Genomic DNA, 68590 nt, shown 5'->3' with positions numbered 1-68590 from the left:
GAGTGAGTGAGAATGTGAGAGAATGAATGAGTGAATAAATCAGTGAGTGAATGAGTGAGTGAGTGAATGAGCGAGTGAATAAGTGAATGAGTAACTGTGAGTGAATGAGTGAGTTAATGAATGAGTGAATGAGTGAAGGAATGAGTGAGTAAGGAAAGAGTGAGTGAGTGAATGAGTGAGTGAAAGAATCAATGAGCGAATGAGTGAGTGAAAGAATGAGTGAAGGAGTAAGTGAATGAATGAGTGACTGAGTGGGTGACTGAGTGACGAGTGAAGGAGTGAGTGAATAAGTGAAAGAATGAATGAGTGAATGAGTGAGTGAGTTAAGGAGTGAATGAGTGAGTGAAAGAATGAATGAGTGAATGAGTGAGTGAGTTAAGGAGTGAGTGAATGAGTGAGTGAGTTAAGGAGGGAGTGAATGAGTGAGTGAGTTAAGGAGGGAGTGAATGAGTGAGTGAAAGAATGAATGAGTGAATGAGTGAGTGAGTTAAGGAGTGAGTGAATGAGTGAGTGAAAGAATGAATGAGTGAATGAGTGAGTTAAGGAGTGAGTGAGTGAGTTAAGGAGTGAGTGAATGAGTGAGTGAAAGAATGAATGAGTGAATGAGTGAGTTAAGGAGTGAGTGAATGAGTGAGTGAGTTAAGGAGTGAGTGAATGAGTGAGTGAAAGAATGAGTGGATGAGTGAGTGAGTTAAGGAGTGAGTGAATGAGCAAGTGAAAGAATGAATGAGTGAGTGACTGAGTGAAGGAGTGAATAAGTGATAGAATGAATGAGTGAATTAATGAGTGAGTGAGTGAGTGAAGGAGTGAGTGCATGAGTGACTGGATGAATGTGTGAGGGAGGGAGTCAGCGGGGAATGGGGGCAGCCCGGGCATCCAGGGCTCCTCGCAGCCCAAGTGCGGGCCTGACACAGGAGGGCTGCCCCTGGTGAAGGCAGTGTCCTGGGGGGGGCTCCATCTCTGCGCAGCTCCTAGACACACCGTCCCCGGCCGAGCTTGGGGCGTGCACACTCCTGAGAGCATCTGCAGGCAAGCGGGCGGTCGACAACCCCACGGAGGGTGCGGGTCACTCTGAAGAGGGTGGACTGGGCCCTGGAAGCTCATCTCTCTTTGTCCTCTCTGACCACCCCCCTTCCCGGAGCCTCCATGTTCCCAATGCCCAGCGCATGCTCCTTGGAGGGCTCCAGGGAGTCCGCAGTGCCCCAGGACACACTGGCCTTAGGCTGGGCCCTGCCTCGGCCACATAGCAGCGCCAGGAGAATGGGCAGCACTGGCCCCGCATCCCAGGAGCGGGCAGAGGGATCTGGAGGAGCCCAGGCTGAGCCAGGCGGGGCTGGAGAGCCCACTGCCCAGATGGGGCCAGCGCAGGGTGGGGGAAGGACAGGGAGGGCTGCGGTTGGCCCTGGCTGGGTCTACAGCCCATACAGGAAGGCCTGGGAGTGTCTGGAGCCCCTGACGCCCTATGGTGGGGCAGGCATGTGGGAAGCCGCGACCAGAGGGGAGGCAGGGATGTGGTGGTGATGTGGTGGGCACTGGCTACCTGGGGACTTTCTGGGGCTCAAGGTCCTGCCTGGGGCTCCCATGGCCTCAGGTGGCCCCAGTGCCCCTTTGGGCCAGAAAGGGCCTCGGGGACCTGTGCACCCTGGTGTGGTGTGGAGTGGCCAGGGAGCTGGTGGGAGGTTTGCCGTCAGCAAGGTGGACGTAGAGGCCTCATGCTCCTGTTTGGGTGGGCGCTCTTCCCAGCCCTCCCAGACTTCAGCACCTCCCACCTCCCACTGCTTCCGTTTCAGCCGCCCACGGGTGGGGTCTGGGGAACCCACCTTCCATTCTCAGGGGTGCAGCGGCCACAAGGTGGCAGCACAGTCAGCCCCGGCGCCAGCAGGCTCAGGCCCCGCAGAGACTGGGTGCCGGGTCCTAAGTCTCAGCCCACGCCCCTCAAGGCCAGCCCCGTCCCCGCACCAGAGTTTTTGACCCAAAGCCAGGCGGTGAGGCCTCGTCTGGGAGTGGCTCTGCCAGGGCTAGGGGCTGGGGTGCCAGTTTGGCATTGGGTACTCCCCAGCTGCCCACCCACCCTGGCCCAGCCGTGGGCTCACAGACACCTGGGCAGCCGGGCTGACCTCAGAGCCTGACTTCTGGGGTGAGCAGGTGGGGCTGGGGGACTCTCCAGCCTAGGCCTGTGTCCCCTTGGCAGCCGGGTGGGAAGCACAGCCGCCCTCCCCACCCTGAGAGGAAGAGGCGGGTGGGGTAGGTGGCTGTGAGAGCCTCCCGCTCCAGCGCTCAGCTGACACCTGACCTCACAGCCGAGGGGCACCCTAACCCACACTGCTGTGCCCACCCGGGGAGGATCAGGTATCCTGGAAATCCTCCTCTTCCTCTCAGGGTGGGGTGGGTGCTGCTGACTAATCCTCCACCCCCTGGGGTGAGCTCGGCCCATGGCCTCCTGGAACGTAACCAGATAGCAGCCCTGGGAGGGAGCAGCCATCTCCTGCCCCTGCCAGGGTCACCACAGCCCCTGGCCTGGTTATGCAAGGCACCATTCCGGAAAGAGCCACAGTGCTGGGCGTGGCCCCAAACACCTGGGCTTCGGCCACCCTGCCCCTGCTCCCTACTCCTCCTGGACATGAGTGGGAAGAGGCCAGGGCTGGCCCGGGAGGCCCCTGCCCAACCCCCATGTCCCCGTGCCAGGAGGCCACCTGGAGTCTGGCCTTGGCAGAGGCTGGAGGCTCACGATTCTGGGCCAGGCCTCCAGGAGCCAAAATTTCCCCCAGGCTGATGGAGAAGGGTGTCCTGCCATGTGCTTGGGGGCCTGTGGGGCCAGTTTCTGCCCAGATGAGGGGACCTGGGAGGCTTCTGGCCATGGGGAGCAAGACAGACAGAGACACAGGGCTTGGGGGTCTGTGGCTGTGGAGGGTGGGCTATGCCCTCAGGGGTCTGTGGCCGCAGAGGGCGGGCTGTGCCCCTGGGGGTCTGTGGCTGTGGAAGGCGGCTGTGCCCCCGGGGGTCTGTGGCCATGGAGGGTGGGCTGTGCCCTTGGGGGTTTCTTAGCTTTCTCCTAGCTCTCCCACTGTAGCTATATCCAGGGCTCCTGGGGACCCAGAAGCCCCACCCAGGCCCCAACACACCGGAGGAGGCAGTTGGGGCTGAACTAGGGCTGGGAGCTGGCCCCACGGTCGGCCGCATCCTCGGGTGTGCGCAGGCAGCAGCTCTGAGCTCCCAGGCAGCTGGATGACTTCTGGGAGCAACTGGAGATCCAGGACACCTGCTTGGCCCAGGCACAGAGATGCCACCGCTGCGGCGGGGATACCACCTGAAGTTCTGGGGGCAGAGACCTGAGGATGATTTTGAGGATGCTGGACCAGTGGGGGAAGCAGGGCAGCTGCCCGGGGCTGGACACTCACCCTGGGCACAGCTCCTGCCGGGTGCTGGACACATATCCACCCCCAGGTATGCCTGTGGCCAGGACGGGCACCGACCGTGTGCTTGAATGTCCGTAGGCAGGACCTGGAATGAGATTGGCCCAGGGACACCCTCATGGGGACAAAAGACTGTAGGAGAGATGACCTCCTATGCAGAGAACCCAACTGAACCCATGGGTTTCGACAGGACAGCCCTGCAGAGCCCCGGCCGGAGCTGCCCCATGTCAGTGCCATTCTTCCACCCTCGAACCCCACCGGAAAACTACAAATACCACGTCTCCGGCTGTGTTGAAGCTGCGTGGCAAATGCCCACATCTCCAGCAGCGGCCGGAGGGGTGCAAAGGACTGGGAGAGGGAAGTGGCATCACACACGGGCACGGCTCCCCCAGGCCCATGGCAGCCGGCGAGAGCTTCGGAGGAGGTTGGCAAACTTGGTGTGGAATCTACCCTGGCTGAAAAGGGCCTCACATATCCAGGTGGATTTTGAAAGGGATGAGCAAGCGGTGCAGTGCCCTGCCGGCCAGGGGAGCGTCCTGCAATCACCACAGGGAAAGTGCCCACCCCCCAGAGCCTGGTGGCCTCGGGCAGGCAGCCGCGCTGTGTGGACCGCCCCATGCAGGCTGGAGGGAGCCACCGAGGGTCCGGCGAGTTGGCCGAGCTGTGGGGCCTCACCCTGTAGCCGGACTCAGGGCTGCCGGCTCGTGAGCAGCTGCCGGGAGCCCTGCAGGGTCTGGGTGCTGAGAGCTCACGGCCCAGAGCCCAGGGATGGAGCCCGGCCCTCACGGTGAGCAGAGTGGACGAGATGAACTGGTCGAAGGCATCACACACTGGAGCCGTGGGGAAAATAAAGCAGAAAAGAATTGAAGATGTTGGAGCTGGAACTGTATGTGTGGTGACCAGAGCCTGCGGGGGCCCGGGGGTAGGTGTGCGGCCCGACGTGAGTGCAGGGCCGGCGGTGGGTGCAGGGCCCGGGGGTGGGTGCGTGGCCCGACGTGAGTGCAGGGCCGGCGGTGGGTGCAGGGCCCGGGGGTGGGTGCGGGGCCCGACGTGGGTACAGGGCCGGGGGTGGGTGCAGGGCCCGGGGGTGGGTGCGCGGCCCGACGTGGGTGCAGGGCCTGGGGGTGGGTATGTGGCCCAGCGGTGGTGGGACAGAGAACTCCACTGGGCGCAGGGCTGAAAGGAAGCCCCTGGCCAGGGTGGCTGAACAAGGTGGGCCAGGAGAGGCGGCTGGAGGGGCGGCCGGGCCAGGACGAGTGAGTGCAAGGGGCTTTGGAGGTCCCAGTCCACCTGGAAGTTGGCCTGGAATCCGGCTATTTCTCGCCCTCCCTGGGGCCTTCTCAGCACTCATAAAAGCCGCCCGGAGGCCACACCCAGGCTGCTGTATTTTTACAGAACAGGATAAAAAGGATGAAACGTCAGAGTGACTGTGAGAACGCACGTGTGTCCCGGGCCCTGGAGAAAGACACTTTTCTGACCGAGGTCTGGGAGGAGTAGACGCAGCCCGGGGACATGGTGAACAGCAAGCACGGGTAAGAAAGAAGGCGACGGCGGCAGGACAGCGCAGCTGGGAGGTCCGGACAGGGCCCGGCGGGAAGGACGGATGCGCCTGGGCTGTGCTGGAGGCTCATTCCCCCATGGTGGGGTTGGGGGCTTCTCCTCCGACCTTCCTAACCAGAGGGAGCCCAGCCCTGATGCACCATCCCTGCCGGCCCCAGGGGTCAGGACCTGCTCACTCAGCACCCACCCTGGGGCTCAGAGGCCGAGCAGGGGCTGCCTGGGCCAGGGTCCCTAAGCTAAGGTCCATAGCTGATGGCTCTGAAGCTCCCACCCTCTGCAAAAGGATGGTTTGGAATTCAGTGAAAACCGAGAATCTACATCCGGCCAGGAGTGGCCCTGGAAGGCCGGACCCAGCTCACAGGGTCCAGGAAGAAGCCCCTGGGGGCAGGGAGGTCACCAGGCCACGCATCCTGGTGGCAGGATGTGCCTCAGGTCCCCAGAGCCAAAAGGTGCTGTGGCCTTGCTGCTGGCACCCCACCCCCTGCCGTGGACACCTGCACCTGTGCCTGGTCCAGGAAGTCACTGGCAGCTCCAGCAAGACCAGCCTGCCCTCCCGGGGTGTCCCCGCTCTCCCCAGGGCCACGTCCTCTCCCGGGGTGTCCCAGCTCTCCCCAGGGCCACGTCCTCTCCCCGGGTGTCCCAGCTATCCACAAAGACCAGCCTGCCCTCCCGGGGTGTCCCTGCTCTCCCCGGGGCCCCGTCCCCTCCCCGGGTGTCCCAGCTATCCACAAAGACCAGCCTGCCCTCCCGGGGTGTCCCTGCTCTCCCCGGGGCCCCGTCCCCTCCCCGGGTGTCCCAGCTATCCACAAAGACCAGCCTTCCCTCCCGGGGTGTCCCAGCTCTCCCCAGGGCCACATCCTCTCCCGGGGTGTCCCAGCTCTCCCCAGGGCCACGTCCCCTCCCGGGGTGTCCCAGCTATCCACAAAGACCAGCCTTCCCTCCCGGGGTGTCCCAGCTCTCCCCAGGGCCACGTCCTCTCCCGGGGTGTCCCAGCTCTCCCCAGGGCCACGTCCTCTCCCGGGGTGTCCCAGCTCTCCCCAGGGCCACGTCCTCTCCCGGGGTGTCCCAGCTCTCCCCGGGGCCCCGTCCCCTCCCGGGGTGTCCCAGCTATCCACAAAGACCAGCCTTCCCTCCCGGGGTGTCCCAGCTCTACCCAGGGCCACGTCCTCTCCCGGGGTGTCTCAGCTCTCCCGGGGGCCGCATCCTCTCCCGGGGTGTCCCAGCTCTCCCCAGGGCCACGTCCTCTCCCGGGGTGTCCCAGCTATCCACAAAGACCAGCCTTCCCTCCCGGGGTGTCCCAGCTCTCCCCAGGGCCACGTCCTCTCCCGGGGTGTCCCAGCTCTCCCCGGGGCCACGTCCTCTCCCAGGGTGTCCCAGCTGTTCCCGGGGCCACGTCCCCTCCCGGGGTGTCCCAGCTCTCCCCAGGGCCACGTCCTCTCCCGGGGTGTCCCAGCTCTCCCCAGGGCCACATCCTCTCCCGGGGTGTCCCAGCTCTCCCCAGGGCCACGTCCTCTCCCGGGGTGTCCCAGCTGTTCCCAGGGCCACGTCCCCTCCTCTACTTGGGTCTCCACAGCAGCACGGGCTGGGCTGGCTTTGCAGGCTCTGCCTCTGGAGCATCGTGGACGGAGGCTCCTGTTTGCCTACACGTGTGCCGCGTGGACAGAGCTGCCAGGCCCTGGGCGGATGTAGGGACGTGTATACACAGGGTGGGTCAGAAATGCCTCCTTCAGCCCTGCTCGGCACCAGGCCTGGGGCTTGGCCTTCCCCTGGAAGCAGAGGGTGGGGCTGCTCAGCCGGGCAGAGGCTCCTCTACCCAGAGGCTCAGCTACTTCAGGGCAGGGCCCCTGAGGACCCCAGGCCGGTCCCACCGTCCTCCTGGGTGACAAAGGGTCAGTGCTGAGCAGCCTAGCTCTGAGAAAGGGCCTGGCGGCAGCTCTCAGCCACACTCTGCCGAGGCTTCAGGCTGGCCGTGGGCGAGGCTGCCCCTCCATGTCCCCAAGGCTGGGCAGAGCTGGGCTCGCAGCATTGGTCTGACTGCCGACCCCACCACACACAAGTCCTCACTGTGCCCCTTGAGGCTTTCTGACCACCCTGAGCTCTGAATGGGGTCATAGGTCAGAGTTCAGAGTTCATGACCACGGTCCTCGAGGAGCCCTAACCCTGTACCCCACGGGAGTGTGGGGGCGTTCCTCTGCTCAGACCGCACAGGCTTCTGGGACGTCGCCCGCATCCCAGACGTGGGGCAGGAGGGGCCCTGGTGAGGCTGAGTGCAGACAGGGCAGCCGGGCTGGGAGGTCAGGGGGCAGGGATCATGCCTGGGCCTGTGTCGCGTGAGGGTCGGACCTGCAGTGGGGCTGCCCCTCTGCCCCTCCACCTGCCCCATCTTGGTGCCTGAGCCAGGACCCTGCAGGGTCCCTTGGGCTGGGCCTGGGCCTCCCTCTCCCAGGTCCTGCAGGGGCCCAGGGGCCGGGTGGGCCAGGAGCCTGTGGGGCTTGGGCGTGGGTGCTAACTTTGGTACCAGGTACCTCACGCAGCACCCAGCAGACGGGGAAGGTGGCCCCAGCCACATGAGACCACATCGACCCCTCTGCCAACCCCGCAGGCGCTTGGCAGAGTCAACATTGGGGTTCCTGGACGGAAGGGAGGGCCTGTTTGCTGCTGACACTTGGCAATCTCTGGCGGGGAACCAGGACACCGCGGGCCCCGATCCTGTTTGCTCTAACTCCTGTTGTCTTAATCCTGAGCAAATGCGGTCAAGGGGCCTGCCTCAGCCTCGGTCTCGGCCTCTGTCCACGCCTGCCTGCATCCTCGCCTGCCTGCCACGCTGAGGCCACGCCTGCCTGCCACTGTGAGCCACCCCAAGACCCTGGCCCTGCATGGTGGTGCCACTTCCCTGGGAGGCTCTCAGGGCAGGAGAGGCACTAGGCACCCACAGTGCTGGGCCAGGACACCCCTGCGCCCCATGGCACAATAGCCCCTTAGCCCCTGTTGCCTGCTCAGGCTGGCTCTGCCTAGACAGAGTCGTGTCCCCGTCCTCCCACACGTGTTCCCTCCATGTCTCCCTCTTCCCTTTCGCCCGCCTTCCCTACTGCACCCCTCTCTCCCAGCCCCACTGGGCTCCTGCAGGGCCAGGAGGGGACCCGCTCCCGCAGCATCGAGCCTCTGGGAAAAGTCCTCCTTTGCTGTGGCCCTGAACACACAGGTGGGGTGAACGAGGGGAACAGAGGCCCTGAACTCACAGGTGGGGTGAACGAGGGGAACAGAGACCCCTCCACGCCCTTTCCCCGGGTTCCCGGGCTTGCATTTTGTGCCGGGGCATTGCGATTTGCTCTCCGTATCTACGTATTTTTTCTGAACCTCGTGAGTTTGAGAAGCGTGCCCCTTCACCCTTATATACGCATGCATGTCTCCGAGAAACAGCAGGAGCCACACCCACATGGGCGGGTGTCACGACTTCACCGCCCAGAGGCAGCCCCCGGGGTCCCAGCCACACCCACCGTGGCTCTCATCCTTCCCACCCCCAGGTTTGCTGCAGGACTGCTGGTCCCACCGCTGCCTGCTCTTCAGTCTCTGTGTGTCTGGAATCTGTCCTCAGCTTTTCTGGTTCTTGACCGTGGCTTTTTGAGGAGGGCAGGTGGCGTATGCTGTGTGGCACCCCCAAGCCTGTCTGAGGTTTGCTGCTGCTCCGGAGGGCTGGACTCTGGCAGGGACACTGCAGGGAAGCTGTGTGTATCCAGAGGATGTGACGTCAGCTGCACCAGCACTGGGACGCCAACCGTCATCACTGGGTTCAGGGGTGCTGGCAGGTCTCTCCACTGTAAAGTCAGCATCTCCTCCCTTGGAGCTGATGAGGGTCCCGTGGGAAAAGGCTGGAGAGCACGTGGTCATCCTGTTCCTCACTTGCTGTGGTGCCTCCACCAGTGTTAAAATCTATCAATGACTAATTCCTTCTGCTTTTCTTAGTCTTTCTCTCTAAAAACTGGGAGAGCTCTGGGCGTTCAAGGGAATCTCTGTCAAAACATCAGCTGAACATGAGCTAAAGGAACACAGACTTCATGATCACACGTGACAAGAAACAGTCTTGGCCAGCTGGGTGCAGTGGCTCATGTCTGTAATCCCAGCACTGCGGGAGGCCGAGGCAGGCAGATCACGAGGTCAGCAGTTGGAGACCAGTCTGATCGACACAGCGAAATCCCATCTCTACTAAAACTACAAAAATTAGCCAGGGGCGGTGGCACATGCCTGTAATCCCAGCTACTTGGGAGACTGAGGCAGGAGAATCTCCTGAACCCAGAAGGCAGAGGTTGCAGTGAGCCGCGATTGTGCCCCTGCACTCCAGCCTGGGCAGGCGACAGAGTGAGACTCCATCTCAAAAATAAAATAAAGTCAATCTATGTCACTGAACACACAAGGTATAAAGATGTAATTTATGACATCGATGGCAGGGAGGGAATGGAGCTGCGTAGAAGGAGGGCTTTGTGTGCAATTAGTTATGCTGGTATCAATTCAAACTAGACTGTTACAACTTTAGGGTGTTATATGTAATCTCCAGGGTGACCTCAAATAAAATGCTACGGGATATACACAAAAGAAGGCAGCGATGGAGACAGTGAGCAGCATAAAAATTAGAAGACAAACAACCACAGGAGGCCGGCGCGGCGGCTCACGCCTGTCATCCCAGCACTTTGGGAGGCCAAGGTGGGTGGATCACCTGGGGTCAGGAGTTCAGGACCAGCCTGACCAACATGGAGAAACCCTGTCTCTACTAAAAATACAAAATTAGCCAGGCGTGGTGGCTCATGCCTGTAATCCCGGCTACTTGGGGAGCTGAGGCAGGAGAATTGCTCAAACCTGGGAGGTGGAGGTTGCAGTGAGCCGATATCACGCCACTGCACAATCATATATATATATATATATATATATGATTACATATGAAGAACTATGTGATTATTTATGATTATATATAGGAATAACTGTGACTATATCTCCAATTCTTTTCTAGTTCAGTATTTATATGGGAACAGACTGAGGCTTCAGATCCTTACAGGGTCTCCCACTCACATGGAAAAAGCTATTTAATGCAAATAATAATCAGAAGAGAGCTAGGGTGGCTATACTGTAAGATAAAGCCATTTATATTTTTAAAAGTTTGCAAGGCTGGACATGGTGGCTCATGCCTGTGATAATCCAAGCACTTGGGGATGGTGAGGCAGGTGGATCATCTGAGGTCAGGAGTTCGAGACCAGCCTGGCCAACATGGTGAAATCCTGTCTCTACTAAAAATACAAAAATTAGCCAGTTGTAGTGTGGGCACCTGTAATCCCATCTACTCAGGAGGCTGAAGTGGGGAGAATTGCTTGAACCCAGGAGGAGGACTGCTGCACTCCAGCCTGGGTGACAGGAGTGAAACTCAGTCTCAAAAAAAAAAAAGTTTACAACAGACAAAGAAAGACATTATATATCAATAAAAGAGGCAATTTCAGCACTTTAGGAGATTGAGGTGGGCAGATCACCTGAGGTTGGGAGTTCAAGATCAGCCTGGCCAACATGGTGAAACCCCATCTCTAGAAAATACGAAAATTAGTCAGGTGTGGTGGTGCACACCCGCAATCCCAGCTATTCAGGAGGCTGAGGCAGGAGAATTGCATGAACCCAGGAGGCAGAGGTTGCAGTGAGCCAAGATTGTGCCACTGAATTCCAGCCTGGGCAACAGAGTGAGACTCTGTCTCAAAAAAAGGTCAATTCAACAAGAAGATATAACAATTATAAACATATATGAACCAAACAACAGATCCTCCAAATATCTGAAGCAAACACTGACGGAATTGAGAGAGAAATAAATAGTTCTATAACAATAGCTGAAGACTTCAGTACCACACTTTCAATAATCAATACAACAACCAGACAGATCAATATGGAAACAGAGGCCTTGAACAACACTACAGGCCAATTAGACATAGTGTACATGCCCAGAACCTTCACCTGCCAATGGCAGAAGATGCATTTTTTTTCCAAGTACACATGAAATATTCTCCAGGATAAACTATATGACAGGATCCGGGAAAAGTCTAAATAAATTTTATTGGAATCACACAAAGTAGTAAACGAAGGAATCAAGCTAAAAATCAATACTAGAAGGAAAACTAAAATTTACAAACATGAGGACATTGAAGATCACACCCTTAAATAACAAACTGGTCAAGAAGAAATCGCCAAAGACATCAGGCATTTGAGTCCAGCCTGGCCAATATCGTAAAACCCTGTCTCCACTAAAAATGCAATGCCCAGCCTCATAAACTTTTTTTTTTTTTTTGAGACAGAGTCTCGCTCTTGTTACCCAGGCTGGAGTGCAATGGTGTGATCTCGGCTCACCGCAACGTCCGCCTCCTGGGTTCAGGCAATTCTCCTGCCTCAGCCTCCTGAGAGGCTGGGATTACAGGCGTGCACCACCATGTCCAGCTAATTTTTTGTATTTTTAGTAGAGACGGGGTTTCACCATGTTGACCAGGATGGTCTCGATCTCTTGACCTCATGATCCACCCGCCTCGGCCTCCCAAAGTGCTGGGATTACAGGTGTGAGCCACTGCGCCCGGCCAAACTTTTAAAAATATAAATGGTTTTGTCTTACAGCCACCCCAGCTCTTCTGATTATGATTTGCATTATCTTTTTCCATCCTTTCACTTTCAACGTATTTGTATCTTTAGTTCTAAAGTAAGTCTCTTGTGGATCCCATATGGTTAAATTGATATGATAAAATCAATTTAAGAATTGATTTTAACCAATCTCTGCATTTTAAGTGGACAGTCTCTGTCTATTTGCATTTAAGTAGAGATGGGTTTGCATTAAAGCCTGAATGAAAACAAAACCGCAACATATCCAAACTTATGCCACACAAAGGTAGAAATGAGAGGGAAATGTATAACTAGAAAAAAACAAATCAAAACAGAAGAAATGTCTTAAATCAATAACCTAATCATACACCTTAAGGAACCTAAAAAAGGAAAGAAAACTAAACCCAAAGCTAGCAAAAGGGAGGGCACAAGAAAGGTTACAGCAAACATGAATAAAATAAAAATTTTTTAAAAATAATAGAAAAAAAGGCCTTCAGTGAAACCAAAAGTTGGTTCTTTAAAAAGATCAGCCAAGCTGACAAACCTTTAGCTAGACTGGGCAAGAAAAAAGAGAAGATTCAAGTTATAGAAATCAGAAATGAAAGGGTTATTACCTCGAGTTTTACAGGAACAGAAACTCTCATGAGAGAATACTAGGAACAATTACCTGCCAACAAATTGGATGACTTAGAAGAGTCACATTCCTCAAAAGCGCTCTCGTTAGCAAAACTGCCTCATGAAGAAACAGACAAACTGAGTAGACGCAGAAAAGAAGATGAAGTCAGTAATCAAAACCCTCTCAACAAAGAAGTCACAGGACCTGATGGCTTTGCTGGTTAATTCTAACAAACATTAAAGGAGAATTAACACTGACATGTATCAAATTCTTCCAAAAGATTTAAAAAAAGGGCCGGGCGTGGTGGCTCACACCTGTAGTCCCAGCATTTTGGGAGGCCAAGGTGGGTGGATCACGAGGTCAAGAGATTGAGACCATCCTGGTCAACATGGTGAAACCCCGTCTCTACTAAAAATACAAAAATTAGCTGGGCATGGTGGCGCATGCCTGTAATCCCAGCTACTCAGGAGGCTGAGGCAGGAGAATTGCCTGAACCCAGCAGGCGAAGGTTGCAGTGAGCTGAGATCGCGCCATTGCACTCCAGCCTGGGTAACAACAGCGAAACTCCATCTAAAAATAATAATAAAAAAATAAAAATAAAAATAAATAAAAAAAGGTGGGGGGGGACACTTCTGTATTAGTCCCTTTTCATACTGCCATGAAGATATACCCAAGAATGGGTAATGTATAAAGAAAAAGAAGTTTAATGAACTCACAATTCCATATGGCTGGGGAGGCCTCACACTCATGGCAGAAGGTAAAGGAGGAGGAAAGGCACATCCTACATGGCGGCAGGAGGAGGAAAGGCACATCCTACATGGCGGCAGGAGGAGGAAAGGCACATCCTACATGGTGGCAGGCAAGAGAGTGTGTGTAGGGAAATGCACTTTGTAAAACCACCAGCTCTCTTGAGACTTACTGACTCTCACAAGAACGGCACCCGTATCAACTTCCTAACTCATTCTGTGAGGCTGGCATGACACGGAGACCAAAGACCCAAGCAGACAGAGACCAATATCCCTTAAAAATATTGATGAAAAAATCCTCCATGAAGTAGCAAACTGAATTCAGCAGCTTTTAAAACCCATCATACACCACGATCAAATGGGTTTCACTCCTGGGCTGCAAGGGCGGGTCAAGATATGAAAATCAACCATTGAAATATGCCATATTAATAAAGCGAAGGGGGGGAACATCCACGATCATTTCAGTTGATGCAGAAAAGGCGTGTGTAAAAATTCAACATAATTTCATGGTTAAAAATAAAACAAACAAAACACAACCGCTAGAAATCAGAGGGAAGTATTTCAACATGACAAAGGCCATATGTGAGAAGCCGCAGCCAACCTCATCTTGAGTGATGAAAGACTGAAAACGACGCTTCCTCTAAGATGGGGAGCAAGACAACAAGACTTGTATTCACCATTCTATTCAGCATAGTGTTAGAAGTTCTCGCCAAAGCAATAAGGCAAGAAAGAGAAAGAAAAGAAACTCAGAGTGGATGGGAAGATGTCACAGGCCTCTGCTCACAGATGGAGTGATATTATATATAGAAATCCCCGAGTTCCACCCCAAAACTACTCAAGCTAACAAGCATTCAGCACCTGCTGTACACTGGCCATGAATAATGGGAAAAGGATGTTAAGGAAACAATTCTGTTTACATAGCATCGAAAATAAGAAAATGCTTAGGAAATAAATTTAACCGAAGATGCAGAACATTTCTACACCAAAGCTACACAACATTGCCGAAAAAATATTGAATTACAGCCGGGTGTGGTGGCTCAAGCCTGTAATCCCAGCACTTTGGGAGGCCAAGGCCAGTGGATCACGGGGTCAAGAGATTGAGACCATCCTGGTCAACATGGTGAAACCCCGTCTCTACTAAAGATAAAAAAAATTAGCTGGGCAGGGTGGTGTGTGCCTGTAATCCCAGCTACTCAGGAGGCTGAGGCAGGAGAATTGCCTGAACCCAGGAGGCGGAGGCTGCAGTGAGCCGAGATTGTGCCATTGCACTCCAGCCTGGGTAATAAGAGCGAAACTCCGTCTCAAAAAAAAAAATTGCAAGACATAAAGGGGAAAGACATCCTGTGTTCATGGACTTGAAGACAATATTGATAAGGCAGCAACACTACTCAAAGGTAGTATAGATTCCGTGCAACCCTTGTCAACATGCTGATGGTACTTTTGTAGAAATAGAAAAATTCATGTGAAACTTTGTAAACATCTCAATGGACCCTGAATAGCCAAAACAGGCTTAGAAAAGAATAAAAGCGGAGGACTCATACTTCTTTTTTTTGTGTTGTCCAGGCTGGAGTGCAGTGGCCCAATCTTGGCTCACCACCATCTCCACCTCCTGGGTTCAAGTGATTCTCCTGCCTCAGACTCCCAAGTAGCTGGGACTACAGGCGCACACCACCATCCCTGGCTATGTTGTGTATTTTTAGTAGAGATGGGGTTTTACGATGTTGGCCAGGCTGGTCTCAAACTCCTGACTTTGTGATTCACCCACCTAGACCTCCCAAAGTGCTGGGATTACAGGTGTGAGCCGCCACGCCCGGCCCATACTTCTTATTTTTGAAATGCATTACAATGCCACAGTAATCCAGTTGATGTGGTACTGGCATAAGGACAGATATATGGACCAATATTCTCTCTTATTAAGAGTTTCGCTCTTATTACCCAGGCTGGAGTGCAATGGCGCGATCTCGGCTCACCGCAACCTCTGCCTCCTGGGTTCAGGCAATTCTCCTGCCTCAGCCTCCTGAGAGCCAGAAAAGGATTTCTTTTCCTTCCTTCTTTTGGAGACGGACTTTCGATCCATCACCCAGGCTGGAGTGCAGTGGCGCAATCTCTGTTCACTGCAACCTCCATCCCCTGGGCTCAAGCGATTCTCAGCCTCTGAGTAGTTGGGCCCACAGACCTCCGCGATTGCGCCCACCTGATTTTTTTGTATTTTAGTAGAGGTGGGATTTCACCAGGTTGCCCAGTGTGGTCTCAAACTCCTGAGCTCAGGCGAGCCGTCGGCCTTGGCCTCCCGAAGTGCTGGGATTACAGGCGTGAGCCACCGCACCCGGCCAGGTCAATTAATTTTCAGCTTGTGTGCCAAGACCACTTAATGGAGAAAGGGTGGTCTTTTTGGCAGATGGCTCTGGGAAAACTGTATATCCACATGCAAAAGAGTGCAACCGAACACTTACCTTAAAACAATTTTAAAAAATCCTCGAAATAGATCAGACACGTAAACATAGGAGCTAAAATTGTGAAACCCTTAAAAGAAAACATGGGAGAAAATCTTTATGACACTGAATTTGGCGATGATTCAACAGACAAATAAGACTTCGTCAAAATTAAAGCCCTTTGTGCGTCAGAAGAGAGTGGAAAGGCAGGCACAGGAGAAGACGCTTGCTGGTAATACGTGCGATAAAGAATTAGTACTGGAACATATAAAGAGCCCCTAAAAGGGGTTCAAACCCCAAGAAATGCAACCGAAGAATCAGCAAGGGAATGAATGGATGTTTCTCTTTTTTCTTTGAGACGGAGGAGTCTCTCTCGTTTTGTCCCCCAGGATGGAGTGCAGTGGCATGATCTTGGCTCACTGCAAACTCTGCCTCCTAGTTTCAAGAGATTCTCATGCCTCAGCCTCCCAAGTAGCTGGGATTACAGGTGTGCACCACCACACCTGGCTAATTTTTGTACTTTTTTTGTTTTTGAGATGAAGTTTCGCTCTTGTTACGCAGGCTGGAGTGCAATGGCGCGATCTTGGCTCGCCACAACCTCCACCTCCTGGGTTCAGGCAATTCTCCTGCCTCAGCCTCCTGAGGCACGTGCCACCATGCCCAGCTAATTTTTTGTATTTTTAGTAGAGATGGGGTTTCACCATGTTGACCAGGATGGTCTCAATCTCTTGACCTCATGATCCACCCACCTCGGCCTCCCAAAGTGCTGGGATTACAGGCGTGAGCCACTACACCTGCCCTGAATGGACATTTTTCCAAAGGAAATATAGGAATGTGCACATGCAAAGACTCTGGATACCACTAATTATTAGGGAAATGCAAATCCAGACCACAATGAAATATCACGTGGCGATGGATTTTTAAAAAGGAAGACAGGAAGTGTTGGTGAAGATATAGAGAAATTGGAAGCGTACACGGCTGGTGGGGATGTAAAACAGCACAGCCTCTGTGGAACGGTCCAGCAGCTCCTCGGAAAGCCAAGGACGGACTCACCAGGCCAGCCAGCGGTTCCGCCCAGAGCCAGAGGGACCCCCACCCAAGGAACTGAAAACAGGGGCTCGGACTCCTGGGCACATCGCAATGTGCATCGCAGCCTCACTCACAAAGCCAAAAGGCAAAAGCAACCTGAGGGTCCATCCACCGGTGAATGGACAACCCCATGGGGCCTGTGCACACGGTGGGACTTGACTCCGCGTCAGAAGAGCAAGGAGATCCGGACACAGGCAGCAACGCGGATGGACCCTGAGGTCACCGTGCTCCGTGAAACGAGCCGGTCACGTTGGAACGGGTGTCGTACGCTTGCGGGAATCAGGAGGCCAGAGAGGCCGATGGGAGGACCGGGAGGATTTTATTACAGTGCGCAGCGGCTCGGGGGTTCACGTCCGAAAGACTGAGCTGAACAAAGACACAGTGTGGCTTTTATATATGAAATGCAGGAGCGGAGCAAAGGCAGCTTATTAAAAACCACGTTTTACAACTTAGGCTTACGTATGACTGACGCTGTGGAGTCCAGAGTCGCCGGCGTCCACTAGCTTAGCCTTGCGTGGCCTGCCAGGTCCTTCGCTACGGGGCCTGGATGACTGTAATCCAGACCTGCCGAGACACGTCACAGGAAAAGCAGGAACTCTGAGTTTTCAGCTGCCGAGAATGAGAATATGTGCACCGGCAAACTTATACAACTTGCAAAGCAGGGTACGGTTCCTCGGGGAGGGGGATTCCAGGAAGCCTTACTCACACTACAGGAAAGGAGGAAAATGTGTTTCTCTGCTCTCATCTTCTACCTCAGTATGATTCCATTTATACACGGCTCCCTAGGGGACAAAACTTGGCGAGCGAGATGAGGCTGGTGGATGCGTGGGGCTTGGGGAGGGGAGGGGAGCTGGTGTTCCGTGGGGACAGTTTCAGTTCAGGACAACAGTGTGAGTGGACCTAACGCTCCTACATTCACCTAAAGACGGCAAAACGGGCGCTGCGGGAGGCTGAGGCGGGAGGATCGCTTGAGGCTGGGAGCTCATGGTGGCCTGGGCCACGCTGAGACTTCGTCTCTACAAAAATGAATCAATCAATCAAGGCGGAAGTGATCAATGTTACGTCATCTACATTTCACCACTATTTTAGAGAAACGACCTGTAGTTCCCCTCCCCCAGGCTCCTGCCCACACCTGACCCTGCCCTCGCCCTGCACCAGCGCAGACACGTCGGTGCGCTCGGACCCTCCAGTGGACTGAGCTCATCCCTGCCCCGGGGTCTCTGCACCTGCTGCTCCCGGGTTGGCAGCTCAGCCGTCATCTCCCCCAGCCCCACCCGGAGGACCATTCCATCCTCTCTCGTTCCTTGGAAGCTGCAGCAAAGGCCACGCCACCGAAGCCTGGAAGGGGCAGAACTCTGTTCTAGTCCTCGTCCAATCGCACCACCCAGGGCAGCGCTGAAACGCAGCTGGGACTCCTCGGAATTGTCAGGAAGGGAGGGGGTGGGGGACAGGCAGAAAAGGCCGTCTGTGCAAAGGCCAGGAGGAAGCAGAGACAGGTGGTGGGGGTCCAGGGTCTTCGAGGAGCTCTGGTCAGCTGGGCTGGTGTCTCTGGAAATGGGGCCTCCTCTGGGGACCCCCACAAGCCACCCAGACTGAGCGCCCTGGCCAGGTGCACACCTGAGCTGAGGAGGAGCCTCCAGACCTCCCTGCTGGCTGAGCCGTGGCCAGAAGGGAGCTCCAGCCTCCTCTGGAGGAAAGCTTTGAAGATGGGCTTTCCTCTTGCCTCAGAAATTCACACGGGGCAGGGGCCATCCTAGAGGAGGGGGTCTCCATGTCTTACAGCCCCCGTGCAGGGCACCCTCCGACAGGGGCAGCTCAGGGCACTGGGACGCACAGGTGAAAGGTGACTCGCCTTTCCCATAGCTTCGCGTCCCACCGGGAGATTCGGCCCCCAGTGGTGCCTGTCGCTGGGTGGACCAGCAGGGTCTAAGGGCCGAAAAGAACCAATGTGTCTCCACCTGCTGCTTCTGGACACCTGGCACTGGCTCTGAGACTCCTGGGCCTTGCTGGACAGCTCCCCACCTGTGCTGGGACAGGGGACGGGGACAGGGGACAGGGGCCTGGCCATCCCAGCACCCAGGAGCAAGCAGCCCATCACCACCCGGGGCCCCAAGGTCTGAGACACCTTCCTGCAGGACCCACCCAGCCCTGAACCCTTCCTTGGTCACACACTGGGCCCCTCGACCCATCAGCAGGCGAGTCCCTGGGAGCGGGTCTTCGGCCTGATGAGACCTCCACCCTAGGATCTGAGGGGCCATGTGCCAGGGAGCAGGAGGCCACCAAGGCCAAGGGTCCAACACAGCCACCACCCCCTGTCCCAGGATGGCCTGGGGCCTGGTGCGGAGCAGACCCAGAGCCCAGCCCTGCTTGTGACCCTCAGGCTGTGCCTGACACCTTACGTGTCCAGTGTGGAGCTGGCAGGCAGCACTCAGTGCCCGGGGCTGATGGAGGCTGGGGCTCAACTCAAACCTGCACCCCTGTGGTGGGGGAGGGTCGGGTTGGGCCACTCGGAAACCCCAGCCCCAGTGACCAAGCCCTCCGGGCATCCCCCAGGGCTGAGAGGCTGGGCTTGGGGCAGCTGGTGACAGCAGACAGTGGCTCTGACCACTGAGGCCTGGACGGCCTCTGGAGGGGTCTGTGGGGTCCCAGGCGGGTCCTCATTCATGGCAGGATCAACCCCTGTCATGTTCGGCTCCGTGTGGCCCAGGAGGCCCCTTTGTCCCCACTGACCCCTGGCCGGAATGATGGACAGTGACCCGCCCAGGGCTGGGCCTGGCTCAGACTCCGTCAGAGCCGCAGGGCAGGTTCCTGGCACGTCCAAGGCGGAGGCTCCCCTGCGCTCCAGGAGTCTGTGCCCGGCCCCCCTTCCCAGCAGGAACCGGCTCTGTCCCTTTCCTTCCTTTATCTCGTGTTTTCTGCGCCTTCAACTGTGAAGAGGAGAGCTCTTCAAACACGCTGAGCAAACAGGCTGGACTCCCGGGGCCGCATCCGGGATGTCTCAAGAGCCTCGGACCTGACGTCCACCTGGGACCCCTGCCCCGGACCCAGCCCAGTCCCCAAGGGGCCCTCTGCCCCAGGAGGTGCCTGGGGGAGGGATGAGGCAGAATCAGGGTCCCCACTGGTTTGGTGTCACTGCGTGCCGCCGGCCACAGGCGGGCAAGGCCCCTGCCTGGGGGCTCTTCCAGGGTGGAAGCGGGGCAGGTGGGGCCTCAGGCACTGAGCTGGGACAGAGCTGCTGCCTGCGGGTCCCAGCTCCGCCACGGAGAAAACGCTTCTCGCTGGTGCAGAGGTGCTCAGCCCGCTTGAGCTGGGTGCGAGGGGGCTGCCCTGCAGTGGGCTGCCAGCCCCCATGAAGGCCGCAGGCACTGGCTGTGGTCAGGGAGGGCCGAGACAGGCAGCAGGGGCCGCAGGGAGACACCAGGAGTGGCCCCAGTCTCTGGGTGGGCATCAGCTTTCGAGCTGGAGCCACAGGCAGGGTCAGGGGAAGCCAGGAGGGCTTGTGGCCAAGGTGAGAGATCTGTGGGGGGCAGTGGGGGCATCTGCAGCAGAAGCCCAGGCAACAGGCACACCCCTCCCCCAGCACGAGGACCACGAGCCAGAGCATCAGGGAGTCCCTGTTTGCCCAGCCTGGCCTGGAGCAGGCAGGAAGGCCGAGGAGAGGGGTCTGGCCGGGGCCTGGGCGCAGTCACAGCCAGGAGCCCAGGGTGGGGTGCCCCCCACCCTCCTGACTGTCCTTAAGGCCACTGGGCAGTCATTGCCTCCCAGCCCTCCTCAGGGCCGCGCTGGCAAGGGACGACCGGGCTGGATAAGAAAGAGCTCGGGGACCCCAGAGACCCTGGAACCTTCAGCTTTGGAGATGATCTCAGTGGGGTGCGGGGAGTTGGCCACCGACCACATGCCGTGGAGTCCCGGAAGAGAGCAGGAGCCAGGGTCTGAGCCATACTGAGATCTGGGAGCCCCCTTCCCCCAGAAGCCTGAGGCGCACCCTGAGACAGATAAACTGCCATGAAGGGAGAAGGCAGGTCCCAGCCTCTGCCATGGCCCTCGCGCTCCTAGGAGCCTCCTGGGGGCCTCAGCCATGAGGGGGGACAGGTGGCAAAATGGGCCAGGTCTGTTCATGTTGCTGTCCGCATCCTCCATCTCCAGAGCGTTCTCATTTCCCAACCTGAAACCCCATCCCCTGAAACACCAGCTCCGAGCCCCTCCGCCAGCCCCTTGCGCCCACCATCCACGCTCCATACCCGCGGGTTTCAGGACCCTGGGGGCTGCACACTCGAGGCCCCTCCTCCTTTGTCCTTTGTGTCCACCTGCCCCCCTCTGCACAGTGTCCTCAGCTTCCTCATGGAGCAGCCTGGGCCAGCCCTTCCTTTGCACAGCTGAACTGTGTTCCACCGCACGGGTCGGCCTCGTGGTGCTGACCAGTCCTCCGTCGGGGGATGCGCAGGCAGCCTTCGCCCTGTCAGAGGTGCTGCTACAGATGTGGGGGTGCAGACCTTCCTTTGTGAGCTGCTTCCAGTGCATCCGGGGACGGACACGGGGTGGAGCTGCTGGTCCCGCACCGGCAGGGCGAGGGGCTCCGGGTCCCCACGTCTCAGCCGATGCTTCTGACTCCTTGTTTCTTGGTCCCCCACATCCTACTGCGCGTGAGGCGGGCCAAAGCCCTGCAGATGAGCTTTTGCCTGGCCCGGAAATCCCACCACTAAGAATTTAACTTCAGAAAGATAAACACAGGGGTGTCGGTGCAGGGTCCCTGCTGCAGTGATGGGGACAGTCGCCAAACAGAACAAGACCTGGAAACCGTCATCTGGTCCCCTAGGGCTGGACGAGGCCACCCCACCCCACCCCATCTGGGGCTTCCCACCTGGGGTCCGCTCCTTGGAGTGTTCAGGATGCTAGCGGCCAGGGAACCAGGGGTGGGAGCATCTCAAGCTCCGGTCACACAGGCAGAAGGTACTACCGCCTGGACAGTGTCCTGTAGGTGACGCCATCTGTGGAGGCTGTTCCTGGTTCCGGTTTACCACGTGGCCCCCAGGAAGCCCACCCGATACCTGGGGTGGTGCTAGGCTTTTGAGGCCTCCACCTGGGCCAGGCTGAGGACCTCGGGCAGGTCCAGGACCCCAGGAGCAGCTCCTTCCTTAACCCTGCCAGGGTTAATGAGGGGTCCTGGAGTGAGGTGGAGGCCAAATGGACACGGGGCTGGTAGCCTGCGGCCTGCCTGGCAGGGCTGGCTTTGGACAAGCACAGCCGACTCCCAGGAGCATGCTCAGGGCACACTCCGGGCCCCAGCTTCCCCTTGAACTTCGACCTTGAAACAGATGAGCCCGGAGCCCTCCCAGGTCTTCGAGGGGCTCTGGTCAGCTGGGCTGGGGTCTCTGGAAATGGGGCCTCCTCCAAGGACCCCCCACAAGCCACCGAGACTGAGCGTCCTGGCCACATGCATGCCTGAGCTGAGCAGGGGTCTCCCAGCCTCCCTGCCGGCTGAGCAGTGGCCAGACAGGAGCTCCAGCCTCGGGGACCCTCCCCAGGCCTCAAGGACCCATGGTGAGCAGCCAGGGGAGCTGCCCAGAGGCTGGGGTTTCCTCCCAGCAGGAGCCAGAGTGGGGCTGAGTGTGAGTCAGGCTGGCTGACCACTGGTTCCACGGACCCTGGGTCCAAGGCCCGCCCTGCCCTCCAGCGGCTTTGCGGCCTAGGACGGGTGCCAGGCGGGCCTGGCCCTTCTCCTCTCCCTTCCGATTCTCAGAAGTTGTTGGGGGCGGGGGCATCTTGGCCTTAGAGCACAGAGCTGCAAATCTTTCCTGCTCCAGGCCTCTTCCCTGCCACAGCCCCTCCCCGAGAGCAAACACACGTGGCTGGTGCAGAGAAGAGCAGGGTGCCCTGCGTGGCCTGGCCTGGCCCAGGGCCAAGGCTCCCTGCTACATAAGCTGGGGCCCCCAGGGGAGCAAGCACCCAGCCAGGCTCCCTCCCTGCCCGTCTGCGCCCCCACCCCCGTTCCAGCCCCGGGATCGGTGCCCGGAACATGTGCTGGGTGCTGGTGTGGGTCCTGGTGGCCCTGCTCGTGAGGCAGGCAGGTAAGGGCCCCCCACTTGGCCCCTCCGGATGCGGTCTTCACATCGGGGGTCTCTGCGGGCTGCTCGCCTGAGGGCTTCTCCTGCAGCATGGACGGGCAGATCCCCCTACACCCCCATGAGTGTCCTGGATGGGACCCTAGGCATCCCCAACACAGGGCTCCTGGGCCCACTGCTCACAGTGTCAGGGAACCCGGGGGCCGGCTTGGATGGGGTGTCAGGAGAAGTTGAAACCCTGACCGAGGAGCAGGGATCCTGGGAGACCACCAAGAGGGTCCTGGCCTTGAGGGTGGGACAGGAATTGTCACTGGGGGTGGGGGCCATGGCTGAGGGTCTCTCTGGGGCCCTGTGAGGCCCTGGCATGAGTGAGCAGGGCTCTGTCCTCCACGACCAGCCTGGGAGTCACAGCCGGCAGGGCAGCTGAGGCACCACCCTCCGGACTGCACAGCCAGCTGTGAGAGCCCCGGCCTGAACCCAGGCCCGACTCCCATGGGGCTGTCCACGGGCTCTCAGCCAAGCGGTTTCCCTCCCCTGCCGTCTGCCATAGTGTTAATACTGACTGTCAACAGAGAAAGACATGGCCTTGGGGCCACTGGGAGACACCCTGCCCCGAGGCTGCCGAAGCCCCTCCTGGCCCCTCCCTCCTCCCCCTCCCAAGCTTGGGGTCTGGGCTGGGCAGGCGAGGCTCTGGGGCTCTCTCCACCTGTGGAAGGGAGGCTGGGAGGGGAGGGGATGGTCCCCTCAGGGCCCCTGACCCAAGCCCCCTTGCTGGGTGGTCAGCAGGGCGGGAGGCCCTGGGCTTCCTTCAGTGGCTCCCAGTGTGGACCGAGGGAGCTGTCTCTGACCGCAAGATTTGGGCGCTGGATTGACCAGAGTAGCCACGTCCTCTTGACCGGCTCTTCGGGGCCACACAGCCTGGGCTCCCCTCTCCGGAGCAGGGAGGCCCGGGGCTGTCAGCCCACCGTGCCCCATGCGCATCCAAGCTGGGGGGGTCAAACCCTCAGCAAGGATGGTGCTTTAGTCTCGAGAGGCACATCCCGCAGTCAGGGCGAGGTGGCCCCTGCACAGTGCGTCTTCATGCTAAGGGACACACGCCAGGGTGACAGGGTGGCTGGTGGCGGGCACTTCTCTGGCCTCAAGATGGAGGACCAGGTGGCCCAGCCCAAGCAGGGTGCCGCACGGAGCAGATGCCCGGGGTCGGTCAGCCTGGGCGGGGCAGGGGCTGCCTGGGTCACAGAGGGGCTGCCTGGGGCAGGCGCCATTGGGTGGCAGTGTCCGGGCTGGGCCACATTTGGGGTCAGGGTGGAGGACACAGGGAGCTTCCGGAGCCAGCCCCTGTGGTAGTTCCCAGCTGTCAGCAGGAGCAGGCTGGGAAGGCCAGGCAGGGTGTGAGCTGCCAGCCACTGGCCTGTCCAGGCCAGAGCTCACACCACAGGTGCTGGCGCCTCACTGAGCCCTGGTCCTGCCATAGGGAGTGGGGCTGCACCTTCCGAATCTCCAGGGAAGTACGTGCCTGGGCTGGGCCCTCTCTTGCCTCCTCGTGGAGCACAGACCTGGGCTGGGCTGTCTCAGATTGGGCACCAGAGAGGAGCTCTGGGGACCCGGGAAGGAAGTGCTCCAGCCCAAACCGGGCAGACCCCCGGGGGTTGGGGGGTCCTCAGAGTCCTGGGGGTGGCAGCTGCCTCTTTCCAGGGCTCTCTGCTTAGAGTCCAGCCTCCACGGGGCCGGAGCCCATGCGACCACGGGCAGCCATTAAAGCATCCGGGGCCACACCACCTGCTCTGCCCGGAGGCCTGCCCCCACCTGCCCCTCTCGCCCTGACTTAGGGTTCTAGCTCGAAACTCGTTCTGGGCTTAGGTTTCTGCTAAGTCACGCCTGGAAGGCTCCAGCTGTGTCTTCCCAACAAAGGGAGTCTTTGTCCTTCTTCAGGGACGCCTGGGATCAGGCTGAATCCCCCCTGGGGTGGCCAACACCTTTTCCTGATTCCATCTTCCTCCCCCATTGCTTGAGAAGGAGGCACCACCCCCACATGTCCATCAGGGAGAGTCGGGGTCACAGGACAGGTGCAGGCCCTGCTGGGGGCAGTGCAGGGGACCCTGCTGGAAGCCTCCATCCTGCAGGTTTTCCACAGCATTGAGTGGCAGGGGAGGCATCTGCGGTTGCTGGTTGGGGTTGCCTGAGCGTCTGGGGAGTCCTGGCTTTGGCCAGACTGTGCTGTGCAGGGGAGCCTGAAGGGCGTGGAGACCCCACCTCGGACTCCACATGAGGATGCCACACCAGGGGTGTGGCCAAGTCCGTGGCCAGGTTCGTGGCTGGCAGCCACATCTGGTTTCTCACTGACTCCCATCCCCTCTTCCTTTAGAAACCCAGAGCCCTGCGGAGCCGAGTGGGGGGAGCGCAGGGTACAGCACAGATGGTGGTAAGTGGCCGGACTCAGGCGGTGGGTTCCTAACCAGGCTGGAGGGCTGGGATTCAGGCTGGGGCAGGCTGACACCTCTCCAGGCAGCCATGAGTCCCACAGAGACCCTCCCAGGGTCCCCTGTGTGAGGCGGGGCTGGGAGCTCCAAAGAGGAAAGTGCAGAGCAGAGAGATGTGCACACGCACAAGGCACACACGAACACAGGCACACTCATGCATATGCACACACATGCACATAGGTGCACACACATGCACAGATACACACAAGGCACAAATGCACACACTTGAACACACACACAAGGCACACATGCACACAGCACACACATGTGCACACACACAGACATGCACACAGACATGCACACACAGGTACACACACATGCACACAGGAACATGCACACACATACAAGGCACACACATGCATATAGGCACCTGCACACAGGCACCCACACATGCACACATACAGACCACACACCGCACACACATGCACACAGGCACACGCACACACACAGAGGCCAAAACACAAGAGCAGCAGTATTTCTGGGGTGGACAGGGCCAAGGGGTGAAGGAGCTGCCTTGTCTCCAGTCTGTCAGTTTTGGGCTCCCCTTCAACTCTGGGGGCTGGCGAGGAGGGTAGGGCCCGGAAGGGTGTCTCTGCCACCCCTTCCTGGCTAAGTTCCCAGGGTGAGCGGCCCTCACCCACAGGCTCCGTGACGTCTGTGTCCGCCCGGCGTGTGAGCTTTGTTTCACCTGTCACCGTCTTCCCCAGCCTGAGCGGTAAGCAGACGCTGCCCCTGCCAGCTGGGAAGGGGATGTTTGCCAGGGCCAAGGGTAGAGGCCCAGATCTAGGGATGCAGCTGGCACCAGGCGGGGCCACAGGGCCAGGCCCAGGTCACGGGCCACCATGGGGAGGGGGAACGGATCAAGGTCATGGAGTGAAACAGAGGCTGCCCGGGGGGAGCCAGGCAGGGCACAGCCAACAGCCGACGGCCGGCCTTTCTGCTCCAAAGCCAGGGCGCCTCGGCCCAGGGGAGGCTCCCTGGTGGGGGCTGGCGTGGGGGTAGCGGGGCTTCATCCGAGATGCCCCCCGCAGCCCTGAACCCGGCGCACAACGGGCGTGTGTGCAGCACATGGGGTGACTTCCACTACAAGACTTTCGATGGAGACGTCTTCCGCTTCCCCGGCCTCTGCAACTACGTGTTCTCCGAGCACTGCGGCGCCGCCTACGAGGACTTCAACGTGCAGCTGCGCCGAGGCCTGGCGGGCTCCAGGCCTGTGGTCACCCATGTTGTCATCAAGGCCCAGGGGCTGGTGCTGGAGGTGTCCAACGGCTCCATCCTGGTCAACGGGCAGCGGTGAGCCGGCCACCCCGGGGAGGGCCGAGGGCCAGGCCACGCGGTGCCACCTCCCCCAGTGGCCGTGTCTGACCTGCTCCAGGGCTGGGGCAGGACTGGGCTGGCGGGCAGCCAGGAGGGCCGGGCCCAGGGAGAGACCCTGCTGTCTGTGCAGGGAGGAGCTGCCCTACAGCCTCACTGGCCTCCTGGTGGAGCAGAGCGGGGACTACATCAAGGTCAGCATCCGGCTAGTCCTGACCTTCCAGTGGAACGGACAGGACAGCGCCCTGGTGAGGAAGCCCCCTTGCCCCTTGTCCTCCAGACCAGGTCGCAAAACCCCCTCAGGGAGTCGAAGGGTGCCTCCCTGGGCTTGGGGTCGTAAGACTTGGGGCATGTGGCCAGTGGGGTAGACCAGAGGCCCTGAGGCTGGAGCTGCCCCTCCCCCATCCTCAGCTGGAGCTGGACCCCAAATACGCCAACCAGACCTGTGGCCTGTGCGGGGACTTCAACGGCCTCCCAGCCTTCAACGAGTTCTATGCCCACAGTGAGTGCCACCAGGCAGAGGGGGTGGCGACCGATTATGTCAGCCAACCAAGGACCATAGTTCTGGGGAGGAGGGAGGGGGCAGCTCGGGGACCAGGCAGCAGGCAGGGAGGGACCACAATGGCTGTGGTCCTGGTCAGGGGAGGAGTGCCCCTGGGGCATTGGCCCCAGGCATCAGCGGGAGTCCTCTGGCCTGGCCTCAGGAAGTGGGAGCCCAGACCGTGTCCCCAGGAGCCCCTCAGAGCCGCCACACGCATGACCCATGCTTCTTCCGGGCAGACACCAGGCTGAGCCCTTTCCAGTTTGGGAACCTGCAGAAGCTGGACGGGCCCACAGAGCAGTGCCCAGATCCGCTGCCCTTGCCAGCCGACAATTGTACAGATGAGGTGAGCCCTGCTCCTGGGCAGCGACGGCCTCCAGGTGCAGGGGGAGCTGGGCTGAGGTCTGAGGAATGTCCCCAGCTGACCACGAGAGACGGTGGCGTCGGAGGGGGTCCAGGCAGCCAGGATCTGTGTGCTCAGCTCCACGGCATACACTGTGCGCGTGTAGTGATATGCATGTTCCTTGGCCACACGTGTGCCCATCTGTGTGACTGAATTCAGGACACATCGCATGGGCTGGGCTGAGGGTGGGCCCTCGGGGAGCCCGGAGCAAGCCCTTCCCACCAGCAGGGGAACTCAGAAGGGGCCTGGAGGCTCCAGGAAACAAAACCAGCAGGATCTCTAGGCCTTAAATCATGCCGTGAATGAGAGCGTCAGCCCTCACTGGGGAGTGGAGCCCCACAGCCAGAGACCCAGGGCCTGGGGGTGGAGGACACTTGCCGCTGGGCTGCCCAGAGAGGCAGGGCCTCCACCTCCCTCTCTAGGAGCTGCCTCCCAGGGCACATCCTGATGGGGGCCCAGAGCCATGGGTCACTCCCCGAGGGCCAAGTGGGGCTCTGCGCTGGCATCTGTGAGGCCGCAGCGGGTGGATGGGGTGGGGTTGTGTACCGGGGGCCCCAAGGGGGAGAGGCCTTCCAGGCCTGGCCTGGCCCGGGTCCTGTTCCAGTGCTGTGGCAGCCACCGTGGAGGACAGGGGTGCCTAGCCTGGCCCACTGTGCCCCCCAGGAGGGCATCTGCCACCGCACGCTGCTGGGGTCGGCCTTTGCAGAGTGCCAGGCGCTGGTGGACAGCGCCGAGTACCTGGCCGCCTGCACCCGGGACCTGTGCCACTGCCCCACCTGCCCGTGTGCCACCTTTGCGGAATACTCGCGCCAGTGCGCCCACGCGGGCGGCCAGCCACAGAACTGGAGGCGCCCCGACCTCTGCCGTGAGTGCCTTTGGGCCTTTGCCAGGGATATGCTGGGGAGAAGGGGCAGGGGGAGTGCCTCAGTGGCCACAGGGGGTGGGGAGGCCTGGGGGATGGGGGTTGAGGGCAGAGGAGCCCCCATGGGCATAGTGGGCAGAGGCCACCCCAGGACCCTAAGAGGGGGCAGGGCCTCCAGGGGCTGCAGGAGCAGGAGAGGCTGCACAGGAGGTGGCGGGGGTGGGGGCCGGAGGGTGGACCTCACAACCATCCTGGGGTCCAGCTTTGGCTTCTGCGGACTTGATGGCATGCAGAAGGCGGTGGCAGGTGGCTGGAGCTGACCACATGGACAGCATGGGGTTCCTCCCCGGACCAACCCCACCTCCTTCCCCGCAGCCCGGACCTGCCCCCTCAACATGCAGCACCAAGAGTGCGGCTCGCCCTGTGCAGACACCTGCTCCAACCCCCAACGTGCGCAGCTCTGCGAGGAGCACTGCGTGGACGGTTGCTTCTGTCCCCCAGGCAGGTCCCAGGTGCCCTGGGCGCCCCCCGGGAGCTTTCGGGTCTCTGCTCCCAACCCTGCCCCCGGCCTCATCAGGTCCAGATAGAGCCCCTCATGCCAGAAAGTTCCACCCAGGGACCCAGGGCGGGGGTGGGCACTGGCTGGGAGGGTGCCGGACAACCGGCCGATGCGTGGAGGGAAGCAGAACGGTGCCATGAGCCACCTGGGCCTGGTGGGGAAACTGAGGCCCAGAGATGCTTGGTGTTCATCCAAGTGGATGGGGCTCAGGGCGGGGGTGGCGTCCTGGTGCAGGACTTCCTCCTGCAGGGAGGCGGCTCATCCCCAAGGCAGGGGGTCTTCTGACCTCAGAGTCCCTGGTGCACGGGCCAGCCCTGCCTCACTGCCCATCCCACAGGCACGGTGCTAGATGATGTCACACACTCTGGCTGCCTGCCCCTCGGGCAGTGCCCCTGCACCCATGGTGGCCGCACCTACAGCCCGGGAGCCTCCTTCAACACCACCTGCAGCTCCTGGTATGCACCCAACAGCCTGGGGTCGGGTGTGGAGAGTGGGGCCTGCCTCCTCCCGGCAGACTCGTTCCAATCACGGCCTCCCTCCCCAGCACCTGCTCCGGGGGGCTGTGGCAGTGCCAGGATCTGCCATGTCCGGGCACCTGCTCTGTGCAGGGTGGGGCCCACATCTCCACCTATGACGAGAAACTCTACGATCTCCACGGTGACTGCAGCTATGTCCTGTCCAAGGTCTGGCTTCAGGGCAGGGTTTCCAGACACCCAGCCTCTCCAGGGGACCCTCACACCCCTTCTGCCCAGGGGAGGCCCCCACAATGGCCATAGTGGGTGGATCTCCCTGCTGACGGGGAGCCCTGGACCCCCACGATGGCCATGGAGGGGTGAATCTCTGCTGAGGGGGAGCCCTGTAGGGGTGGATCTCTCTGCTGAGGGGGAGCCCTGGGTCCCCACAATGGCCATGGAGGAGTGGATGTCTGCTGAGGGGGAACCCTGGGCCCCCACGATGGACATGGAGGGTGGATCTCCCTGCTGAGAGGGGAGCTCTGGGTCCCCATGATGGCCATGGAGGAGTGGATCTCTGCTGAGGGGGAGCCCTGGGCCCCCACGATGGACATGGAGGGGATCTCCCTGCTGAGACAAGTTGCTGGGAGGTGACCAGAGGGGCCAAGGGCACCTCCCTACAGAGCCACATCCCCCACAAGGGCGTCCCCAACATTTCTGGGGGGCGCCCCACATCGAGCCAGGCCCAATGCATGTGTGGGTCCCTCCCCAGCAATGTACGGACAGCAGCTTCACGGTGCTGGCCGAGCTGCGGAAATGCGGCCTCACGGACAACGAGAACTGTCTCAAAGCAGTGACGCTCAACCTGGACGGCGGGGACACGGTGAGGAGCCGGCCCAGGCCCTGGGCTGGGGTGGGAAGGGGCATTTGAAGGCGTGTGGGGAGGAAGTGCGGTCAGATCTCCCCTCCAGCCTCGAGGCCCGGCAGCTGCAGAGCCCCCCGCAGGCCCAGACCCGAGCTTCTCTGTGGGCTCTGACCCCGTGGTGGCCCCTGGGCAGGCCACCCCCTCATTTGAGAGTCGGGAACAGGTTCTTCCCAGAGCTGACCTCCCGCCCGCCTCCTCCCGGCAGGCCATCCGGGTCCAGGCGGACGGCTCGGTGTTCATGAACTCCATCTACACGCAGCTGCCCCTGTCGGCAGGTACGCAGCTCCCCCGGGACGGCCAGGCTGGGCAGTGCCTCCTGAGCAGGGGCGGCTCCCACAGCCTGTGCAGTGTCCGCTTAGCCCCCTGCCAGCTCTCCATGGCCTCGGGCAGCTCCAGGAGCTTCCTGTGGTCGGTTTATCATCGGCTGAGTGGGGATGCCAGGGTTACCTAGGCTGCGGTGGGGAACCCACATCCAGCTCGCTCAGCCCCACTCTCTCAGGGATCCTGAGCCGGCTTGGTGGCCACAGGTGCAGGGCAGAGCATGAGGGCTCCTGCCCACTCCCTTGTCTCAGTGGGGTGGCCTGGCCCGCTGGATGCCCTGCCCCTCCCATCTGGCCATATCTGGCCCTGCAGCCCTGACCGGCGTCTCCACACTCCCCGCAGCCAACATCACCCTGTTCAGGCCCTCGAGCTTCTTCGTCGTGGTACAGACAGGCCTGGGGCTGCAGCTGCTGGTGCAGCTGGTGCCTCTCATGCAGGTGTTTGTCAGGCTGGACCCCGCCCACCAGGGCCAGATGTGCGGTGAGGCTGGGCAGGGGCCTTCGGTGGGTGCAGGGCCTGGACTAGCGCCAGGCGGCAGGGAGGGGGCAGGCAGAGGCGGGCAGGGGGACAGGGAGAGGGCTGCTCCCAGGGCACGGCGGAGACCCTGGTGCTGGTGCAGGACACCAGCATCTGATCGGTGCCCCGGAAGTGGCGGGAGGAGGGAGAGGGCAGCCCTGCCCTGGCTTGCGCTGGCTGTGCACAGGGGCCAGCCCCCTAGGGCTTGTCTGCAGACGGTTCTGGAAGCAGAGTCCAGGCACAGGGCTCTCGGCCGTTTCGTTCCGCCCTGTGTGGTGCCTGGGGCCGTTCCGCCCTGTGTGGTGCCTGGGGCACTGGGAGGGGCCAGGAGCCAGCCGGTGGGTCCGAGAGCAGCACTGACACCCCCAACCCTGGCCCCCAGGCCTGTGTGGGAACTTCAACCAGAACCAGGCTGACGACTTCACGGCCCTCAGCGGGGTGGTGGAAGCCACGGGCGCAGCCTTCGCCAACACCTGGAAGGCCCAGGCCGTCTGTGCCAATGCCAGGAACAGCTTCGAGGACCCCTGCTCCCTCAGTGTGGAGAATGGTACCCCTCGCCCCCACCCCCGCAGTTACCCCAGGCTCAAGTGCCACCCAGCACCTTCCTGTCCCCTGGGCCACGGGAACCCCTGGGTGGGATTGGGGACCCCATGGAGACAGGTGGGAGGCATCGGGAGGTAGGTGCTTGGGGCCAGGTGGCCGGGATCCCCAAGGCACAGCACGTGAGCCTCCAAATTCCAACTCACCATTCCCAGGGCTGAGGTCGCGAAGGACTGCGTGTGTGTTGGGTGGGCTGTGGGCTTCAGGGCAGGTCATGGAGATGGGGCCGGGTCTTCCCCACAGAGAACTACGCCCGGCACTGGTGCTCACGGCTGATGGACCCCACCGGCGCCTTCTCGCCCTGCCACTCTGTCATCAACCCAAAACCCTTCCACTCGGTGAGAGGCCGTGAGGCAGCCCCCCAGGTCTGGGCAGGACGGGTGGGGAGCTGTGGTGGGCTGGGGTCCCTGACGCCCCCCTCTCCGCAGAACTGCATGTTTGACACCTGCAACTGTGAGCGCAGTGAGGACTGCCTGTGTGCCGCCCTGTCCTCCTACGTGCTCGCCTGCACCGCCAAGGGCGTGCGGCTCAGCGACTGGAGGGACGGCGTCTGCAGTGAGTGCTCCGCGGGGTGGAGGTGTCACGCTGCGTGGGGGCGCGGGGGACCCTGGGCGGCGGCACCTGTCACCCACAGGGTTCTCAGGCCCGAGCTTTGCACCTCCGCATCCCAGCCTCTCAAGAACCTCGAACCCTCGTGATCTCTGAGTCACAGACGGGGACGCAGCATTGAGGATGGGGCGGGTGGGGCTCGGCCGGGCTGCCCGGCCGCTGACCCGTCCCCCCGCCTTCCCAACCGCAGCCAAGTACATGCAGAGCTGCCCTGAGTCCCAGCGCTACGCCTACGTGGTGGACGCCTGCCAGCCCACCTGCCGGGGCCTGAGTGAGGCCGACGTCACCTGTGGCATCGCCTTCGTGCCCGTGGACGGCTGCGCCTGCCCCGCCGGCACCTTCCTCAATGACGCGGGTGCCTGTGTGGCTGCCCGAGAGTGCCCCTGCTACGTTCACGGCACCGTGCTGGCCCCGGGAGAGGTCGTGCATGACGAGGGCGCCGTGTGGTAAGAGCCGGCCGGGGAGTGGGTCCCTAGGAGCTCCTCGAAGCCACCATCCGCCCTCCCTGGGCAGACAGGGGCCTCCCCCTGAACTTCCGCTCCACGCCCGAAGCCTTCTGTGCCTCCCTCGAGGGTTCGGAGACACGAAGGGCCAGGCTGGGGAGGGCGGCACAGGGTGGGCCCAGCGTGTTCTGAAAATTCCCGGCTGGGAAAGAGTCCAGGAGGATGCCTGCTGGCTGTTCTCATCTTGGTCTGAATGGCAGCCCCTGCCAGGAAAGGGGGGGCAGCCCCCACTCCCACCCTGGCCTCAAAGGCCGCTCCTAACCCCAGGGTCCCTACTGCCTGGTCGCCCCTCTGTGTGTATTTGACCATGAGCCTCCGAGGGACTTGGGGTCTCCCATAGAACCCAGCGGCAGGCACCAGCTGCCCTTACAAGGAGGCGGCCAGGCTGAGGAGGCCAGGTGCTCGGCGGCGGCTCGGGAGCCCAGGGTGGGGTTTGTGGGGTGTGGGCCGCAGATCCAGGCTGTGTGGTCCGTGTCTTGCAGTTCCTGTTCGGGTGGGAAGCTGAGCTGCCTGGGAGCCTCCCTGCAGAAAAGCACAGGTAGGCACCTGTCCCGCCCCACCCTGCCCCACCCCGCCCCTCCCTGCCCCGCCCCCCGCCCCTCCCTGCCCCAGCCCTCCCTGTCCCACCCTGCTAGATCAGTCTTCACCTGGGCCCTGCCACAGGCACCCAGGCCCAGACATGTCAGGGATGGAGGGGCCAGTGGGTCTCTGCCCCGAAGCATGGCCAGGGTGCCTTGGGCTTGGGGGCTGCTGGTGTCATGGAACCCTCGTTAGCTCAATCAGCAGGACAGCCTCAGGGCTGCCCAGGGGCAGCTGGGGCCAAGGCTGTCCGTCCGCAGGACCCCTCCCACCAAGCTCTGCCCCCAGGTTGTGTGGCCCCCATGGTGTACCTGGACTGCAGCAACAGCTCGGCGGGCAGCCCTGGGGCTGAGTGTGTCCGGAGCTGCCACACGCTGGACGTGGGCTGTGTGAGTCTTCTGGTGCCGGCTTCGGAGACTCCCTGCCGTCCGGTGCTTCAGGGAGGGTGGGCAGGGAAGGGATCCCAGCTTCCCCAGCTCCCAAGCCCAGGGCTCCGGTGGTCCTGGGCACATTGCGTGGCCAAAGGCCTAACACCCCACCCACCGGAAGCTCCGCCCTGGCCCGGACATTGCTCCGGGGCCCCTGGGTGTGCCTTCCCAAAGGATGAGTAGCATCTGCCCCCCTGGTGTCCGGCCCTGACTGGGACCTGCCTGGGCCCACAGTTCAGCACACACTGCGTATCTGGCTGTGTCTGTCCCCCGGGGCTGGTGTCGGACGGGAGTGGGGGCTGCATCGCCAAGGAGGACTGTCCCTGCGTGCACAACGAGGCCACCTACAAGCCTGGGGAGACCATCAGGGTCGACTGCAACACCTGGTGGGTCTCGGGTCCCTCAGAGGCAGCGAGTGGGCAGGGGGGCCAGTGGGCCGGGAGGGAGGGCAGCAGGTGAGGAGGCAGGAGGCGGGGAAGATACGGGGAGGGGAGGGAGGGCAGCAGGCCAGGAGGGCAGGGGGCAGGAAGGGGAGAAAGTGGGGAGGGCAGGGGGTGGGGAGGACAGGCGGTGAACTGGCTGGGGTGAGGTGGGGCAGTGGCAGGAGAGCTGCCAGGAAAGCCAGGGGCAATCCTGTGCGTCCTCTGGAAGGTGGTCCAGGGACCGTGGTGCTACAAGGAACCTGGGTGGGGCTGCATGCCCTAAACTCGCTGTTTGGGACCACTCCTTTCACTGAGGAGGGCCAGGCTGGGCCTGGGGAGGCTGAGGCCCCAGGCTGACCCGCACAGGCCTGGGTGCTGGGTCTCCGGAAGGCTGGGAGGGCAGCCCCCGTGAGCAGACACTGTCCCGGCCCCTCGCAGCACCTGCAGGAACCGGAGGTGGGAGTGCAGCCACCGGCTCTGCCTGGGCACCTGCGTGGCCTACGGTGATGGCCACTTCATCACCTTCGACGGCGAGCGCTACAGCTTCGAAGGCAGCTGCGAGTACACCCTGGCGCAGGTACGCCGACCCCTCCCTAGCTCCCACAGGCTGGGCACGCTCGGGCCTGCAGTCAGCAGCTTGTCTCTTCCTGGCCCAGGACTACTGCGGGGGCAACGCCAGCCACGGGACCTTCCGTGTCATCACGGAGAACATCCCCTGTGGGACCACCGGCACCACCTGCTCCAAGGCCATCAAGCTCTTCGTGGAGGTGAGAGCGGCCCCGGCTGTGAAACCCCCTGCCTGCAGCCAATGAGCTGACCCAGGGAAGCTCCATGAGTCTGCAGCTGCCCTCACGGGTTCTCAGCGGTGTCCTGACCCAGGCTGCTGTTTCAAACAGCCACAAACCACGGGGCTTAGACAATAGAAATATATTCTCCGTCCTGGAGCCAGAAGTCAGAGATGCAGGCGGGCAGCACCACGCTCCCTAGGAGGGTCTGGGGAAGTCCTTCCTGCTTCTCCCAGCGTCTTGGGCTCCAGGCGTCCCATGGCTGTGTCTGCCTGTGGCCTCCCTCTGTGGCTGCCTGTGGCCTCCCTCTGTGTCTGCCTGTGGCCTCCCTCTGTGGCTGCCTGTGGCTTCCCTCTGTGGCTGCCTGTGGCCTCCCTCTGTGGCTGCCTGTGGCTTCCCTCTGTGGCTGTGCCTCTCTTCTCTCTTTTTGGGTTTTTTTCTCTCTTCTGTCTCTTCTAAGACACTGGTCATTGGGTTTAGGGACCTCCCCAGATAGTCCAGGATGATCTCATTTCAAGATGCTTCCCTGAATCCCATCTGCAGAGATGCTTTCTCCCAAGGCTGCAGGCTGAGGTTCTGGGAGTTGGAATGTAAACAGACCTTTTCCAGAGCTGCCACTCACCCTGCCACACCCAGAGACACCCAGTCCAGCATGGGGGGCCAGAGCTCCCAGGGGAGAAGGCAGAGCTGCTGCTGCCAGGGTGCTCCCTGCAGATGGCAGGAGGGGCCGACCATGGCCCCTGCTTCCCGCACTTCCTGCCCAGCCTCTTGCTGAACCTTCACTGAGGGTCTCATGGACCCAGCTCATCCCAAATGCCAGCTCCCTGTGCCATGTGCACCTGCAAAGCCCTGCCCTGGTTGGGGATCCCTGCGTCTCAGGCCCTGCCCCAGGGACCACAGGGTCAGCTTCCGACAGCGTCTGCCTCCCCTGCAGACCTACGAGCTGATCCTCCAGGAGGGAACCTTTAAGGTGGTGGCCAGAGGGCCGGGCGGGGACCCACCCTACAGGATCCGCTACATGGGCATCTTCCTGGTCATCGAGACCCGCGGGATGGCTGTGTCCTGGGACCGGAAGACCAGCATATTCATCCGGCTGCACCAGGACTACAAGGTGAGCTCCGGCCGTGGCTCCCAGGCCCTGCGGGACCACCTGGCGGCCACAGAAACCCTGGTGCCAGGGGTGTCCTGTGGGACCCGCTGAGCCTGGCTGGTGAGAACCCTGCCCTCTGGCCTCCACAGTGGGCTGAAGGTTTTATGGGGAAGCAGGTGCCACCCAGCGGCCCACCCAGGGACCCACCCAGCGACCCACCCAGGGATCCACCCAGGGACCCACAGCACCAGTCCCCTACAAGTTTGCTGGGCACTGGCTGGGGAAACGGCTGTCCTCCCTCTGTTTCCTGAGGGCTCTGGACCCTGGACCGGGCTCCGTGCCACCTCCCATGGGTGTCAGTGGCCCCGGCTCCAGGGCCCCTCTCGCTTGGCGCCTCTGCAGGGCATGGTCTGCGGCCTACCTGGCCCCGGCCCTCCATGCTCGGCGGCACTGCCCGGGGGCTCCGCAGGTGTAGCTGGAGGCGGGAAGGAGGAGGGGCCCCTGGCCCCCTGGGCTTGCCGGTAGTCACCCCCGCCTCGCTGGGCGCCTCTGCAGGGCAGGGTCTGCGGCCTGTGCGGGAACTTCGACGGAAACGCCATCAACGACTTCACCACGAGGAGCCGGTCCGTGGTGGGGGACGCGCTGGAGTTTGGGAACAGCTGGAAGCTCTCCCCATCCTGCCCGGACGCCCTGCTGCCCAAGGACCCCTGCACGGCCAACCCCTTCCGCAAGTCCTGGGCCCAGAAGCAGTGCAGCATCCTCCACGGCCCCACCTTCGCCGCATGCCGCTCCCAGGTGGGGCTCTGCACTTGGCAGACAGGGTGAAGTGGGGATGGCGGTGCTTCCTTCCCACTGAGAACTGAGTCTTCTGGGCACACGCCAGGGCTCCAAAGAGGGTCTGACTGTTCTCCCAGGGCACTCGGTCCTGCACGGCAGGCCCCAAGTCTGGATCTCCTGCCAACCCTGCACCTGCACTTCCTGCCCCTGGCACGAAGCCAACTCTGCTGTCTCCTGGCCACTCCGTTGGCCACAGCCTCAGTCACACCCAGAGGCTCCAGACACCCTCCTCATGATCCCCAGACCCGCCCAGTTCTCAGCGCAAACTGGAAGGTCAGCCCAGCTCCCCGCCCAGCCAGGGAGGAATCAGACCTCAGCCATAAGCAGAGAATTCCAAAAACAGTTTCCTGGCTGGGTGCAGTGGCTCATGCCTCTAATCCCAGCACTTTGGGAGGCTGAGGTGGGTGGATCATCTGAGGTCAGGAGTTCAAGACCAGCCTGGCCAACATGATGAAACCCTGCCTGTACTAAAAATACAAAAATTACCCGGGCATGGTGGCATGCCTGTAATCCCAGCTACTCGGCAGGCTGAGGCAGGAGAATTGCTTGAACCTGGGAGGTGGAGGTTGTAGTGAACTGAGATTGCACCACTGCACTCCAGCCTGGGCAAGAAGAGTGAAACTCCATCTCAAAAGAAAAAAAAAAACAAAAAGCATTTTCCTGCCATTTTAAGGAAGACTTCAGTGCCTATGTAGGCACACAGCATGTGGTTCAGGTTTGAGATGAAGGGCTGGCGTAGGGGCAGTGGTGGGTGCAGCATTGGGCACACTTGCACTCTCACATCAGCTGCCGCTTGTCCCCTTGAAAAGGAAGCTGGCATCTGGACCCAGATTCAGATGGGGCCTGGGAGGGGTGTGGGCTCTTGCCTGGAGGAAGCAGGCTGCTCCTCGTGGTCAGGATGGGGCTAACAGCGCGGCTGCCCCCATGGCTGGTCTGGAAAGGAAGTGAGGCTGCATCGAGTCCCTGGCACTGGAAGTCACCACTCCTTCCTCAGCACAGGTTCACTGGGAGCCTGGCAAGTTCTGGGCTCACCGCAGCCATCAGGGACAAGACCTGTCCTCACAGAACTACCTTTGGGAGGAGGCAGCAGGGTGGTGGGCGCTCGGTGGTCAGATGCTCGGACATGGAGAGCCCTGAGAGGGGGCCACCACAGGGTTGGGTCAGCTGTGGGGAAGGCCCCCAGCTGGAAAGGAGGCCAGCACCACTGCAGCAGAGAGAGGTGGGGGTGAGAGCCGAGGGCGAGCAGAGGTGCTATGCTCCATGTGGGTTTGGAACCTGTAGGCCACATGACCAGACCCACGTGATAAAAAGATCCAAAGGGCACATGTGAAGGTAGGCAGAAGGGCAGGTGCACAGGTGGGCAGATGGGCAGGTGCACTGGTGGGCAGAAGGGCAGGTGCACTGGTGGGCAGATGGGCTGGTGGGCAGACGGGCAGGTGCACAGGTGAGCAGACGAGCAGGTGCACAGGTGAGCAGATCGGCAGGTGCACAGGTGGGCAGATGGGCAGGTGGGCAGGTACAGAGGTAGGTAGATGGACAGGTGGGCAGATGGGCAGGTGGGCAGGTACAGAGGTAGGTAGATGGACAGGTGGGCAGATGGGCAGATAGGCAGATGGGCAGGTACACAGGTGAGCAGGTGGGAAGGTGCAGAGGTGGGTAGATGGGCAGGTGGGCAGATGGGCAGGTGCACAGGTGGGTAGATGGACAGGCAGGCAGACGGATGGGTGCACAGGTGGGTAGATGGGCAGGTGCACAGGTGGGCAGATAGGCAGGTGCACAGATGGGCAGGTGGGCAGGTGCAGAAGTGGGTAGATAGGTGGGCAGATGGGCAGATAGGCAGATGGGCAGGTGCACAGGTGGGCAACGATATAGCTGGTCAAGGGCACAGGTGGGCTAGGAAGGTGGTGCTGGGGCAGCTCCTATTTGGGGCAAGCTCTGAGGTACTCCAGGCCCCAAGAGTCAGGGATCTTAGAGAGTTGCCATGGGGGGTTTGAAATGCAAATGCAAATGGCCTGGGCCATCCGCCCCCTAACAGTGGGGTGTCGGAGGGACACTGGCCTGACAGCTGCATCTTGGCCTCACTCCCAGGTTGACTCCACCAAGTACTACGAGGCCTGTGTGAGTGACGCGTGTGCCTGCGATTCGGGGGGCGACTGTGAGTGCTTCTGCACAGCTGTGGCTGCCTATGCCCAGGCCTGCCACGATGCTGGCCTGTGTGTGTCCTGGCGGACTCCGGACACCTGTCGTGAGTCGGGCTCTGTCCGTGGTGCTGAAGGGTGGAGCAGCCGGGCGGGGGAAGAGGTGCAGCCGCCTCTGTAGGGGCACTGCCCTGGGCCTGAGCCGCACACAGACACCTGACATGCATGTGGCTACAGTGAGTGTGATTTCCCACACACAGAGGCAGACCTGCGCAAAACCACCAGTCAGGCTGTCCCAGCACCAGATGGCTCCTGGGGGATGGGACGGGGGTTCCAAGGGCAGGGCTGGGGAGTGGAGGGGAAGGTAAGGTGCCACCCGCCTGACGTCCTGCATGTCTGGGACAAACCCAGGTCTGGCCCTGTGGACACCGGCCCCCACGCCAGGCGGGACTGCCCAGCACAGCAGGGGCGAGGGCCAGTGGGTGCCTCCTTAGCCTCTGTCCTCTGTGCCCCAGCCTTATTCTGTGACTTCTACAACCCACACGGGGGCTGTGAGTGGCACTACCAGCCCTGCGGGGCTCCATGCCTGAAAACCTGCCGGAACCCCAGCGGGCACTGCCTGGTGGACCTGCCCGGCCTGGAAGGTGAGGGGCAGCCTGTCCTGGATGAAGCCTCCTGTCTTTGGGTTTCTGAGCGTGCATCGGGGGGCTGGGGTTCTCCAGGGATGTGGCGTAGGCTCCCATGAGCTGCACATGCAAGCCTCCAGGGCAGGGCCCTGCTGGCTGGTGGGGGGTGGCTACTTCCCGCAGCACAGAGCCCCTGGCTCGAGAGGCTAAAGGACCCCAATGAGTCTTTCCCTCACTCTGCTGGCCCCAGGCTGCTACCCGAAGTGCCCCCCCAGCCAGCCCTTCTTCAACGAGGACCAGATGAAGTGTGTGGCCCAGTGTGGCTGCTACGACGAGGACGGAAACTACTATGATGTGGGGGCCAGGGTCCCCACAGCAGAGAACTGCCAGAGCTGGTAAGGGGGTGGGGAGCAGGTGGGGCTGGGGGGGCAGGGCTGGGGAGCAGGCCCTGCAGGCAGCCCCCCAGGCCCTCAGCTCAACTCTCCCCTGCCCGCAGTAACTGCACGCCCAGTGGCATCCAGTGCGCCCACAGCCTTGAGGGTAAGGAAGGGTCGGGTGGGGGCGGTCGAGGCCGGGGCCCGGGGCTCAGAGGCACCGGATGACTCTGCTGGCCCCGTCCCCAGCCTGCACCTGCACCTATGAGGACAGGACCTATGGCTACCAGGACATCATCTACAACACAACCGATGGACTTGGCGCCTGCCTGATTGCCATCTGTGGAAGCAACGGCACCATTGTCAGGAGAGCGGTGGCATGCCCGGGAACCCCGGCCACAACGCCGTTCACCTTCACCACTGCCTTGGTCCCTGGCTCCACAACGAGTAAGCCTTGCCTGGTCCTGAGGCCTGGTACTGTCTGTGTGATAAGGGACCCCTTGGACACCCAGTGCAGGTGCCCCGGATGGTAGTGATGGTCGGGTCCCAACCGCTAACCTGATGGGCTCTCTGGGGGTGCACAGCCCCCAACACCCTGTGTGTCTCCAGGGGCTCCCCAGAAAGCCTCAGCACAATGATTGATGGGTGACCTTGAGGGGACAATAAAGCTTCCCCAGATCTACCCCAGCCCTCAGTACGGCCTTCCCCAGACTCTGCCCCAGCCCACCCCACGGCCTTTCCCAGCTGGCGGGCTCCCTCAAGGCCAGGATGCCAGGGCCTGGTTCCTCATGCAGAAGTGGCCCTAACCAAGGCTGAGGCAGGTGCCTAGGGTCCCCAGTATCCCACAGGGGTGGGGCTAGCCCTGGGGCAAGAGTCCTCTGGGGCCCCTCCTCCTTGTGAAGCCAGGACTGGAGGATGCTGAGCCAGGACCCCTCTCTCTTGCGTCTTGCAGGTCCGGCCCTCCCGCTCCCCACCGTGTGTGTCCGGGAGGTCTGCCGCTGGTCTGACTGGTACAATGGGCACCACCCAGAGCCTGGACTGGGAGGTGGAGACTTCGAGAACTTTGAAAACCTGAGGCAGAGGGGGTTCCAGGTATGCCCTGAGCCGGCAGACATCGAGTGCCGGGCTGAGCAGCTTCCCGACATGCCACTGGAGAAGCTGGGCCAGCAGGTGGACTGTGACCTCACGCGGGGGCTGCTGTGTGCCAACAGCCAGCAAAGCCCCCCGCTCTGCCATGACTATGAGCTGCGGGTTCTCTGCTGTGAATACGTGCCCTGTGGCACCTCCCCGGCCCCGGGCACCAGCATCCAGCCCTCCCTCAGTGCCAGCACAGAGCCTGCCGTGCCCACCCTCACCCAGACCACAGCAACTGAACACACCACCCTGTGGGTGACCCCGAGCGCCAGGTCGACGGTCACCAGCCCAGTCAGCAGCCCGCCGGTCCCAGCCACCACTGCCTGCCAGCCCCGCTGTCAGTGGACTGAGTGGTTTGATGAGGACTACCCCAAGTCTGAGGAGTTGGGGGGGGATGTTGAGTCCTACGATAAGATCAGGGCCGCGGGAGGGCACCTATGCAAGCAGCCGGAGGACATCGAGTGCCAGGCCGAGAGCTTCCCCAACTGGACCCTGGCGCAGGTAGGGCAGAAGGTGCACTGTGACGTCCGCTTTGGCCTGGTGTGCAGGAACTGGGAGCAGGAGGGCGTGTTCAAGATGTGCTACAACTACAGAATCCGGGTCCTGTGCTGCAGCACTGACCACTGCAGGGGACGCTCCACAACCCCGCCACCCGCCACGGAGCCACAGACGGCCACCACCACCACCAGTACCCTGATCTCAACGCTGCCACCTATAAGTAGCCCAGGGGTGACCAGGGCTCCCCCGCCCACCACCACAGCAGTCCCCACCCTTTCAGTACAGACATCCCCTAGATACACGGGCACCCTTGTTACAACCACCACGGGAGGCCCCACGGCTCCTTCAGGTTCCACAGAATCCACGGTCCCACAGGTGGCCACATCTACCTTTCCAACTCACTCAACCCTGCCAGGGACCACGAGGAGCTCAGGCACACGGGGCCCCTCGAAGGCCCCCATGCCGGCCCCAACGACAATGGCAACGTCCGGAGCTCGCCCGACAGGCACAGCCAGCACCGTCTCCAAAGAGCCGCTGCCCATTACCCCGGTGCCAACACTCACGAGCCATCGTTCCACCACTCAGGCTGAGACCAGCACACCCAGGCCAGAGACAACCACTCAGGGCCCCTTCCCTGAGGCCACCACCGGCCAGGGCACGACCCGATGTCAGCCGAAGTGTGAGTGGACAGAGTGGTTTGATGTGGACTTCCCAACCTCGGGGGTCACAGGTGGGGACATGGAAACCTTTGAAAACATCAGGACTGCTGGGGGCAAGATGTGCTGGGCACCAGAGCGCATAGAGTGCCGGGCAGAGAACTACCCCGAGGTGAGCATTGACCAGATCGGGCAGGTGCTGACCTGCAGCTTGGAGACAGGGTTGATCTGCAGGAACGAGGACCAGTCAGGCAGGTTCAACATGTGCTTCAACTACAATGTGCGTGTGCTCTGCTGTGATGACTACAGCCACTGCCCCAGCACGGCCGCCCCAACACCCACCTCCTCCACACAGGCACCCAAACCCACCTCCACAGGGGTCGCCATGGGGGCCACCACCTCCACGGCCACTGTCTCCACAGCCACTGCTGCTACAGGGGCCACCACCTCCACGGCCACTGTCTCCACAGCCACTGCTGCCACAGGGACCACCACCCCCACAGCCACTGTCTCCACAGCCACTGCTGCCACAGGGGCCACCACCCCCACGGCCACTGTCTCCACAGCCACTGCTGCCACAGGGGCCACCACCCCCACGGCCACTGTCTCCACAGCCACTACCGCCACAGGGGCCACAACCCCCACAGCCACGGCCTCCACAGCCACTGCTGTCACAGGGGCCATCACCCCCACAGCTACTGCTCCCACAGTCACTGCTGCCACAGGGGCTACCACCCCCACAGCCACTGCCACCTGGAGCACCAGGTCACCAGCAGTAACAAGACCCTCAACTCCAGCCACCACTAAAATTGGCCCCAACTCCTCAAAGACCACAGAGAGGGTGTCCCTCCCCAGTCCCTCTGCCCCTCCAGCTTCCATGACCACCCTCCTCCCTACCAGGAGGCAGCAAACCTCCCAGGCTCTGACCACACCTACCAGTCCAGCTGTGACCAGCAAATCCACAACGTCCCCCATGGTGACCACCCCTGTGCACACAACCCTGAGGACTACCAGCTCTGGGCACACCATAAGGACCACTCTGCCCTCCAGTTCCCCATCTCCCAGTACGGGCTGTGTGCCTCACTGCACCTGGACAGACTGGTTGGATGAGGATTATCCTAGCCCTGGCCCTGACGGTGGGGACTTCGAGACCTACTCCAACATCCGCGCAGCCGGGGGAGCCGTCTGTGAGCAGCCGCTGCACCTCCAGTGCCGAGCCCAGGCCCAGCCTGATGTTCCCCTGCAGGAGCTGGGCCAGGTCATAGAATGCAGCCTGGACTTCGGCCTGGTCTGCAGGAACCGTGAGCAGGTGGGCAAGTTCAAGATGTGTTTCAACTATGAAATCCGAGTGTTCTGCTGCAACTACAGCCATTGCACCAGTACCACGGCCACCAGCTCCATGGCCACACCCTCCTCCACTCTACCCTCTACCGTGGTCACCAAGAGTTCAGCCACCAGCTCTGTGGCCAAGGCCTCCTCCACTCCGCGGACCACCTGGATCCTTACAGAGCCAACCACTACAGCCACCGTGACCGTGTCCACAGGCTCCACTGCCATCCCCTCCTCCACCACAGGGACTGCTCAGACTCCCATAACGCTGACCATGACAGCCACCACAACTGTGGCCACTGGATCCACAGCCACCCCCTCCTCCAGCCCAGGGACCACAGCCACAACTGTGGCCACTGGCTCCATGGCCACACTAACCTCCACCCCATTTCCTACTAGTGTCACCACGACAGCAGCCACTGGCTCCACAGCAACCCCCTCATCCAGCCCAGAAACCACAGGCACCATTCCAGCACTTACCACCATAGCCACTACTGTGAGCACTGGCTCCATGGCCACACCATCCTCCACCCCATTTCCTACTAGTGTCACCACGACGGCAGCCACTGGCTCCACAGCAACCCTCTCCTCCAGTCCAGGGACTGCATCCACCCTTCCAGGGCTGATCACCACCACCACACCCACGACCACTGGCTCCACAGTGACACCCTCCTCCATCCCAGGGACCACCCAACCCCCTGGAGTGCTGACCAACACCACCACTACTGTGGCTACTGGCTCCAGGACAACACCCTCCACAACCGCACGGACTGCTAGTCCCCCGACAGCACTGACCACCACACCCACCATGCTCCCGGCCACTGGCTCCATCATCACCCCCTCCTCCACTCCAGGGACAACTCCCATCCCTGGAGGGCTGACCACCACGGCCACCACACCTGCAGCCAGCAGCACCCCAGCAACTCCCACTTCTGCCCCAGGGACCCCTGGCACATCCTTAGTGCTGACCACCACGGCCACCACATATGGGCAATCTCTGCCCCCCGGCAGTCCCAGCACGGTTCCTACTGCCTGGACTTCCATGGGCACCTCGGGGACCACCCGCATCACAGGGCCCTCCACGGTAACTTCCCACACCTCAGCCGGACCCACTGGCACCGCCACGCATTCCACTCCCACTGTGTCCAGTCCTCACCCTCACGGCAGGACCACAGAGCCACCCCCTTCTCCGGGGAAGACCACCCCGGGCCTCACCACGGCCACCTCCAGGACCACGGCCACATCCAGAGAGACCCGGACCTCGACCCTGCTGCCTGGCAGCCCCACATCGGCCCCCACAACCTCAGTGGTGTCCACGGGCTGTGAGCCTCAGTGCGCCTGGTCGGAGTGGCTGGACTACAGCTACCCCGTGTCGGGGCTGTCCGGTGGGGACTTCGAGACCTACTCCAACATCCGCGCAGCCGGGGGAGCCGTCTGTGAGCAGCCGCTGCACCTCCAGTGCCGAGCCCAGGCCCAGCCTGATGTTCCCCTGCAGGAGCTGGGCCAGGTCATAGAATGCAGCCTGGACTTCGGCCTGGTCTGCAGGAACCGTGAGCAGGTGGGCAAGTTCAAGATGTGTTTCAACTATGAAATCCGAGTGTTCTGCTGCAACTACAGCCATTGCCCCAGCACCACGGCCACCAGCTCCACGGCCACACCCTCCTCCACTCTACCCTCTACCGTGGTCACCAAGACTTCAGCCACCAGCTCCGTGGCAAAGGCCTCCTCCACTCCACGGACCACCTGGATCCTTACAAAGCCAACCGCTACAGCCACTGTGACCCTGTCCACAGGCTCCACAGCCACCCCCTCCTCCACCACAGGGACTGTTCAGACTCCCGTAGCGCTGACCACGACAGCCACCACAACTGTGGCCACTGGATCCACAACTGTGGCCACTGGATCCACAGCCACCCCCTCCTCCAGCCCAGGGACCACAGCCACTACTGTGGCCACTGGCTCCATGGCCACACCAACCTCCACCCCATTTCCTACTAGTGTCACCACGACGGCAGCCACTGGCTCCACAGCAACCCTCTCCTCCAGTCCAGGGACTGCATCCACCCTTCCAGGGCTGATCACCACCACCACACCAGTGACCACTGGCTCCACAGTGACACCCTCCTCCATCCCAGGGACCACTCAAACCCCTGGAGTGCTGACCAACACCACCACTACTGTGGCCACTGGCTCCAGGACAACATCCTCCACAACCCCACAGACTGCTGGTCCTTCCCCAGCACTGACCACGACGCCCACCATGCTCCCGGCCACTGGCTCCGTCATCACCCCCTCCTCCACTCCAGGGACAACTCCCATCCCCGGAGGGCTGACCACCACGGCCACCACACCTGCAGCCAGCATCACCCCAGCAACTCCCACTTCTGCCCCAGGGACCCCTGGCACATCCTTAGTGCTGACCACCACGGCCACCACATATGGGCGATCCCTGCCCCCCGGCAGTCCCAGCACGGTTCCTACTGCCTGGACTTCCATGGGCACCTCGGGGACCACCCACATCACAGGGCCCTCCACGGTAACTTCCCACACCTCAGCCGGACCCACTGGCACCGCCACGCACTCCACTCCCACTGTGTCCAGTCCTCACCCTCACGGCAGGACCACAGAGCCACCCCCTTCTCCGGGGAAGACCACCCCGGGCCTCACCACGGCCACCTCCAGGACCACGGCCACATCCAGAGAGACCCGGACCTCGACCCTGCTGCCTGGCAGCCCCACATCGGCCCCCACAACCTCGGTGGTGTCCACGGGCTGTGAGCCTCAGTGCGCCTGGTCGGAGTGGCTGGACTACAGCTACCCCATGTCGGGGCTGTCAGGTGGGGACTTCGAGACCTACTCCAACATCCGCGCAGCCGGGGGAGCCGTCTGTGAGCAGCCGCTGCACCTCCAGTGCCGAGCCCAGGCCCAGCCTGATGTTCCCCTGCAGGAGCTGGGCCAGGTCATAGAATGCAGCCTGGACTTCGGCCTGGTCTGCAGGAACCGTGAGCAGGTGGGCAAGTTCAAGATGTGTTTCAACTATGAAATCCGAGTGTTCTGCTGCAACTACAGCCATTGCCCCAGCACCACGGCCACCAGCTCCACGGCCACACCCTCCTCCACTCTACACTCTACCATGGTCACCAAGAGTTCAGCCACCAGCTCCGTGGCCAAGGCCTCCTCCACTCCACGGACCACCTGGATCCTTACAAAGCCAACCACTACAGCCACCGTGACCGTGTCCACAGGCTCCACAGCCACCCCCTCCTCCAGCCCAGGGACCACAGCCACTACTGTGGCCACTGGCTCCATGGCCACACCATCCTCCACCCCATTTCCTACTAGTGTCACCACGACGGCAGCCACTGGCTCCACAGCAACCCTCTCCTCCAGTCCAGGGACTGCATCCACCCTTCCAGGGCTGATCACTACCACCACACCCATGACCACTGGCTCCACAGTGACACCGTCCTCCATCCCAGGGACCACCCAACCCCCTGGAGTGCTGACCAACACCACCACTACTGTGGCCACTGGCTCCAGGACAACACCCTCCACAACCCCACAGACTGCTGGTCCTTCCCCAGCACTGACCACCACACCCACCATGCTCCCGGCCACTGGCTCCGTCATCACCCCCTCCTCCACTCCACGGACCACCTGGATCCTTACAGAGCCAACCACTACAGCCACCGTGACCGTGTCCACAGGCTCCACAGCCACCCCCTCCTCCACCACAGGGACTGCTCAGCCCCCCATAGTGCTGACCACCACAGCCACCACAACTGTGGCCACTGGATCCACAGCCACCCCCTCCTCCACCACAGGGACTGCTCAGCCCCCCATAGTGCTGACCACCACAGCCACCACAACTGCGGCTACTGGATCCACAGCCACCCCTTCCTCCAGTCCAGGGACTGCACGTACCCTTCCAGGGCTGATCACCACCACCACACCCACGACCACTGGCTCCACAGTGACACCCTCCTCCATCCCAGGGACCACCCAAACCCCTGGATTGCTGACCAACACCACCGCTGCTGTGGCCACTAGCTCCAGGACAACACACTCCACAACCCCACAGACTACTAGTCCCCCAACAGCACTGACCACTGTGGCCACCACGCTCACAGCCACTGGTTCCATCATCACCCCCTCCTCCACACCAGGGACAACTCCCATCTCCGGAGGGCTGACCACCACGGCCACCACACCTGCCGCCAGCATCACCCCAGCAACTCCCACTGCTGCCCCGGGGACCACTGGCACATCCTTAGTGCTGACCACCACAGCCACCACATATGGGCGATCCCTGCCCCCCAGCAGTCCCAGCACGGTTCCTACTGCCTGGACTTCCATGGGCACCTCGGGGACCACCCACATCACAGGGCCCTCCACGGTAACTTCCCACACCTCAGCCGGACCCACTGGCACCGCCACGCACTCCACTCCCACTGTGTCCAGTCCTCACCCTCACGGCAGGACCACAGAGCCACCCCCTTCTCCGGGGAAGACCACCCCGGGCCTCACCACGGCCACCTCCAGGACCACGGCCACATCCAGAGAGACCCGGACCTCGACCCTGCTGCCTGGCAGCCCCACATCGGCCCCCACAACCTCGGTGGTGTCCACGGGCTGTGAGCCTCAGTGCGCCTGGTCGGAGTGGCTGGACTACAGCTACCCCATGTCGGGGCTGTCAGGTGGGGACTTCGAGACCTACTCCAACATCCGCGCAGCCGGGGGAGCCGTCTGTGAGCAGCCGCTGCACCTCCAGTGCCGAGCCCAGGCCCAGCCTGATGTTCCCCTGCAGGAGCTGGGCCAGGTCATAGAATGCAGCCTGGACTTCGGCCTGGTCTGCAGGAACCGTGAGCAGGTGGGCAAGTTCAAGATGTGTTTCAACTATGAAATCCGAGTGTTCTGCTGCAACTACAGCCATTGCCCCAGCACCACGGCCACCAGCTCCACGGCCACACCCTCCTCCACTCTACACTCTACCGTGGTCACCAAGAGTTCAGCCACCAGCTCCGTGGCCAAGGCCTCCTCCACTCCACGGACCACCTGGATCCTTACAAAGCCAACCACTACAGCCACCGTGACCGTGTCCACAGGCTCCACAGCCACCCCCTCCTCCAGCCCAGGGACCACAGCCACTACTGTGGCCACTGGCTCCATGGCCACACCATCCTCCACCCCATTTCCTACTAGTGTCACCACGACGGCAGCCACTGGCTCCACAGCAACCCTCTCCTCCAGTCCAGGGACTGCATCCACCCTTCCAGGGCTGATCACTACCACCACACCCATGACCACTGGCTCCACAGTGACACCGTCCTCCATCCCAGGGACCACCCAACCCCCTGGAGTGCTGACCAACACCACCACTACTGTGGCCACTGGCTCCAGGACAACACCCTCCACAACCCCACAGACTGCTGGTCCTTCCCCAGCACTGACCACCACACCCACCATGCTCCCGGCCACTGGCTCCGTCATCACCCCCTCCTCCACTCCACGGACCACCTGGATCCTTACAGAGCCAACCACTACAGCCACCGTGACCGTGTCCACAGGCTCCACAGCCACCCCCTCCTCCACCACAGGGACTGCTCAGCCCCCCATAGTGCTGACCACCACAGCCACCACAACTGTGGCCACTGGATCCACAGCCACCCCCTCCTCCACCACAGGGACTGCTCAGCCCCCCATAGTGCTGACCACCACAGCCACCACAACTGCGGCTACTGGATCCACAGCCACCCCTTCCTCCAGTCCAGGGACTGCACGTACCCTTCCAGGGCTGATCACCACCACCACACCCACGACCACTGGCTCCACAGTGACACCCTCCTCCATCCCAGGGACCACCCAAACCCCTGGATTGCTGACCAACACCACCGCTGCTGTGGCCACTAGCTCCAGGACAACACACTCCACAACCCCACAGACTACTAGTCCCCCAACAGCACTGACCACTGTGGCCACCACGCTCACAGCCACTGGTTCCATCATCACCCCCTCCTCCACACCAGGGACAACTCCCATCTCCGGAGGGCTGACCACCACGGCCACCACACCTGCCGCCAGCATCACCCCAGCAACTCCCACTGCTGCCCCGGGGACCACTGGCACATCCTTAGTGCTGACCACCACAGCCACCACATATGGGCGATCCCTGCCCCCCAGCAGTCCCAGCACGGTTCCTACTGCCTGGACTTCCATGGGCACCTCGGGGACCACCCACATCACAGGGCCCTCCACGGTAACTTCCCACACCTCAGCCGGACCCACTGGCACCGCCACGCACTCCACTCCCACTGTGTCCAGTCCTCACCCTCACGGCAGGACCACAGAGCCACCCCCTTCTCCGGGGAAGACCACCCCGGGCCTCACCACGGCCACCTCCAGGACCACGGCCACATCCAGAGAGACTCGGACCTCGACCCTGCTGCCTGGCAGCCCCACATCGGCCCCCACAACCTCGGTGGTGTCCACGGGCTGTGAGCCTCAGTGCGCCTGGTCGGAGTGGCTGGACTACAGCTACCCCGTGTCGGGGCTGTCCGGTGGGGACTTCGAGACCTACTCCAACATCCGCGCAGCCGGGGGAGCCGTCTGTGAGCAGCCGCTGCACCTCCAGTGCCGAGCCCAGGCCCAGCCTGATGTTCCCCTGCAGGAGCTGGGCCAGGTCATAGAATGCAGCCTGGACTTCGGCCTGGTCTGCAGGAACCGTGAGCAGGTGGGCAAGTTCAAGATGTGTTTCAACTATGAAATCCGAGTGTTCTGCTGCAACTACAGCCATTGCCCCAGCACCACGGCCACCAGCTCCACGGCCACACCCTCCTCCACTCTACCCTCTACCGTGGTCACCAAGACTTCGGCCACCAGCTCCGTGGCCAAGACCTCCTCCACTCCGCGGACCACCTGGATCCTTACAGAGCCAACCACTACAGCCACCGTGACCGTGTCCACAGGCTCCACAGCCACCCCCTCCTCCAGCCCAGGGACCACAGCCACTACTGTGGCCACTGGCTCCATGGCCACACCATCCTCCACCCCATTTCCTACTAGTGTCACCACGACGGCAGCCACTGGCTCCACAGCAACCCTCTCCTCCAGTCCAGGGACTGCATCCACCCTTCCAGGGCTGATCACCACCACCACACCAGTGACCACTGGCTCCACAGTGACACCCTCCTCCATCCGAGGGACCACTCAAACCCCTGGAGTGCTGACCAACACCACCACTACTGTGGCCACTGGCTCCAGGACAACACCCTCCACAACCGCAGAGACTGCTAGTCTTCCCACAGCACTGATCACCACGCCCACCATGCTCCCGGCCACTGGCTCCATCATCACCCCCTCCTCCACACCAGGGACAACTCCCATCTCCGGAGGGCTGACCACCACGGCCACCACACCTGCAGCCAGCAGCACCCCAGCAACTCCCACTTCTGCCCCAGGGACCCCTGGCACATCCTTAGTGCTGACCACCACGGCCACCACATATGGGCGATCCCTGCTCCCCGGCAGTCCCAGCACGGTTCCTACTGCCTGGACTTCCATGGGCACCTCGGGGACCACCCGCATCACAGGGCCCTCCACGGTAACTTCCCACACCTCAGCCGGACCCACTGGCACCGCCACGCACTCCACTCCCACTGTGTCCAGTCCTCACCCTCACGGCAGGACCACAGAGCCACCCCCTTCTCCGGGGAAGACCACCCCGGGCTTCACCACGGCCACCTCCAGGACCACGGCCACATCCAGAGAGACCCGGACCTCGACACTGCTGCCTGGCAGCCCCACATCGGCCCCCACAACCTCGGTGGTGTCCACGGGCTGTGAGCCTCAGTGCGCCTGGTCGGAGTGGCTGGACTACAGCTACCCCATGTCGGGGCTGTCCGGTGGGGACTTCGAGACCTACTCCAACATCCGCGCAGCCGGGGGAGCCGTCTGTGAGCAGCCGCTGCACCTCCAGTGCCGAGCCCAGGCCCAGCCTGATGTTCCCCTGCAGGAGCTGGGCCAGGTCATAGAATGCAGCCTGGACTTCGGCCTGGTCTGCAGGAACCGTGAGCAGGTGGGCAAGTTCAAGATGTGTTTCAACTATGAAATCCGAGTGTTCTGCTGCAACTACAGCCATTGCCCCAGCACCACGGCCACCAGCTCCACGGCCACACCCTCCTCCACTCTACCCTCTACCGTGGTCACCAAGACTTCGGCCACCAGCTCCGTGGCCAAGGCCTCCTCCACTCCACGGACCACCTGGATCCTTACAGAGCCAACCGCTACAGCCACTGTGACCGTGTCCACAGGCTCCACTGCCACCCCCTCCTCCACCACAGGGATTTCTCAGCCCCTTAGAGTGCTGACCACGACAGCCACCACAACTGCAGCTACTGGATCCACAGCCACCCCTTCGTCCACCCTGGGTACAGCTCAGACCCCCATAGCACTGATCACAACAGCCACCACAACTGTGGCCACTGGATCCACAGCCACCCCTTCCTCCAGCCCAGGGACCACAGGCACCATTCCAGCACTTACCACAACAGCCACTACTGTGGCCACTGGCTCCATGGCCACGCCCTCCTTCACCCCATTTCCTACTAGTGTCACCACGACAGCAGCCACTGGTCCCCCAGGCCCCCGCTCCTCCAGCCCAGGGACTGCACCCACCCTTCCAGTGCTGAACATCTCCACCACACCCACAACCACTGGCTCCATGGTGACCCCCTCCTCCATCACAGGGACCACCCAAACCTCTGGAGTGCTGACCAACACCACCACAGCTGTTGCCACTGGCTCCTTGCCAACACCCTCCACCACCCCATGGAGTGCTGGTCCTCCCCCAGCACTGACCACCGTGGCCACCACACTCACGGCCACTGGCTCCATCATCACCCCTTCCTCTACTCCAGGGACAACTCCCATTTCCCAAAAGCTGACCACCACGACCACCACACCTGCAGCCAGCAGCACCCCAGCAACTCCCTTTTCTGTCCCAGGGACCACCCACACACCCCCAGTGCTGACCACCACAGCCACCACAGCTGCAGCCACCAGCTCCATGACCACTCCCTCTTCCACTTTAGGGACCCCCCCGATCCTCACAGAGCCAACCACTACAACCACCGTGAACATATCCACAGGCTCCACAACCACCCTGTCCTCTACTTTAGGGACTGTGGTAATTCCTACCACAGCCACCACAGTGGCAGCCACTGGCTCTGCAGCCACCCCCTCCTCCACCCCAGGAACTGCTCAGACCCCCAGTGTGTTTCCCACCACAACCACTACTACTCCAGCCACTGGTGCCATAGCAACGCCATCCTCCAGACCAGGGACTGGAGGCACGACAGCGGCCACCAGCTCCACGGCCACACCCTCCTCCATCACAGGGACCACCTGGATCCTCACAGAGCCAACCACTACAGTCACCATTATTTCTTCCATGGGCTCCACCACCACCTTGTCCTCCACTTCAGGGAATGTGGTAATTCCTACCACAGCCACCACGACTGCGGCCACTGGCTCCAAAACCACTCTCTCCTCCAGCCCAGAGACTACACGCACCGTTTCAGTGCTGACCACCACAGCCACCACGAACATGGCCACCAGATCCACGGCTACCCCCTCCTCCACTGCGGGGACAGCTCACATCCCCAAGGTGCTGACCACCACAGCCACCGTGCCCACAGCCACTGGCTCCACAGTGCCCAGCTCATCTGCCCTCAGGACCATCCGAACCCCCACAGTGCTCCCCAGCAGCTTGCCCACCTTCAGCATGACCACTGCGTCCACCTCAGTCCTCACCACCCTCATGCCCACTGGCTTCCCCAGCACCTCCTTCTCGACTCCGTGCTTCTGTAGGGCATTTGGACAGCTCTTCTCACCTGGTGAGTCGATGTGGATGATGCCCCTGTGCCCTTTCTCCCGTGGCATACCAACCCGGGTCTGCCTGTCTGGGGAGCCAGTTGCTCACAGTCTATCTCCACCGGCCTCACTCTGTCCCCACCGGCCTCACTCTGTCCCCACCAGCCTCACTCTGTCCCTACCGGCCTCACTCACTCCACCGGCCTCACTCTGTCCCCACCAGCCTCACTCTGTCCCCACCGGCCTCACTCACTCCACCGGCCTCACTCTGTCCCCACCAGCCTCACTCTGTCCCCACCGGCCTCACTCACTCCACCGGCCTCACTCTGTCCCCACCGGCCTCACTCTGTCCCCACCGGCCTCACTCACTCCACTGGCCTCACTCGGTCCCCACGGGCTTCATTCAGTCTCCACTCTCCCTGGCCCCTTCCCTGAATGACCACTCCCTCCTGCACTGACCCCTGTCTTTGCCGTCCTAAACTCTGGCTTGTCTGTCGCTGGGAGTGGCTTATCATCCTGTCTTGTCCCCTACAGGGGAGGTCATCTACAATAAGACCGACCGAGCTGGCTGCCAGTTCTATGCCGTGTGCAACCAACACTGTGACATTGACCGCTTCCAGGGCCCCTGCCCCACCTCCCCGCCACCAGTGCCCTCCACCCCACCATCCCCGCCCTCCCCTGCCCCTGGCTGTGACAATGCTGTCCCTCCTCGGCAGGTGGGTTCTGCCTGCCCTCCGCCTCCCCTGCTATGCACACAGGGCCTGGGTCTGCTGAGGCACAGCCAGGGCCCAGCCCCTGAGGTCTGTCTCAGTGACCCTCCACCCATAGCTCCAGTTGGAGGAGGCGCACAGGGTCTGGGGGCCAGGCCAACATGGGGGGACCACCTTTTCCGGGCAGACTCTTGTGGCCAGCAGGGGCTGTGCACCATGAGGGATGGGATAACCAGGGGATGGGTCCGTGAGCCAGTCCCAGTGAGCACCTGCCTGTTCCCTGCCACAGGTCAATGAGTCCTGGACCCTGGAGAACTGCACTGTGGCGCAGTGTGTGGGTGACAACCGTGTCGTCCTGCTGGAGCCAAAGCCCGTGGCCAACGTCACCTGTGTGAACAAGCACCTGCCCATCAAAGTGTCGGAGCCAAGCCAGCCCTGCACCTTCCACTACGAGTGCGAGTGTGAGCGAGAGGGTGGCCACGGGACTCCCCTGGGGGCAGGTGGAGCGGGGCAGCCTCGGGACCCCCTGGGGGCAGGTGCATCGGTGCAACTGTGGGACTCCCCAGGGGCAGGTGCAGTGGGGTGGCCGCGGGACCCCCTGGGGGCAAGTGCAGCGGGGCGTGCTGGCGGCCAGTCTGGAGTGGTGGGGGTGCATGGAGAGGTGCCTGGGAGACAGGTGGCATCCCTTCAGGAAACCGCCATGCGCCATGCCGTCCTGGCCACAGCGGTGCACATGGTGTGCGCCATTAGTCTGCAGGCTCCGTGTCCACCGGGCTGAACATGCTGACGCAGCCCACAGGAGAGGGGCAGAGGCGTTTGCTGAGCTTGTCTGCACATCCGCCTGTGTGGCTTGAAAGGAAGCCTGTCCAGGGCTTTCTGAGGCCGGGAGAAGCTCAGGATGGAAGCGGGAGCCCAGAGAAGCTATGGTCTCCTGGGTCTTCACAGCAGCTCCCATCATAGCGGCACCATCCCTAAGAGGTGGTGGGGTTCTCACTCCTCCCATGTCCTTGGCCCCGGGTTGCTCTTCCAAACCTCCACAGGACAGGGGGTTAGACGACACAGACACGCTCTTCCTCCTGAAGCTGGAAGGCTGAGATCCAGGCAGGCAGGGCCACGCTCCCTGTGGAGGGTCTGGGGAGGTCCTTCCTGCCTCTCCCAGCCTGGGGGCTCCAGGCATCCCCTGGCCGTGGCTGCATCACTCCCGTGTCCTCCTCTGTCTCTCTGTGGTCTCCCGACTCTGTGTGTCTGTCTCTGTCCTGTCCCCCACAAGGGTGCTGGCCACTGGATTTACAGTCCATCCGGGTAGTCCCCGATGATGCCAACATAAGATGCTTCACTAATCACTCTGCAAAGACGCTTTCTCCTGGCAAGACCACGAGTGGAGGTTCTGCGGCGGCCGTAGATCTGGGGGGGCACCGTAGATTCTACATACCACACCCACTTTATAGATGAGGCTGCTGAGGCCAAGGGGCAGTCGCGGTGGCGACACTGGCTGCCGAGAAGCCTGGGGTTCGAGGGGACCACCACGGAGCCAGCCAGCCCGTCGGTGCCTCTGTATCCCACAGGCGTCTGCAGCGTGTGGGGGGGCTCCCACTACTCCACGTTTGATGGCACCACGTACTCCTTCCGGGGCAACTGCACCTACATCCTCATGAGAGAGATCCACGCGCGCCTTGGGAATCTCAGCCTCTACCTGGACAACCAGTACTGCGCGGCCTCCGCCGCCGCCAGCTGCCCCCGTGCCCTCGGCATCCATTACAAGTCCATGGAGATCGTCCTCACTGTCATCACGGTGCAGGGGAAGGAGGAGGGCCTGGTGAGTCCAGGCAGCCAGAGGGCAGCCCTCCTTGTGCCCAGGCTGTGTGTGGCAGTGTTGGGCATGTCCCAACCACACCCGGGCAGGTCGACTGCAGGCCGGGGGCCCAGCTGCTGCAGCGATGGCCCAGGGCCTGAGGCAGTTTCCGGGGGGCAGGGAAGGCTGTGGGGCCACCCCAGGTTGAATGCACCCTGCGACCCAAATGCAGCCAACTGGAGACTCCAGGCCCCCAGGGAAGAGCCAGCCTTTGGGTGGGGGTGCGTAGGCAGAGCCCCAAAGGCAAGCCCCGCTCCCAGAGCCCACCGGGCACTGCCTCCCAGCTCACGGGCTCCCCCGGCTGCCCCCAGATCTTGTTTGACCAAATTCGGGTGAGCAGTGGCTTCAGCAAGGACGGCGTGCTTGTGTCTATGATGGGGGCTGCCATGCGCGTGGACATTCCTGCCCTGGGTGTGAGCGTCACGTTCGACGGGCACGTGTTCCAGGCCCGGCTGCCCTACAGTCTCTTCCACAACAACACCGAGGGCCAGTGCGGTGAGCGCCACCCGCCAGGCGGGTCCTGCCCCACCAGGGCTGCCCCAGGGGCTGACGGCCCAGTGGGCAAAGGGGAAGCCTGCAGACGGGAATGAACTGGGGGAAGCCTCTGGAAAGGAATGAGCTTCAGGGTGGGGGGGAATCTGTGGAGGGAAATGCTCTCTGTGGGGGCAGCCCGTGAATGGGAATGAGCTGGGAGGGAAGCCTGTGGAGGGGAATGAGCCCAGGGAAGGGGTGCAAAAGGCTCCCCGGATTCCAGCCCCATGGTGACGCCCCGGCCTGCCCCCAGGCACCTGCACGAACAGCCAGAGGGACGATTGCCGCAGTCGGGATGGAACCACGGCCACCAGCTGCAAGGACATGGCCAAGACGTGGCTGGTCCCCGACAGCAGAAAGGACGGCTGCTGGGCCCCAACTGGCACGCCCCCCACTGCCGGCCCCACGGCCCCAACGTCTGGCGCACCCACCCCCAGCCAGTGCCCACCTCAGCCGCTCTGTGATCTGATGCTGAGCCAGTGAGTCCTCTCCTCCGGATGGGAGGCCCCAGGGTGCCCCTGCCTGCCCTTGCTCAGCTCCCTGGGGGCCTGGTGCCCTCCACCCCATCGCTCTGTCCACAGGGTCTTTGCCGAGTGCCATGACCTGGTGCCCCCCGGCCCATTCTTCAACGCCTGCATCAGCGACGGCTGCTGGGGCCACCCCAAGGTGTCCTGCCAGAGCCTGGAGGCCTACGCAGAGCTCTGCCGCGCACGGGGAGTGTGCAGTGACTGGCGGGGTGCCACTGGCGGCCTGTGCGGTGAGTGGGTGTGGCCTGCGCCCCCAGACCCCTCAGCCTCTCTGAGTGGCCTGTGTGGTGAGTGGGTGTGGCCTGTGCCCCCAGACTCCTTGGCCTCTCTGAGCGGCTTGTGTGGTGAGTTGCGGGCAGCTCTGGGCCCCCAGACCCCTTGGCCTCTCTGAGCAGCCTGTGCAGTGAGTGGGGGTGGGTGGTCCTGTACCCCACAGACCCCTCAGCCTCTCTGAGGGGCCTGTGCAGTGAGTGGGGGGCAGCCCTGCACCCCAGCCCCCTTAGCCTCTCTGACCTCTCTGCACCCACAGATCTCACCTGCCCGCCCACCAAAGTGTACAAGCCATGTGGCCCCATACAGCCTCCCTCCTGCAACTCCAGGTGAGTGCTGGATCTGGGGGAGCAGGAGGCCAGGGGGGCATCCTGCTGTGAGCCACAGATCTCTGGGGTGCCCCTGAGCCCAGGACTCCTTGAAAAACATCCCTGGCTGCTCCCAGTTGCCTTAGAGGCAGAGCAGGCAGGAGGCGCGTCCCCACCCTCTCCAGACCCAACTCTGCCCTCACCTCCCCCCCATCCCCACCCCTGCCCCACCCATTCCCTCCCACCCTGAGCCCCGCACTCCACTGTTCCTCTCCTTCCTGCTCCCCACTGCCCATCCTGGGGACTCACATGGATGAAGATACTGGGAAGCCTCCTGGACCTCAGGGTCCCCGGGCCACTCTTGTCGCCCTGTAGGAACCAGAGCCCACAGCTGGAGGGGCTGGCGGAGGGCTGCTTCTGCCCCAAAGACCAGATCCTCTTCAATGAACACACGGGCATCTGCGTGCAGGCCTGCCGTAAGCTCTGCCACCTGGGCCACACCAAGTGCCTGCAGGGTGGGAGGGGCCGTCCCGGCTGCTCTGTGCTCTCCCCTCCCCCCAGCTGACCCCTGTGCCATGTTTGCCCCACCAGAGGCCCGGGACGGCCCCAGTGTGGCCCTGAGCCCCTGCAGAGCCCCCCTCCAGCCCTCTGAAGCCCCACAGGGAGGCTCTGTCCTTGTGCGATCCTGTTGTGGTTCCTCCCCTGAGCCCTGCCTCCCACCACCATGGCGGAGCCTCCTGTGCACTGACAGCTGGGCTCACAGTGCCCTGGCCTGAGCTCCAGCTACAAGACACCCTACAAGATTTCCAGGGGCTTCCATCCCAAGGGGAAGCTGGCGCCAGGCCTGAGAGCACCTCCCGTGGCCAGAGGCCCCTCTGCCTGCAATCTCAGCACCCTCAGTGACACTGTGCCCTTTCCTTTCCAGCCTGCGTGGGACCGGATGGCTTTCCCAAATCTGTGAGTGGCTCCACCCCCACCTGCCCTACCCAACCCTCTCTTGAGCTGAGGGAGGAAGAGAGCCTCCCCATCCCACTGGACAGCTGTAGGGCGCATGAGCGTGACGTGGACGTGCCGGTGGCTGGCTGGTGTGGGCTTCCTGCCCTGTCACTCTGGGCCGCTCGGGTGCCAGCCCGAGGGAGGGGGTGACCAGAGAGATGCCCAGGATTGGCCTGTGGCTGAGTGTGGTGGGGAGTCCTGGAGCCCCGTCCAGGAGCCCTCAGGAACCCTCTCGATCCCTTCCAGCCTGGGGAGCGGTGGGTCAGCAACTGCCAGGCCTGCGTGTGTGACGAGGGCTCAGTGTCAGTGCAGTGCCAGCCCGTGCCCTGTGAGGCCCAGGGCCAGTCCCCCACATGCAGCCGCCCTGGCTTCCAGACTGTGACCAGGCCCCGGGCCAACGACCCCTGCTGCCCTGAGACGCTGTGCGGTAAGAGCCCAAGGTGCAGAGGTGCCGGGCATGGGGTGGGGGGGATGGAGCCAGTGCCCGCCAGGGGCCTGCAGGGTGGGCACAGGAGAGCAGAGGAGAGCCACCGTGTCCTGGCTTGACCAGGTGAGACCACTCGGCAGAGAGAGCCTCCGGGCACTACATTGTCCTCCTAAAGATGAGGCCCGTATCCTCTGGCCTGCCCAGGAGTGGCCTGGGACATGGGGAGCCGCAGGGAGGTGGTCAAGGAAGGGGCCTGGAGGGAGCCCCCAAGGGCCGTGGGAGAAGTCAGGTCTCCGGGGAGGAGCCTGCCCAGGGCTTACGCTGGGAACAATTGGTTGGGAGGAGGAGCAAGCAGCCCCGGGACCGCGCCCTCTGTCCTCCCACAGTGTGCAACACCAGCGCCTGTCCCCAGAGCCCGCCCGTGTGCCCGCCAGGCCAGGAGCTCGACCGCACCCAGGAGGAGGGCGACTGCTGTCCTACCTTCCGCTGCAGTGAGCAGGGCAGGGGTGGGGGGGACGGGCTCCTGGGTGGCCACGAGCCCGGGGGTGGGGGGTGCAAGAGGGCGGCTGAAGGAGGGACGGGCTCCTGGGTGGCCATGCGCCTGGCGGTGGGGGGCACAGGAGGGCGAGGGCATGGAGCACAGGCTTAGCTCCCTTTCCTTCCAGGACCTCAGCTGTGTACTTACAATGGCACCTTCTATGGGGTAAGGGCACAGCAGTGAGCGGGGGCGGCCCTGCACCCAGACATCTGTGTGGGATGCCCGGGGCCCTCTGAACCCCAATCCTTGTCATGACACTCCTGCCATGAGGGCAGATCCACACAGGGGCCCTGGGCACGACAAGGCTGGGACACACCTGGGACTCGGAGACCCCGTATGTTGTCAGCTGTGAGCTCCACACCTGCTGCCTCTGAGAGGTTACTCAGGGCCTCCCAGCAAGGACCTGGGGGCAGGACACACCTGCCTGGGGTCCCCGCCCACTCAGATTCCCTGCCCTACTGGATTCCCTGCCCACCAGGGGTGCATCCATTTGAGGGTGCTCCATTTGAGGGGTCCATGCTCAGGCAGGGGTGCTCCATTTGAGGCGTGCTCCATTTGGGGAAGAGACAACTTCCTGCGGGTCCCAACTAGTCACAGGGAGGAGTCCTGGCCCTGTTGCCCACCAGTGCCCTCAGTGCCACTCTCCCACCGACTGCAGGTTGGTACAACCTTCCCAGGGGCCGTTCCCTGCCACACGTGCACCTGCCTCTCTGGGGACACCCAGGATCCAATTGTGCAGTGTCAGGAGGATGCCTGCAATAATGCCACCTGCCCCCAGGTGAGTCCCCAGACACCCGCCCCCAGGTGAGCCCCCAGACACCCGCCCCCAGGTGAGCCCTCAGACACCCGCCCCCAGGTGAGCCCCCAGACACCCACCCCCAGGTGAGCCCCCAGACACCCGCCCCCAGGTGAGCCTCCAGCTGCTGGGCAGACCCAGCCCCGAGTCACACTGACCTGCCTCCCCGGGGTTCTCTAGCTCAGCCTTTGCTGGGGTCATGTTTGTTCCCAAAGGGAGGGCATGAAGTAGGGTGACTAAGGGGCCTGAGGGTGGAACAGACCTGCAGGCTGCTGGGGACAGGGGCTAGCATCAGGTCCCAGGAAGAAAGGGGTAGGCGGAGAGAAGGTGCTGGGAACTGGGGCGAGGCTGAGCCGGATAACAGGGTGGGGGCAGCTTCTGTGGGTATAGGTCCAGGCAGAGACAGGGATAAGGGCCACCAGACCACTGGGGTGTTGATGGCAGGGCAGGCTGGGCTGGGACGGGCACTGGAGGAGAGGGGTACAGCCTGACACCCTCCTGTCCCCACAGGGCTTTGAGTACAAGAGCGTGGCCGGACAGTGCTGCAGGGAGTGCGTGCAGACAGCCTGCCTCACGCCCGACGGCCGGCCAGTCCCGGTAACAGTGGAGGCGTGTGGGGCAGGTCTCAGCTCTGCACCCTCCGCAGACCTTCGTCCTCAATGGGGCTTGGTGCAAGAGATAATCCCTACTCAGCTTCCACTCTCTGCCCTGCACTTCAGCTGAACGAAACCTGGGTCAACAGCCCCGTGGACAACTGCACCGTGTACCGCTGTGAGGTTGAGAGCGGACTCCATTTGCTGACCCCACAGCCTGTATCCTGCCCAGATGTGTCCAGCTGCAGGGTGTGTGCTGGAGGCCCCGCCACTGCCTGGGAGGCCCCGTCCACCAGGGAGGCCCCGCCCCTTCCCTGGAGGCCTGCCCTTGCCTGGGAGGCCCCAACCCTGTCTGGGAGCTCCTGGGAGGCTTCCCCCCTACCCTAGGAGGCCACACCCACCAGGGAATCCCCGAGGCACCCACCCCCAGGTGAGCCCACACACACACCCACCCCCCAGGTGAGTCCCCAGGCACCTGCCCCCAGGTGAGACCCCCAGACACCCACCCCTAGGTGAGTCCCCAGGCACCCACCCCCAGGTGAGACCCCCAGACACCCACCCCTAGGTGAGTCCCCAGGCACCCCACAGCCCTGGCCCTGTCTTTGGCCCCACAGGGGAGCCTCAGAAAAACAGGCTGCTGCTACTCCTGTGAGGAAGAGGGTAAGTGGAGGCTGCCTTCCCACTCCCACCCTTCGGCTTCATCCCTTCCATTCCTGCCCAGATGGCAGCTCTGGGCAGCAGTGAGATTGCGGCCTCCAGACTCCAGCCTTGGTCCAGGAGGGCCATGGGAGGGGTGGTCCCGTGGGGAAGGTCCGCCCACCAGGTCCTCAGAGCCAGGGTCTGCTGGGGCCTTCATCCACCTTTCCTCCTCCCAGATTCCTGTCAAGTCCGCGTCAACACAACCGTCCTGCGGCACCAGGGCTGCGAGACCCAGGCTGCGGTCAACATCACCTTCTGTGAGGGCTCCTGCCCCGGAGTGTCCAAGTGAGTGGGCTCCTGGCCCTGTGCCAACAGCACACGCGTGCGCTGGGTCTGTCCTGGCTCATCTGCTGGCCAGTATCCCGGTCTGGGTCAGGAGGGCCTACACCAGCTCCAAGAAGGAGGAAAGCAGGCTCCCCAGCAGGGCCCCCTCCACATCCATCAGCAGAAAGCCTGGGGCCACTCTCCCAGCCAGGCCAGGGCCCTGCTGAGCTGAGCCAGGTGGCCCAGAGCTCCCAGCCGCAAACCCAGGTCCGGGTAAACCCCTAGGGAGAGTGGGCGGAACCAGAGCCTTCCATGGAGACCCCACGGCTTGCCACAGCGGCCAGCTGTCAGCAGGAGGGGCCAGGAGGGTTGACCCTTGGCTAGAAGAGGCAGGACGAAGGGTCGAGGTATGCTCAGGGTCAGCAGGACTGGAGGACCTGGTTCAGACAGGGGAAGGGCCACAGAAGACAGAACCTGGGCCAAGGGACCCTGGAAGCCCAGAGCCGCCCCATTCTGGGAAGCTGAAGCCCCATGTGCCCAGAGGAGGCCACTGTGGACAGAGGGGTGGCCGTCTGGCCCAGGACTCCAGAAGCCCACGTGTCACCGCAGCTGGGCAGAGAAACGGTGGGGCTCAGATGGCTGGTCTGAGGGCCACCCTGCATCCACAGGTACTCAGCAGAGGCCCAGGCCATGCGGCACCAGTGCACCTGCTGCCAGGAGAAGCAGTTCCACGAGGAGACCGTGCCCTTGCGCTGTCCCGATGGCTCAGCCGTCCTGCACACATACATCCACGTGGATGAGTGTGGCTGCATGCCCTTCTGTGTCCCCGAGCCCGTGGCTCCCACACACACACCTGGCTTCCCGCTCTAGGAGGCCACTGTCTGACGGTGTTCTGCCTCCGACCCCACGCCCTGTCCACCTGGAGCCAGAACGCACATTGCCAGACCATGACCACCTTGGGCCTGCTCCATGGAACCCCCGGGCCTCTGTGTGGCACCCCGTGCCTCCATGCTCCTGCTGCCCACCCCGGGGGTAGAACCGACGCCCGGAAGGGTGAGGAGCCAGCAGGATGCCTTTCAGGAAAGCGTCACTCAGGAGTTCTGCCCTGGTAGAGCCTGTGGCCCATCTTGGCCTTGCCCCACCCTGAGGTCACTGGAGCAGACTAAGCATGTGCAGGCCTGTGTGTTCCCGCCACGCCCAGAGCCATGGCCAGAGCCCCCGGGCAGCACGGATCCCAGCTGGCCGTGTCCTGCCGCTGGGTCCAGGCAAGGCTGGCTGCTGCTGGGAAGCCGCACCAGGCAATGCGTCCGCCCATCCGTGCCTACTGCAGGGTACCTCGGGGCTGAGGCCACAGTGGCCACATCAGAAGGGTCAGCATCCCAAAGCCCGTCTGCTCAGCTCAGCCCAGTTCTGCAAATAAACCCTGAGCATCGCCTACATTTCCTGTCCCAGCGTCTTTTCTTGCATATCGTCTCTCCCAGGCTGTCCATGTCCTCTGAGGGCTGCCTGCCTGGGCCCTGCCGGCCGGAGGACACATCCAGGGGATGGTACAGAATCCCCATCAGCCGCTGAGGGGTCAGGAAGTCTCTGTGAAGGCCAGGCGGGGTGGGGGACAAGAAGCCAGATGGTCATCCATGTGCTCCTGAGGGCACCCTGGGAGCCAGTCTTGGGCTGTGGGAACACCAGCCAGGAGACAGGGCACAGGGGGCCACCAGGATCCGGAGGTCACCCCGGCTGTGATTTCCAGCATGGGGGATTGTGTGAGGAAACCCACTCGTGCAGGAAGACAGAGGCAGTTAGTGGGCAGACGTGCAATCAGGCCCTGTCAGCAGGGACACAGCCGCCCCCCAGGGCAGGCGACCAGAGCTGGGCACGATGCTCCCAGGCCCTGCGGGGCTACCTTTCACCCTGTGCCGTGCGGACCCACTGGGATGCTTTCCTCCAGGGCTTGCTCACCTCCTGTCTCACCTCCATGTGACAAGGCTTCCTGCCCTTCCTTTCTGTTGCTCTGTCCAGAGCAGAGAGCACCCCATGCAGACAGCAGGGGACTGGGGAGCCTGTGGGATGTGCAGCATTGACAGCTGGGGCTGCAGGTGTGGGCAGGGAAGACAGTGAAGCTGGTATCAGCCAGGACCTGGACACAGCAGGACGCAGGGGGCTTTGGGCACAAAACAGCCTCCTACTGGGCAGGGGGTGGACACAGGCAGACCGTGGCCTGGGGAGACCAGGGCAATGCCCGCACCTTGCCATGAAAGCCTCTGGTGTGGGTGCAGAGCAACACCTTCCCGACACCAGGAACTGCCTCTGCCCTCTGCCCTCGGGTGGGTCCTGTCCTGCCCAGGAAGTGATGCCATCATTATAGCAGTGTGGGAACAGACTCATATGAAAAGCTTTGCCCCTCCCCTCCACAGTGCGGCAGGGGTAGCCTCTCAGCACTTCCTAAATCCCATTCACAGAGCGCGGCCCCTGCCAGTGCTCCAGCCTCTCCTGCCCTCCTTGCCGAGGCCCAGCAGGACTGGGCTGGAGACAGTCGGGGCTGACAAGGTTGCAGGTGGGCTCTGGGGGCGGTGGGTTAGGATGGCCACCACTGGGGTCAGCTTCTACAGGTTTACGCTGTGTCTCTGAGGCTGATTCCCTGGAGGCCACGCCAGGTCACTGCCCAACTGGGCCTGCGTTCAGCCACATGTAAACGGTGTTTCCTAAACCTCAGTCATTCTCGTGGCACGATGGTTTCTTAGACCCATCTACGTCGGTGTGTGGGCACCAGCACCCGTCTCAGAGGCCTGTGCTCTGCCATCTGTGCCCAGAACCATCTCATTCAACCCTGACAATGACGCTGTGTGATGTCTGGTATCGTGTCTCCCACTCCACGGATGGGAACACTGAGGCACGAAGTGATGAAAAGGTGCACTTCTGTCGGGGGAAAGCTGGGCTCACACCCAGGCAGCCCACGTGGAGCCCACACTCAAAACCACAGGGCTCTGCTGGTGCCCCAGACACAGTGAATACAAACCAATGTCACTCAGACTTTAAAGACTTTGTAAAGCAGGTTTCCGGTTTCCAGGCGGGAAAACTGGGCGTGTCTTCCCGACAGACACGGAAACCACGGCAACGACAGAAACTTTAAAATAGCAGCGGCCAGGCGCGATGGCTCATGCCTGCTGTCCCAGCACTTTGGGAGGTCCAGGCGGGTGCATCACCTGACGTCAGGAGTTTGAGAGCACTCTGACCAACATGGTGAAACCTCACCTCTACCAAAAATACAAAAAATTAGCCAGGCGCAGCGGTGGTGGACGCCCATAATCCCAGTTACTTGGGAGGCTGAGGGAGGAGAATTGCTTGAATTGGGGAGGTGGAGGTTGCAGTGAGCCAAGATCATGCCACTGCACTCCAGCTTGGGCGACAGAGCAAGACTGTCTAAAAAAAAGTGAAAGAGGGCCAGGCGTGGTGGCTCAAGCCTGTAATCCCAGCACTTTGGGAGGCCGAGGCGGGTGGATCACGAGGTCAAGAGATTGAGACCATCCTGGTCAACATGGTGAAACCCCGTCTCTACTAAAAATACAAAAAATTAGCTGGGCATGGTGGCACATGCCTGTAGTCCCAGCTACTCGGGAGGCTGAGGCAGGAGAATTGCCTGAACCCGGGAGGCGGAGGTTGCGGTGAGCCGAGATCGTGCCATTGCACTCCAGCCTGGGTAACAAGAGCGAAAGTCCATCTCAAAAAAAAAAAAAAGCGAAAGCAAAGAAAAGAAAGAAAATAAGACAGTGAACCATCAATCACCTGCAAGGCAGGAAGATATCCTGAAAGGACGGATCTGAGATGTGCTGAGAGCCACACACTGCCACACTGTGTGTCTGGGGGCAGTCAAAGCCTTTTGTATGAGTCCATTCTCACACTGCCATAAAGAAATATCTGAGACCGGGTAATTTATAAAGAAAAAGGTTTAGCTGACTCACAGTTCCGCCTGGCTGAGGAGGCCTCAGCAAACTTACAGTCATGATAGAGGGCAAAGCAGAAGCAGGCACCTTCTTGACAAGGTGGCAGGAGAATGAAACCCAGCAGGGGAGATGCCAGATGCTTATTAAACCATCACATCTCATGAGGACTCACTCACTATCACGAGAACAGCATGGGTTAAACCATCCATGATCCAGTCACCTCCCGCAGTGTCCCTCCCATGACATCTGGGGATTACGGGGAGGTATTAGTCCATTTCCACACTGCTGATAAAGACACAACCAAGAATGGGAAGAAAAAGAGGTTTAATTGGACTTACAGTTCCACAGGGCTGGGGAGGCTTCAGAATCATGGTGGGAGGTGAAAGGCACTTCTTACATGGTGGCAGTAAGAGAAAATGAGGAGGAAGCAAAGAGTGGAAACCCCTGTTACAGCCATTAGATCTTGTGAGACTTACTCACGATTACAAGAATAGCATCTGAAGGACTGGCCCTCACGGTTCAATTACCTCTGCCTCAGTTCCCACATGTGGGAATCCTGGGAGATACAATTCAAGGTGAGATTTGGGTGAGGACACAGCCAAACCATATCATTCTGCCCCTTGCCCCGCCAAACCTCATGTCCTCACATTTCAAAGTCTTTTTTTTTGAGACGGAGTTTCGCTCTTGTTACCCAGGCTGGAGTGCAATGGTGCGATCTCGGCTCACCGCAACCTCCGCCTCCTGGGTTCAGGCAGTTCTCCTGCCTCAGCCTCCCGAGTAGCTGGGATTACAGGCACGTGCTACCATGCCCAGCTAATTTTTTGTATTCTTAGTAGAGACGGGGTTTCACCATGTTGACCAGGATGGTCTCGATCTCTTGACCTCGTGATCCACCCGCCTCGGCCCCAAAGTCTTATTTCAGCATTAATCCAAAAGCCCACAGCTCAACACCTCATCTGAGACAAGGCAAATCCCTTCTGTGAGCCTGTAAAACCAAAAGCACGTTAGTTACTTGCTAGAGACAATGGCAGTACATGTATTTGGTAAACACAGCTGTTCCAAATGGGAGAAATTGGCCCAAACCAAGTGGTTAAGGGCCCATGCAAGTCTGAAATCCAGTGGGGCAGTCAAATGTTAAAGCTCCAAAATGATCTCCTTTGACTCCAGGTTTCCCATCCAGTTCACGTGGATGCAAGAGGTGGGCTGTCATGGTGTTGGGCAGCTCTTTCCTTGTGGCTTTGCAGGGTCCAGCCTCCCTCCTGGCTGCTTTGAGCAGCTGTGACTTTTCCAGGTGCACAGTACAAGCTGTCAGTGGATCTACCATTCTAGGGTCCGGAGGATAGCGGCCCTCTTCTCACAGCTCCACTAGGTGGTGTCCCAGTGGACACCTTCTATGTGAAGGCTCTGACCCCACATTTCCCCTCTGCACTGACCTAGCAGAGGTTTTCCATGAGGGCCCCACCCCTGCAGCACACTTCTGCCTGGACATTCAGGTGTTCCGTACATGTTCTGAAATCGAGGTGGAGGTTCCCAAACCTCAGTTCTTGACTTTTCTGCACCTACAGGCTCAACACCACAGGAAAGCTGCCGAGGCTTGGAGCCTCCACCCTCTGAAGCCACAGCTTGATCTCTACATTGGCTCCTTTCAGCCACGGCTGGAGCAGCTGGAATGCAGGGCACCAAGTCCCTAGGCTGCACACTGCATGCAGACCCTGGGCCTGGCCCACAGAACCACTTTTTCCTCCTGGGCCTTCAGGTCTGTGATGGGAGGGGCCGCCGTGAAGTTCTTTGACACGGCATGGAGACATTTTCCCCATGATCTTGGGGAGTAACATTAGGCTCCTTGCTACTTAAGCAAATTTATGCAGTCAGCTTAAATTTATCCTCAAAAAATGGTTTTGTTTTTGTTTGGAAAACTCTGTCCCTGTCGTGAAAGCCCTTCCCCTCCCACACAAAGAGGCTCCCTTATCTTTCACTCTACATACCGTTCTGGCTTTCCCACCTGGCTGCAGCCACCTCCCGTCCGACAACCGGCTGACCAATCACCACCTGCCTCATCAGCTCTCCCAAGCTTCCCGCCGCCCAGCTTCCCGCCGCCCGGCTTCCCCACCTGGCAGTTTAAACTAACCAACCGTTGCCCGCCACCTCAGATCTCCCGGCCTTCCCACTCCCTCGGCCCTTCAGCCCCCTATAAAAGAACCCTGCTTCTCTGAGCGCGCGTGGCCATTTTCCTGTTCTTCCCAACTGGCCCGCCCGGAGGCTCTTTCTTCTCAATAAAGCCTGAACTTAAGACTTTCTTCCAACCTGCGGTCCGGTTTTTTTCTAAACGAGCTCTGTCTTCCTGTAGAGGGTAGGTCAGACAGTTTTGTGTTTTTCTACTGCATTGTAAGGCTGAAATTTTTCTGAACTTTCATGCTGCTTCCCTTTTTTTAACTTTTTTCTTTTTTTGAGATGGAGGCTCACTCTGTCATCCAGGCTGGAGTTCAGTGGCACAATCTCAGCTCAATGTAATCTCCATCTCCTGGGTTCAAGCAATTCTCCTGCCTCAGCCTCCTGAACTGGCATTAGAGGTGCGTGCCGCCACACCTGGCTAATTTTTGTATTTTTAGTAGAGATGGGTTTCACCATGTTGGTCAGGCTGGTCTCCAACTCCTGACCTCAGGTGATCCACCCACCTCAGCCTCCCATAGTGCTGGGATTACAGGTGTGAGCCACGGTGCCCAGCCTGTTTCCCTTCTAAAATGGAATACCTAACAGCAT

The 68590-nt window shown here is 61.4% G+C and overlaps 3 protein-coding genes across 3 annotated transcripts; all 3 read left to right on the top strand.

The window, feature by feature from the left end:
* Positions 1–22412: 22412 nt before the first annotated feature.
* On the top strand, positions 22413–28717 carry LOC144577931 (mucin-5B-like). Its single transcript, XM_078339149.1, has 9 exons — positions 22413–22536; positions 24896–24952; positions 25654–25725; positions 26042–26303; positions 26458–26572; positions 26736–26826; positions 27105–27211; positions 27932–28133; positions 28506–28717. Exons 1-9 carry the CDS (start codon positions 22485–22487, stop codon positions 28715–28717), a joined length of 1170 nt encoding a protein of 389 aa, XP_078195275.1. The 5' UTR covers positions 22413–22484.
* A 743-nt stretch (positions 28718–29460) lies between these two features.
* On the top strand, positions 29461–37408 carry LOC144578211 (mucin-5B-like). The gene is made up of 14 exons (XM_078341799.1): positions 29461–30024; positions 30272–30341; positions 30730–30867; positions 31286–31450; positions 31747–31841; positions 31932–32058; positions 32303–32558; positions 33098–33153; positions 33483–33583; positions 33857–34008; positions 34483–34621; positions 34701–34811; positions 35764–35940; positions 36475–37408. Exons 1-14 carry the CDS (start codon positions 29890–29892, stop codon positions 36742–36744), a joined length of 1992 nt encoding a protein of 663 aa, XP_078197925.1. The 5' UTR covers positions 29461–29889; the 3' UTR covers positions 36745–37408.
* Positions 37409–39409: 2001 nt separating this feature from the next.
* On the top strand, positions 39410–63331 carry MUC5B (mucin 5B, oligomeric mucus/gel-forming). The gene is made up of 23 exons (XM_054241238.2): positions 39410–39538; positions 39771–39915; positions 40017–40060; positions 40144–40341; positions 40847–53404; positions 53916–54097; positions 54381–54552; positions 55657–55907; positions 56255–56438; positions 56728–56953; positions 57056–57231; positions 57531–57600; positions 57955–58055; positions 58505–58536; positions 58822–59002; positions 59389–59493; positions 59668–59705; positions 60199–60318; positions 60847–60933; positions 61056–61178; positions 61544–61589; positions 61805–61913; positions 62561–63331. Exons 2-23 carry the CDS (start codon positions 39821–39823, stop codon positions 62760–62762), a joined length of 15300 nt encoding a protein of 5099 aa, XP_054097213.2. The 5' UTR covers positions 39410–39538; positions 39771–39820; the 3' UTR covers positions 62763–63331.
* Positions 63332–68590: the final 5259 nt, after the last annotated feature.

Source organism: Callithrix jacchus, chromosome 10 (genome assembly GCF_049354715.1).
Source record: "Callithrix jacchus isolate 240 chromosome 10, calJac240_pri, whole genome shotgun sequence".
NCBI classification, from domain to species: Eukaryota; Metazoa; Chordata; class Mammalia; order Primates; family Cebidae; genus Callithrix; species Callithrix jacchus.
Note: the sequence above shows the minus strand (reverse complement) of the source record. Positions and strands in the feature narration are given on the sequence as shown.

Excerpts from the sequence above, each read along its gene's own strand:
- MUC5B (XM_054241238.2), top strand. The coding sequence starts at position 39,821 with ATGAAGTGTGTGGCCCAGTGTGGCTGCTACGACGAGGACGGAAACTAC. Across the intron at positions 60,934-61,055 it reads CCGACGGCCGGCCAGTCCCG|CTGAACGAAACCTGGGTCAA; the intron begins GTAACAGTGGAG and ends CCTGCACTTCAG. Across the intron at positions 61,590-61,804 it reads CTACTCCTGTGAGGAAGAGG|ATTCCTGTCAAGTCCGCGTC; the intron begins GTAAGTGGAGGC and ends TCCTCCTCCCAG.
- LOC144577931 (XM_078339149.1), top strand. The coding sequence starts at position 22,485 with ATGTGCTGGGTGCTGGTGTGGGTCCTGGTGGCCCTGCTCGTGAGGCAG. Across the intron at positions 26,304-26,457 it reads ATCCTGGTCAACGGGCAGCG|GGAGGAGCTGCCCTACAGCC; the intron begins GTGAGCCGGCCA and ends CTGTCTGTGCAG. Across the intron at positions 26,573-26,735 it reads ACGGACAGGACAGCGCCCTG|CTGGAGCTGGACCCCAAATA; the intron begins GTGAGGAAGCCC and ends CCCCATCCTCAG.
- LOC144578211 (XM_078341799.1), top strand. The coding sequence starts at position 29,890 with ATGCATGTGTGGGTCCCTCCCCAGCAATGTACGGACAGCAGCTTCACG. Across the intron at positions 34,622-34,700 it reads GCGAGTACACCCTGGCGCAG|GACTACTGCGGGGGCAACGC; the intron begins GTACGCCGACCC and ends TTCCTGGCCCAG. Across the intron at positions 35,941-36,474 it reads GGCTGCACCAGGACTACAAG|GGCAGGGTCTGCGGCCTGTG; the intron begins GTGAGCTCCGGC and ends GCGCCTCTGCAG.